The sequence below is a fragment of the Sturnira hondurensis genome, unplaced genomic scaffold (genome assembly GCF_014824575.4).
Source record: "Sturnira hondurensis isolate 20B ecotype Veracruz unplaced genomic scaffold, ASM1482457v3 Scaffold0000167, whole genome shotgun sequence".
NCBI lineage: Eukaryota > Metazoa > Chordata > Mammalia > Chiroptera > Phyllostomidae > Sturnira > Sturnira hondurensis.
The window spans coordinates 4,513,048-4,584,961 of record NW_028072798.1 but is presented as its reverse complement, the minus strand read 5'-3'; positions in this window follow the sequence as shown (position 1 = coordinate 4,584,961).

Here is a 71,914-nt window from a genome sequence, read left to right as displayed (position 1 = left end):
ATGTCTCCGCATTGGCGTATGATGAGACATGTGCATGCTCACTTGGACTGCTCCCTTTGCTTTCTTTTTGTTAAAGATTATTTATTTTTAGAGAGGGGGGAAGGAAGGGAGAAAGAGAGGGAGAGAAATATTGATGGGAGAGAGAAACGTCCATCAGTTAGTGGCCTCTCATATGCACCCCAACCAGTGACCAAACACGCAACCCAGGCCTGTGTCCTGACCAGAAACTGAACAGATGACCCTTCGCCTGGTGGAACGACACCCAGCCAACTGAGCCACACCGCTCAGGACCTTGCTTGGACTATTCCCCTGTTCTTCAGCTGTCCCCAAACCCCAATTCCCGAAAACATTTCAAGAGAGTTGGAGGAGGGAAAAGTAAACAGTATTCTATCATTCCCGGCGCACATGCTGTCTCATTGCTGAAAATTTATGAATAAATGCGCGCCGCCTTGTGGGTGAGCAATGGCGGTCCTCACAGCAATTTGTAATGAAAACGTGTCATAAATCACGAGGGACTGGCCAGCGCCCCAAATGAAATATCTGTGGCTTCAAACTACAAATGTCTCATGTGTGAAGACGTGCCCTATTTATTCCAATCACAGAATGTTAGAACTGTAAGGGAACCAGGAGAAAGAAGGAGTTTTATCACCTCCAGCCTGCCGTATTCCCTGTAAATTGGTAATAAATACACCTAAGTTACTTCATTACAATGTGATAGATTGTAACAGCAACTCTGAAGGTCCATTATATAAATCATTTAAATAGAGATGCAGACAATTTGAAAATTTCCCATTAATTACCAGAAAGTAACAATAACATCAACGAAGTTTCGTTGGCCTTGTGTTTATGAATATAGACACTTAAAAATAGAGATTATGACCCAATGGAGCAGATTAGCTCATTTGTCATGTAAAACCTTCTTATTTTTAAATTTTGATGGGATAGGAATTGTTGAAGTAATAGATTATACCTGGTCTTTAACAGTGAAGAGGCTTCAGCATATTTAGCTTAACATATTGCCTGAGAGGGTTTCTAGTCTGTCTATATTTCCAGAAATACTCAGAGTTTATCACATAACCACCACATCTGGAACGCTGAGCATTGTATTGGGGGACGCAAAATGCAGAATATTTAATCCCTTGTCTGGGTGGTAGGGGGGATCCCCCACTTTTTCACTTATCTTAAAACGGAAACCAGGAGTGATACATAGGACGGCCCCAGTACCAGGAAGGGATTTACAAATATGTGATCCCGTTTGTTGGAAAAAACTGTCTTTTCCCCATCGAATGGTCTTGGCACCCTTGTTGAAAATCAATCGACGTGGTAGGTGAGGGTTTATTTCAGGGCTTTCTTCTGTCCCGTTGTTCTCTATGTCTGTCCTTGTGCCAATGTGAATACTGTTTCAATTATTGTAACTCTGTGATATGCTTTGAAACTAGGAAGCGTGGTTCCTCCAATTTTGTTCTTTTGGAAGATTGTTTTGGCTGTCCTGGGCCCCTTGAGATTCCATGTGAATTTTAGGATAGGTTAGGTGTCTCTATTTCTGGAAGAAAACCCACGGTTGTGGTTTTGATGGAGACTGCATGGAATACGTATGTCATTTTGGGTAGATGTACAACTTAGCATCTGTACATCTGAACAACTTCAAGTCTTTTAATCCATGAACATGGGATGTCTTTCCATTAGCTTATGTCTTTTAACAATTTTTTATTCGTGTTTTGTAGACTTCAGTGTACAAATCTTCTGTTTCCTAGGTATTCTATAATAAATAAAATAAAATTTCTCAGTATTCTTTTTGAAGCTACTGTTTGCTGTCATGATTTTAATTTCTAAGATTGTTTTGGTCTCTCTCCTTTAAAAAAATAAATAGAAACCTATTCTTGTGCCTTGGATGCAATATCTTTTCTTATTTCTCTGGATAGGGACAGTAGTTACAATTTTAGAAGTTTTCTCTCTCTGCCTTTTGTTTGCTGCTGCCTCCTGTTTCAGTCGTCCGTCTTCTCTCTAGACGCCTTTCCTCCGTGTCTCGCCGTCCTGGCTTGTCTGATCATGATGAAAACCGAGGACTGCAGAGCTGCTTGGGTGGGGCTTGCCAGTTTTGAGCTTCCAAGACGATGTGGATGGGCTGTTTGCTAGGGAACTTGGAATCAGTGTCTAGGTCTTTCCTCCTGGGCTACTCAGACTCCTGAGGGAGAAAGTAGCTCGTCTCTTACCTGGAGAGTGGAGAGGTCTGGCTTCAGCCCTCTGGGGTGAGGTGGGGGAAGAAGGCTGGAGGGTGGTTTTGATAGCGGGTCCGTGCCCTCGGAATGACAAGTTTGAGAAGCCATGCTGCTCGACCTGTGGTGCAGACTCTGTCCTTCTTTCCAGAAAACACGCCTCTGATGTGCTGCTGGGATGGGAGCTCCTCTGTGTGGACTCCGGGAAGGGGCTGGGGCTCCAGCTCCTCCGAGTCATCCAGGCTTCTGGGCTCCTGTCGCTTCTCTGCAGGTCTCAGGTGTCTCCAGATTCTGAGCCCTTGAAGGAGTCTGCAGGGTGAATGCCACTGGCTCTCGTCTTCCCCACTCGCAGCTCAGGACTGGGCTTTTTCTGGTCTTGCTAGGGCAATTTTCCATCCTGTTGGGCTCTGCTATCCAGCAGCTTCCTTCCTCTCCCTCCCTGTGGTTTTGTGTCTAATCTCCTGGGCGTCAGGTTTGGGGATTTGGCCAAAGGGCAAAATAGCCTGGGCTACTGGCTCCTTTCTCCAACATCAACTCTGGAGAAACTAGACAGCAGGGAATCTAGTATCAAAAAGGCAGTAACTAAAACTACAAAATCAAAACAAACCCAAACAAGAGAAAACCTTGAGGACGAGTATTGGTATGTGTTCAGTCTCAAGCTAGAATTGGGTACGGCTGGGGAAATCAGGGAAAGGATAGAATGAATGTGACTTTGGAACAGTCACTGTCCGTCCCCGTACCTGAAAATCAGTCCCGACAGTGGGTCCAGATCTGAGGGGGGCGAGGACTTGTCGGGCACCTGTGTGGAGAGACCTCGGACGTGGCCTTGGGGCGGTGGGCTACACCTATGCGAATGCCTTGCAACCTTGGCTGAGTTTTAGAATTACCAGGATCTCAACAAACCCGTCTTCCAGACCTCACTCCAGACCTTGGAACCAATCAGAGTCTCTGGGGGTGGGGTGGGGATCGAGGCTTTAGGGTTTTTAAAATCTCCCAGATGATTTCACAGAGTGGCTGGTTGAGAGACACTGACCCATGACCCACGAAGGTCACATTCTCTCTGGGCTGCTTCCTCCTGATGTTTACAAGTAAAAGTCGAACTGAAGCTTTGCCCCGGGGGTGGCAGGAACCTGGTGACTGAAGTGACGTTTCAGTGCCTGGGGCTCTCCCCTGGGGCTGTGTCTAATTCTGTTCAGAAGGGCTTGCCTGTAGCTGCAATCACTCCCCACCCCTCCGCTATAAATCACCCCACTAAGTAATTTGTATTTCCAGGAAAAATAGACTCAGAAGTCAAGATGACTAGGTAAATTAGGAATAAGGGACACCAAAACCTATAGAGAATTTTTATAAAAGTTTATTTGAGCCAGACTGGGGAAGATCAAATAAAGGCAAGACATGAAATTACAGGACAGCTATGATTTTAGGGGGAGGGTGCTTGACCTTTAGAAGGAGGGGCCTGATAAGGTGACCAGGTATTAACAAGGGTCTGAAAAGAGGAATTTCCAAGATGTGATCACCTAGATACCAGAAACAACGAGCAGGGCTGTTTAAGGCAAAGATAAACCTTTCACTAAAGAAGTCAGGCCTGAGGTGTGACTTTTCCCCATCCACAGACCAAAAGTTTAAAATAGACATCATTCATGTATATATATATATATATATATAGAGAGAGAGAGAGAGAGAGAGAGAGAGACAGAGAGACAGAGAGACAGAGAGACAGACAGAGAATATAATGAATGTTAAGTTATATATATATATATATGTATATATATATATAACTTAAAGCTATTAGGAGAGATCATTTTATTGTCAATCTTTCTGTGGCTTTCTGCTTTTAAATGTGTCATGTAGGTAACATAGTTGGTCTTACGTTTTTAAATTCAGTGAGACTCTGTCTTTTTTATTCAGTAGTTTAACTCATTCAGATGTAATGTAATTACTGTAATTGATTTATAGTTTTTCTTTTTTTTTCCTACATTTTTCTCTCCCTGTTTTTCATTGGGTCGACTGAAATTTTTAGGCACCTTAATGATTAAAAAAATTTTTTTTTAATATTCACCCAAGAACATTTTTTCATTGCTTTTAGACAGAGAGAGGGACAGAGAGAGGGACAGAGAGAGGGACAGAGAGAGGGAGGGACTTCAATGTGAGAAACACAGATTGGTTGCCTTCTCACACAACCCTGACCAGGGATCGAAGCCACAACCTGGGTCTGTGCTCTAACTGGAAATTGAACCCGTGATCTTTCGTTCTGGACACTCCAATCAACTAAGCCACACTGCCCGGGGTGGCCCCTTAATGATTTTACCTTCTATTTTTGTTCTCCTGCTGTTTTCTTTTAACTAAAGATCATACTCCTGTTTATTTATCCCTATTGGTTTTTTAAATAGATTTTATTTATTTACTTTGGGGGGGGGAAGGGAGGGAGAAAGAGAGGGAGAGAAACATCAGTGTGTGGTTGCCTCTTCTGTGCCCCCAACTGGGGACCTGGCCTGCAACCCAGGCTTGTGCCCTGACTGGGAATTGAAACAGCGACCCTTTGATTGGCAGGCCGAGGGCACTCAATCCACTGAGCCACAGCAGCCAGGGCCCTGCTGGTTCTTAAACCAATCAACTTCTTTGTTCTTGTTCTAAAAGACTGCTTATGAACATATCAGTTAGGATTTTTATTTTTTTGCTCTGGGTATACTTTCTTATATCTTTCATTTAGCCCAGCTTTTATTTAATAAAAAATGTAAGACAACTGTAAACTTGGATTATCCTTCCTTTCCATGCATTTTGCAGTTTCTCTTGGTCTTATTTCTTTTCATATTTAAATTCTTTATTCAAAAATGTTTTCAATATGGATCTTTTTGTGGCAAACATTTGAAGTGGTGTATTTCTAAGAATATTTTTGTTGTGCCTTTACATTTGAATGGCGATTCAGATGAATAATACATATAGTTGACTCTCAAACAACAGGGGTTTGAACTGCATGGGTCCATTTACGCATTGATTTTTTCCCCCTATAAATAAATACATACAGCACTGTAAATGTATAGTCTCTTTCTTATGATTTTCCTAATGACATCTTTTCCTCTAGTTTTATTGTAACAATAAAGTATATAATACCTATAAAATCTGTTAATCGACTGTTTATGTCAACAGTAAGGCTTATGGTCAACACTAGGCTATTTGTAGTTAAGTTTTGGGAGCATCAGAAAGAATTACATGTGCGTTTTCAACTTAGTGAGCGCACCCCTAACTCTGTTACATTTTTAAATTCAGTGTTGCTGTTGAGAAGTCTGGTCTGAGTATAATGCTCTCGGATGATAACGTTGAACTGATTTGTGGTGATCACTGTATCTTCCATTCTGGGACTTACTTTTTCAGTGTTACTCCCCTCCTTGGAGGTGCTCCTTAGATGGGTTCCTTTGTGCTCTTTCTGGCTAGCACAGGGGTCTGCGCTTAGTGAGGGCTCTGGCAGGTCTATTTACATACCAGTCTCTAAATGATGAATAAGACGCAGTCAGTTCAGGCCATCTGCAAACCGTAAGCTAGGATGAGACCTCCAAAGGTAGAACCCCACCTGCAGGCTGGAGAGGCCTGCAGATGATTCTTGGGCACCGATCTTTCTGACACCCTCTCAGAGCCCACTGTGGAGCAGGACAGTTTGTGCAGAGCTTATTACGTGCCCAGGCCTGTTTGACATACGATACTTTATATACACAAGTGCATGCAAGCCTCATTACCTCAGTGCAGACATTACCCCATTTTCATAGATGGGAAAACTGAGGCCAGAGTAGTGAAGAGCCTTGTCCAAAGCCACTCACCCAGGAAGTGGCAAAGCTAGGCTTCCAGGGCCTGCGCTCCTAACCACTGCACCCCGTCAATTCTCTCCTGCCATGGACAAGGTAGCTGTGACGCTAGAACCAGAAAGAATATCAGAAGTCTGGATTCGCTGAACGTTGGCTGGGTGCCATGCAGGGTGCTGAATACTTTCCATGAATTTTTCACTTTTGTAGTACTTCAGGTATCTTATTTTGAAAAACTTCAGATATTGAAAAACATTGCAATAATAGTACAAAGAATATCTGTATACTTTTTGCAACATAGTCACTAAATGCTAACATTTTACCACACCACTCTCTCTCTTTGTACATACATATGTCACTTACACACATATATTTTTTCTGGAAGCACTTGATAATAATTTGCAGATATGCTGCCCCTTTATCTCTAAATACTTCAGTAGAGTATTTAGAGAACAGAATGATCTGGAAGAGATCATTCTCTTCCGACATGACCCCAATCGGAAAATAAACATGGATGCACGATTACCTACACTACTTAGGATGCATTGTTATGGTCCGTTTATATTTCACTCAGAGTTATCAGTTGCCCACCCGATATCCCAAGTCTGGCCTGGGATTCAGTTCGGGCTTGCACGTTTCATGTAGTTGTCCTGCTGCCTCAGTTTCCTTCAATCTGCAAGACTTCCTCACTCTGCCTCTCACAAGTGTGTTCATTTTCTGCTGCTGCTGTCACAGTTTACTGCAACGTTAGAACTTCCCCAACATCAGTCGTCTTCCAGCTGTGGAGGTCAGAACCCTGACGTGGCCTCATGGCTCAAGTCAAGCAAGGCGAAAGAGAGGCCTGACTTCCTGCAGCCTCTCGGGGAGACTCTGCTTCCTCGCCCTTGCCAGCTTCCAGACGTCATCTGCGTTCCTCGGCATGTGGCCCTTTTTCCACCTTCAAGGGCAGCGATGGGCAGCTGGGGCGAGTTCCTGCCCAGTGATCGCATCTCTCCGACACCTCTTTTGTGATCACGTCTCTGACCATGCCTGGGAAGGGCAGGGCTCCGCTTTCCGGCCTCACAGCATCAGACCGGGCCCCTGCAGACAATCCAGGCCCATCTCCACACCTAGAAAGACCTTTTGCCACGCAGGGTAACCTACTCACAGGTTCCAGGTATTTGGGGATGGGGAGGGACATGACTCTGCCCACTCGGCAACGGACATTTTTGAAGAATATAGGGCAGTTATATCGTAGGTGTCTCTTCATTAGAATTTGTTTCCATGTGATCAGACCCAGGTGACACAGTTTTGGGGGGTGGTTGTGCTGGGTCCCGTTACTGATAACGCCATGGCCTCTGGCCCCTTAATAAGGGGCCTGTGCCTGTTTCTTCTCTGTAAGGTCACTATTTCTTTTACTTTGTGTTTAGTGTCTGCTGGGAGATTCTCTGAGGCCACGTACATAGTCTGTTTCTTATACTTTGAGCCACTAATGTAAGCATCGGTTGATATGTCTTTGCTTGAAATAATTATTTCCATGGTGGTTACCACATGGTTACATTTTCTCATTTACTCTTCACAGCCACATGACAGGCAGTGTTATCATCCTTATATCACAGATGGGGCAACGGGCTTGCATAAATTAAATAACTTTCCCAAGGTCACACAGGTAATCAGGGCGGAGCCCTTGGCAGACCACAGTATGGAGGAGTCTCGGGTGCTTTTACCGATTCTCTTGCGTAGAGAGGTGAGGGCAAGACACAGACCAGCTTTGCGCTTTGGGGGGAAATGAAGAAGGTCGATGGACTTCGCTCCATGTGATGCCGCATGCAGTTTGACCCCTTCACTTCCAGCGGGGGGGGGGGACCCCTCACAAGGACAAAGTCTAGTAACCGAGGGGTAGGAACAAAGTCCTAGTCAGAACTGCCCACGCGAGGAGTGGCACTTCAGCCAAGCCCCGGCTCAGGGGTGGTGCCTCGCTGGCTGGGGTCCCCGGCCGAGGATGGATGGCAGCACCACCTTGGGCAGTGTTAGCAACCAGGCCTCTCTGGACCAGGGCCAACAGCGGCTGGCGAGTCGGGTTTCCGCTCCCGCGGGCGGAGTCCCCAAAGGCCCCTTGAATTCGTGCTAACCTCTGGCTCCCTTCGCCCACCGAGCTCCCTTAACACCTCTCAGCCAATCAAGGCCATGGCCGCCAAGAAGTCACTGGCAGGGGATTCCGAGAGCCAGACCCAAGGCCCGAGCGCGCCGGGCTCTGGCTCAGTGGTGCGCAGAGGCGCCCCCTCCGCAGCCTGGCTGATCAGGGGAGAAGGGGGGGAGGCCCTGAGCCTGTCCCCACTAGTTCCCCGGCAGAACTGGCCCGAGTGCCCTCCAGGCCCTGGTAAGAAGAAATTTATTACTTCTGCTTTCTCCTGGCCCTGCCCTCCCGACTCGGTACTTAATCAGCAACGCATCACACACGCAGGGATAATTGGAAACAGGTGATAGCAGGGTGGCGCCTGGAGGGCTCCCGCTGGCGGGCTGGGGGTGTCCTGTTTCTCACTCGAGACTGGGAACCAGGAGTTCAGGACTCTCTCGTCACTCATTCTGAGCGGTGGGTTCCATCCCCTTGCCGGGCTTTAAGTTTCCTGCCAGGGAACAGTATTTTACTTCCTTGTAGAAATGTAGCAGAGCATCAGGGCTAATACGCTGGTGCTGTTCTCGGAGGGGCCACTGGGTAAACGCAGCAGCTCCGCGGGTGCAGAGCAGAGGGCTCCACTGGTAACAGTGCAGCGTCGTGTGAACGCGCTGCCGGGGTCTCTGCTCTCGATGGTGGGTGTGCCGGCCGACCCCGGGTCTCCTCAGCCGGAGGAGAAAACTGACTGCATGGCCCCTGAACTTGGTGGAAACAAACAACCGGACGCAAAGGTGCGTGATTCATTTCTACTGGCCTCTCTTCCAGGGATTTCCGAAGTGAAGCAGGCATGCGCAGAGGTAACCAGAAAGCCAAGGTGCAGTGCAGAGTGGATTCGCGCTGGCAAGGGCTGGATGTCGTCTCCAGAGGACGCTCAGGAAGCGTTGCGGGCTTTGGACTCCAGTGTCTTCCGAGTTCTCGAGAGGATCGCCCTTAATTTTCTAGAGAACCAGATGGCACAGCTTTGCTTAGTAACGCACTCCTGTTCCGTTGTGCATTCTCTGCACGCAGAGCTTCCTACCTTTCTAACAGCGGGGCCTGACTCGGTTCCAAGCACATGGGTACGTGTTGAGTAAACACTTATTGGATGAATATCCAGGAGATCGCAATTTCCCCACTAGGTAAGTTCTTATTTATTAACCCGAATATCTCCTCTTGCAAATGACGTTCTCGTTTTCCCGTTGCAAACTGAGTATAGCAATTCATTGGTAGTGTCTAGGGTCGTCCTATTTTGGCTTCTTCGCCTGCAGCCTTTCCTGCTGGAAATGGCCAAGTGCCATTAGAACCCACCACTTCTCCTGTCCTGGCACCATCCCGTGGGGTGGTAGACTCCTGGCTCCATGCTGTCTGGGGACGTAGGTCTCGTAGGCTTGGCTCTTTTTCTATAATTTGCAATTATGAACAGGAGACAGGCCACTGCCAGTGTGCAGGCGGCATGGACTTGGAGTCTGGAGTGACTGTGTCAGGCCTCACAGGCTGAGGCTCATGAGCTGCTGCTCAGCAGGGAGAGGAGAGTGGAGCAGCCAGCGGACAGAAGTGGATGGAAGGCCATGTGGCCCCGAGAGGTGGAGAGAGTGGCCTGTTTCCCAAGGACGCCCTGAACCAACTATGCGCGGCCTCTTGGTTTCTGAGATTTCTGTATCCTTATGTTAAATTCTTTTCCCTTTCACATGAACTTCCTTCAGTGAAAATTGCTCTTGAGCATACTCTTACCATATCTTAGGGTCTTTTTCTAAGGTGCAAATAATTGCTCATCTTAGCCTCTTTAATAAACAAGACAAAACAAAACAAAACTATGTAAGCTCCTGGCCACTGGTTTAAATTTAAGTAGTCACTTTCTTAAACTTTCAAGTGTCCTTTGTTCCTTTACTCAATGTCCCCAGGGTGCCCCTTCCTTGTCTCTACTTGGGCATCCTGAACAGAAAACAATGCTTCTAATAAAAGTCTGACCAGTGCTTTTTTTAGGGTGGGAACAGCACCTTGAAACCCCAGCACGGTCGTGTCTTGGTTACATTGCTCTCCTCGTCGTCTCTGGCGGCTACAACAAATGCCGTGGACCAGTGGCTTTAACAACAAACACCTCGTTCTCAGAGTTCTGGAGGCTGGAAATCTAAAAGCCGGTGAGAGCTCTCTCCACTTTAGGGCTGCCTTCTTATCAGATTTGTGTCAGTCCACATGCAGGGAGAGAAAGGGCTCCGGTTTCTTCCTCTTTGCACAGGGACACTAAGTCCTAAAAAGGGGCCCCATCCTCATCGCCTCCTCGAAACGTCATTACCTCCCAAAGGCCTTACCTCCATTTCATTGGGGGTTAGGGTCTGAACATACGAATTTTGGCAGGAGGGAGCATAGACATGTCGTCTATAACAATGACCTATTACTATGATTTTGAGAGAATTTTTTCTGTGTATTTGAAAAAATATAAATTTTCTAATTTGAGGATCCAGATACATGTGTGTTGATTCTTGGTAACTGTGTTGTTGTCTCCTGTTCTTTGCCTGCATCTTTCTACAAAGATCTTCTACATCCTTTCTCTGTTTTTATTCTGTTCCATCTACCAAACATTCAGAGATGCATGCTACAGTCTCCCACAGTGTTTGTGAGTGTCTCTCATCATAATTCTATATATTTTGAACCTGTGTTATTAAGCAAATACAATTTAAAATTATATTACCTTCCGGTGAACTTTATCACTCAACCGTAATAACCATCCTTTTCCTTGCTGATGCATTTTGACTTGCAGCTTGTTTTGCCTAGTTTTAGGTAGCTATACCAGCTTTCATTTGCGTTGTATTTTCCCTGTATGTTGTTTCTCTAATACTTCTTATACTTCCAACCCTTTTATAATGCTATGTGTTTAGCATATTTCTTATAGCACCCCTATGTTCATTGCAGCACTCTTCATGGTGGCCACGAGATGGAGACGACTGAAGTGTCCTTGGTTAGATGATCTGATAAAGAAGATGTGGTACTGCCCTGGCTCGTGTGGCTCAGTGGATTGAGTGCCAGCCTGGAAACCAAAAGGTCTCTGGTTCGATTCCCAGTCAGGGCACATGCCTGGGTCGTGGGCCAGGTCCCCAGTTGGGGGCGCAGGAGAGGCAACCACACATTGATGTCTCTCTCCTTCTCTTTCTCCTTCCCTTCCCCACTCTCTAAACATAAATAAATAAAATCTTTTTAAAAAGATGTGGTACATATATATACTTTGGAATACTACCCAGTCACAAGAAAGGATGAAATACTGCCATTTGTGACACCATGGATGGGCCTTGAGAATATCTGGTTAAGTGAAATAGAAAAAGCTAAGAACGATATGATTTCACTCACATGTGGGATATAAAACTGAAACTCATAGACACAACCATGTAGTGGTTATGAAGGGAAGGGGTTGGGGTAGTAGCAGAGGGTAAAGGGGGGCAAATATATGAAAAGCAAATCTTATAAAAACATATAGTCAAATGCTCATTTTTAAAAAATAACCTGAGGATTTTTCTGTTAACTGGTAGATATACACTTATGATGATTACAGATATTTTTCTGCTTTGCATTTATCTCTTTTTTTGTGTGCTTAACTTTCCTATCTTCCACTGTATTGGTGAATTTAATTTTATTTATTTTTTCCTTCCTATATCTCAATTTCTTAGAAAACTCTTCAACCTATTCCTGTTCTTTTACTGGTTACCCTAAACATGTAATACAGTACTTCATATTCAGATGGAGTTAAGCATTATATTTACATACTCCCTGACAAATAATACTTAATACCTTAGACTGTTTTAACTCCAACTACCCTTTCATCTTTCATATTTATGTCTAATATTTTAGTTTAGTTATCTTCACCCCTATGTCAGTATCTTCACTGCTGTCTACTAGTCAAAGTTGCCTTATAAATATCCGTGGGAGTGACTTTTCCCACACATCTCCTCCCCCTACCCCCCGACCCCCATGGATGAAAGTATACACTACCAAGACAAGATGTGGTCTGCTTGAGGGGGAGAGGTGGCCAGTTTCTCAGGGGAAACAAAGGCCTCAAGCCCCCTCCTCCAAAGGCTTTTATTGGTTTGTAATACACAGGAATACAGGGAGGCAAGGATCAAACAGTAGGTCGTCTTAGTCAGAGTCTGTCAGGAACAGAGTTTTAGAGTTTCCTGCTTGAATGCTTAACATATGAATGAAAGCACTCTTAGCAGAACAGATTTCACAGGTTTATCAGGAAGTCTTTGTGGTGCCAGATTTTCCTCCAGGACACACTCTAGCAAGGCAAGGAGCTGCACCTCTCCCCAACAGGTATTCAGGCTTAAGGGGATTAGAGCCAGGAAGTGTTTCTCCCAGAGAACATGGCCGGGGACTCCGGCTATGTCAAAGCTGGGGGGGTGAGAGTCCATTGTTCCCTCTTTGTTACAGCACCCAAGTCCTTCCATGAAGGCCTCCCAAGTGATGGAGTCTGGCTTAGGTTGCCCCCCGCTATGAGGGGTCTTACCTGTCATTGACTTCCTACCAAGCTTTGGGGGCAGGGAGAGGAAACTGAGGCAGCGTTTGCTACCAGAGACACGCTTTGTCTCCTGCGGTTCACATTCCAAAGGTCACCGACTCATCCTTAGCCACAGCGGGTAGAGAGTTACAATTCCTGAAACCAGGCAGAGCGGTCCATAACATTCACATATTTACCAATTTTTTGGTCAACTTTCTTGCATCTTATTCTTCCATGTTCAGCTTTGCCTTGCTGAAGCAAGACTTCAATTGTATTTTTTTCAAGTGAAGTTTTGCTAGCAAAAAACTTAGTTTTGTCTTAAAATGTCTTTATTGGTCTCTAAGACAACTTTTTCCTTTGAGCACTTTGAAAATTTTCCGGGTTCTATTATTGCCGTTGAGAAGTCTGCTATCAACTCAACTGCTGTTTCTCTGTGTGTGGTGTTTTCTCCTTGCTTCATGTAAGTTTTTTTGTCTTCAGTATGTTGCAGGTTTCCTCTACAATATGTTAAATGTAGATTCACTTCTATTAATTATTTTGATATTTGAAGTGGCTTCCAAGTTATAGAGTTCCTTTTTTTTAGTTTTGGAAATATTGTCTCTCTGACCCTTCTTTTTTTTTTTAAGATTTTATTTATTTATGTATCTTTAGAGGGGAAGGAGAGAGGGAGAGAAACATCAATGTATGGTTGCCTTTCGTGCGTCCCCTGCTGGGAGTGGGCCGGCAGGGTACTGGCCTGAAACCCAGGCATGTGCCCTGACTGGGAATCAAACCACGATCCTCTGGTTTGCAGGCCTGTGCTCAATCCACTGAGCTACACCAGCCAGGGCCTCTCTGACCCTTCTTTTGGAAGTTTGTTGAATGTTCTCTCATTTCATGCTCAGTGTTTTTCAAATTAAAATGTTTTCCATGTGTTTGTGTCTGTGATTCGTTCTGGGTCATTTTCAAAGAAACACCTTCCAGTTCGCCAGTCCCCTTCTTCAGCTGTGTCTAGTCAGCTCATTCATCTCTCCACTGAGTTTCATATCAGAATGACTCCATTTTTCCTTTCCAGAAACGTGATTTCAATAGTTTTTTCAGATGTCTGTTTTTTAAATTGTTTTTTTGTTCTTATGTCTTTGTCCCCCCTTTTATGAGTAATATTTTAAAATATACTCATCCAGCCCTGGCTGGTGTAGCTCAGTGAATTGAGCGTGGGCCTGCGAACCAGAGTATCGCGGTTCGATTCCCAGTCAGGGCACATGCCTGGGTTGCAGGCCAGTTCCCAGCAGGGGACGCACCCAAGGCAACCATACATTGATATTTCTCTCCCTATCTCCTTCCTTTCCTCTCTAAAGATAAAATAAAAATTAAAAAATATATATACTCATCCGTAGAGTCTCTACTAATTATTCTATCACCTAATGTTTTGGGAGCTTAATTACGCTGGCTTTTTGTGTGTTCCTGTTGCCCTTTTGACCTGTAGTGGATTATTTTCCCATGTATCTTTAAATTCGAGGTTATGCACCTGTCTTTGATGGGGTCATTTTCCTAAAGTTCTCTGGGGCCTGAGTTTGGGATGCATCCATCTGAGTAGATTTGAGTTCACTTCTGCCAGGCACCTTAGGGAAATTAGCATTTTGGAAACATTTTAATCTTTATTTCTTGGCATGAAAGTTTCTGGACAATGTGAGCCTATAAATTTAAGCCAGAAACTGTAGTGAGAGCAGGTTCTTTGTTGCAAATTCTCAGGATAGTGTTTTTCCAGCCAAAGCACAGGTCAATAATTAGAAGCTTCCTTGATGGCTCTCCGGGCCAGTGGATGGGTTTTTTCTTCCCCAGTTTATCCTTCCATTGAGAATGTGGTCATTTGAAAGTCCTGTCTGTGTGTGTCTGGGTCTCTTTGCGTGTGTCTGGGAGATGGCAATCCGAGCCACTTGGCTGGGTCGGAGCAGCTCCTGTGCTGATGTAGACGCCTCTAACTTCCCGACTTTCAGTTCTCAGTTCCCTTCCAGAGTTCTTTGACTTTGTTGTACGTTCATCTACGCCTTCACAGGATTTTTGCTATACTTCATCTGCATTGGAAAGCATTTTTCTTTTAGTGTGAAGGTTTTCAGGTTGTTTATTCCATCGTATAGCTGGAAAAAGAATTATCACCTTGTGTTCTCACATGTCAGCACTGAATCCCTGCTTCATAATGCCATTTGGGCTAGCGGAAAACAATTTGGTAAATAAAGTACAAAATCATATTATTGTCAGTAAACTCTACACAGATTACTGTGGTATGAAAAATGAACCCCCACTCTCCCAATTAGTTATTTATGTTTGACTTCAGAATGTGCTCTGGTACTGTCGCTATTGTGCGTGATTGAAGTAATAATATGGAGTGTCACGATGAAATAGGGACTCCAATAAACAGTCAGGGCAGACAGCAGTATATAATTTGAAATTTGTATATATAACATACAAATGTTTTCAAAAGCCGTCAATTATTTTGAGATTTTTGTATAACTTTCCTGTGTCATTTTTACAGAGTGTGTTCCTTGGTGTGCGGGGTCCTCAAAATATTTCAGCAAAAAAACTTCCATTGGCAAATAGATTTGGAAAGTCCTGCTTCTGATATCTCTTTTTGGGGAGTTGAAGCATGCCTGCAGACAGAATTCACCGAGGAGTCTTGCGGCAAAGAATCAATTTTATTTCTTTTAACCCGGTGTGTTCCAAGTCTGCTTGGACACATACAATGTTCCTTATTGTTTTAAGTAACATTCTCTTTCTGTAAGTCATTCTGTAAAACACAGCTTGAAAAATGATGTTCTGTTGTGCACATGCATTTGTCTGCATAACATTTAAATAGCTGCTTCATTTCCAAAACAAGACATATTTTATAAACTCTTCTACGATAAGCATTTTCTTTATTTTAAAATTAAATTATATTGATATATAAAATTAAGTAGCAAAATTCCCCCAAATGAAAATGCAATCATTTTGTCATTTGTAAAAGCAGTTAAGTTTATTAAACACATGGCTATATATATATGTATATAAAGTACATATAAAATTGTTTAACAAGCTTAATGTATATACAGACATACAGTTGTGCAGCTACTTCAGGAGCGTCACCTCAGTTGTGAGAGATCCCTTTAGCGTTTCTGAGTAGAGATGATGGCTGGAGGGCCAGCAGCCATTCTGGACTGTGAGGTGATGTGAGGACGAGAGCTACAAGCCAGAATTAAAAAAACAGAAGATGGTATTGACTGGTTTTCCTGTAGCACTGGGGGGCAATATAAACAGTGTCACCCTAGACCTTTTTGTTCTTCGTGCTTAACCTGATACAACTTCTGGACGTGGAACAGCGGTGGCTGGACACACGGGTGTGAGAGGGCGGGAGTGCCAGATTCTCTGTGAAGACAGTATTTTTGAAGGGGAGGGACTCAGAAAAAAAGTCACATCACTGTGTCCCTTAAGTGAGGGACACAGGTAAAGACTGAGGAAATAAATAATTGGTTAGACTCTCTGCTCCTCCGGAAAGTTAAAAAGAAGGATTGTAAGAAAGACTGAAACTCAGAGAGGCTATAAACTGCCCCGTGTGGTCTTGTCCCCGTTCCGTCGCTTCTCCCAGGTCATTAACGGCCTGTGTGGAAGGGACAGGGTGTCCTGCGCTCCGTCTCAGCCAGAACATGTAGTAAGTCCCAAGAGATGATATCATTAATTGTGCTGCATTCAAAAATATACGACTGACTGTAACCTTTTTTTTAATGACAGTCCACCTGACTCAGTCTTTAAAGGGCAGAAGCTCAAGTTGAAGCTCTTTTCTGTGTATCTTTATGTCTGTGCCTTTCAAAATATTGTTGTCTGTGTCTGTGTGACATTTGTCCCAGTTATGTGGTTGCTTTGGCACATTTCTGTGTGTGTGTGTGAAAAGGAGAGAGGGGGGCCACAGAGACACACACAGACAGAGACACAAACGCAGGGAGGGGGAGACTCAGAACACCCTCATGTTCCCCTTGGCGTGACTTGATCTGCGTTCCCGGCCGTGAAAGAAGGGAACCATGTTGTGTTTTTACAGACGACGTCCTTGATTCCTTCCCCCCGATTCTGGGTCAGGGACCCTTGGCAGGGAAAACGTTCCTCCCTCGGCAGTCTAACCCTACACGGAAGGGACACTGTCGAGAATTGGTTTGTCCATGCTTCCCTCGGTAGAGCTTCCCCAAGGCTTCCCTGTCTGATGCTTCTTCTACAACCTACTGCATCTGTGACACCGCTACCGAACTCTCCTCTTCATTCAAAGTGACTGTTGTCTGTGCTTTTTTTAAAAATTAAATTTATTGAGGGTGAATGCTTAAGGAGATTATACAAGTGTACTGTTCTATGATACGTCATCTGTACATTGCATTGTGCGCCCCCCACCCAAAGTCTGGTGGGAAGGTAACCTGGTACCGCTACTATGGAAAGCAGCATGGAAGCTCCTCAAAAAGTTAAGAATAGAGTTACCATAGGGCCCAGCAATCCCTTTTCTGGTATCTACCTGAAAAATTTAAAGCCGTTTATTTGCAAAGACATATGTGCCTCTATGTCCACTGCAGCATTATTCCCAGTGGCCAAGACATGGAGACAACTGAAGTGTCCTTTGACAGAGGATCGGGTGGAGAAGACATGGTCCACACCCACTCAGGAACACCGCTACTCAGCCACGAGAAAAGATGAAACACGGCCGCGTGCGACAACACGGGTGGACCTGGGGAATATCATGCTAAGCAAAATGATTTCTCTCCGAGGTGGGATGTAAAACTGAGAGCAGCAAATGAACACACAAGAAAACAAACAAACTCAGACAGGGTATGTGGTTACCAGGGGGAAGGGAGGTGGGGGAGTAAAGGGGTCAAATCTTTGCGGACGGAAGAAGAGCCCACCTGTGTTCTTCAAACTGTTACGTGTGGCGGCTCCTGGTCGTCGTTCAGTCAAGTGTTACTTATTAGGACCTCTGCCCCAACCCTGGCCCCGCAGTGCTTCTGTCCCTCAGCGAGTTCTGTGAGATCCGAGGATGCGCATGACGCGCCTGTGTGATCCTCAGGCCCCGCTGCGCTCGGGCCAAAGGGTCCCCAGGCTTCACCGTGTTGACAGCGCTGAGCACCTGCAGGACCGAGGCGGGGGAGGCCGAGAAACGTGCACGATTCCAGAGCCGGCAGCGGCCGGGCCGGCTGTAATAAAGCTGTCTGTTAGGAAGTTATCTTTCATATACAATTGCTTCCCCTAAGCTCTTAAGCATATTAACTGCACCTGTAATTATACACACCTCAGAAAATGCATAAAAGCCGCCTTCCTTGCCAGGCTAAATAAAACGGCGGTCTCCTGCGTATCCTCCTGGCCTGCTATATCTTAACGCTAGGGGGAAAAAAAGGAAAGAGGAATGAAAGGAAGGAGAAGCGGTAATTGCCCATTAGAGAGCTGCTCATCGTGAACCGCGTTTTCTGTTTACAGCATTAATTCTGCTCTGCGTGAACTGCGGTTGACACCGCTCTGAGGGCTCGTGCGGGCTCCGCGCTGGCCGGGCTGCTCGGCTACTCGCTGCCCAGTTGCGTTTCAAACAGTACGGACAGTGAACAACAAACAACAACAGTAACGACACTTGCTTTGAGGGCCAGGAATAGCTTTGCATCGTCGTCCCGGCGGGCTTTGCGCCGGGGGGTCCATCCTCTCTTCCCCACTGACCTTGTTCCTTGCATGGGACTATGTTGCATCAGTGGGGACTAATGAGAGTCCCCCCCTGCGGTGATCTTCCTGGATGCCATGCTGACCTCCTGCTGCTTCTCCAGCGGTCCCCTCCTAGGTGTTTTTGGGGGCTAGAGGGAAAAGAGCAGCTCCCGGAACCTGGGCTCCGGAGGCATGCTCCCTTGCAGCCAGGGTCCATCCACCTGCCCAGGACACAGTCACCGATGCCAACCTGGCTCAGTAGCCAGACGCATTCGCAGGCTTGAGGAAAGGAGGTGATGGCAGCGACTTACCACAGCCTTGGTTTCTAAACCTCCTCAAAATAAACTATTCTTTGTGCGGTGTCAGGAGAATTAACTGGCTGGTAACCCACAGGAGACATCCAGATCGCCTACAGTTTATTTTACGAGCCCTCCAGGATCAATTCCATGTTTGAATGACTCCTATCGTACATGTGTGTACACAGTAGTTCTTTGTATTCAGAGATGACTTGGTTGCCTTTTCACTCCTCAGAATATTCTTTCTGGCAAAGAAAGGTATGTGTTACCTGAAGTCCCTTTGGAAATGAGCAAATATGGATCGCAGCACCTGCTCTGCGAATCCATGGAGTTTAGCTGTGGGAGGGTCTGAAGCAGCTGCAAAGGCAAAGTGTCTGCCCTCAAGAATCTTACAATCTCCCTGGGGAGAGAAACACAGACAAACGAAACAGCGCGGGCACAGTGGGGGCACAGTTGCAGACAGCGGCGTGGTGAGTGCAGAATGCCGAAGCTGGCCTTGAAATTGGGTCCTGCAGAGCTGTCCGCCAGGGGAGAGTGAAATGAACCTCCCGGAGAGGCCAGGCCTTAAAGGCGAGGTAGATTCCCTGTGTTATATTCACCCATCACAGGGACCAACTATTGATTTTATAGAATTTGTAGCCCTTGCCCCTGTCTTGCCTTTGGGAATGTTTTTGTTTTGTTGTTTGTTTGGCGATGCCCCATTCCTAGACCTCTCTTTAGCGGACCTGGGGAGTGGGTGCAGGGAGAACTCCAGGGCACTGAGGGAGCCAAGTGTGTGAAGACTGTGGATTTAATGCTGTGATGTAAAAGGCTGTGAGGTCAATACTCTCTGGGGAGTGAAAACGATCAGAAAGGCCCAGGAGGCTGGAAGGCAGTGTGGGCTGGGGGTGGGTGGGGTGGGGGAAGGGCGCTCAGGAAATGGGAGAGGGCTGCTGTGCAGTGGGAAGAGTCCTGGAGGGGAGAGAGGGAAATGAGGTTTGGAAGAAGTTCTGCTCCTTGTGTCACACGCGAGGCTTTGCCTGGGGACTCTTCTAGAGCCATGAGTGAAAATGTGGCTTTGCGAGGGTTTTCGGGCCCTGGTTTATGTTTCTTTGTGGGGCATGTGGGGAGTGCCAGGGCAGCGCCGGAGGGAAGCGGGCTGCTCCTTTGGAAGGAAAGGCCGTTTTATCTGTGTTTGAGAAACGGGGATGAAATAAATTCCTGGGAGTTCTGATGGTGTGACAGACCTCCTGTTGCATTTGGCTGTGTCATTTGCTGTTGGGGATATGAAGGTGTTTGTAGGCTTTATGTTCACTCATCATATATTTTGGGGGGTTCTTCTGGGGGACACGTCCTGTCCTGGACTCTGGCAGTGCCCAGTGAGTTAGCAGAAGAAACCCCAGTTCTTGGAGAGTTCACTTTCTAGGGAGGGCATTTCACCATTGGAGTTGGAGGCAGGTGCTTTTCTGCATTGGCAAATCTTGAGGCCATTCAGATATGACTCACACGTCATGCCTGTTCTTGACGAAGTTTAGCTAATCAGGCTGGGAATGAACAAGACCTTGTGCAGTGGTTTTGAAAAGCAGGTCTGTGGATGGCTGTTGGTCTTTCCCCATCAAAGTCAGCTGAGGTGTCTTTTAAGGCACAATCCTGCAACCCCCCCACCCAGCAGAGCCCGTTTCAGAAGGTCTGGGGTAGGGCTGGAAAATGTGTAATAAAAAAAATCCCAAAAGACTTTCTTTGGGAATTAAGTTTTGATTACCTGCACAGTTCTGAAATCTATATTTGGTGAAGTTGCTCCCCATCCTGCTCTCAGGCCCATCCGGACCAGTTTCTATACCTTACATGTGTAGATTTATACCAATACAATACACCTAGTATCATTTTGTGAGCTTATTATTTTATAGATGTGGGACCATTTGTTCCCATGCGGTTGGTTTTGCAGCTTCTCTTCATGTCCAGGTATCTGGGTGGAGACATGGTTTATCCCACCTCAGGACTGCTGGGCAGGGCCAGGGGCTCTGGAAGCAGTGACTTTGCTTCCCTCACGCGAGGGCAGCAGCTTGCTGAGGGTGTTCACAGTGACGCTGGTGGACAGGGAGGCCTCACCTGGCTGGCTGGACTCCCTGACTCACACTCAGCGGGTCCTCCATTCCGCCTGCTGCGGGGCCACCTCCTCCTGCTGCGGGGGCCTCCACGGATGGCCCGTTCTCTCTCAGCCCAGGACCTCTCTTCTGAACGGTACACGGCTTAACCACCCCCACCCTGCCGCACCCCATGCCAAACGGGAAGTTAAGGAATAGACAAGCCTTCCCTAAAACCGTCTGTTCTTTAAGGTTATTTTCCTGCTGAAAACCCCCATTTGTGCATGTCAAAAGCTGAGGTCTTTTTCTTGGCGTTCTCTTTGGTAACAAATCCGAACCATCCTCCAGGCAGACAGATGTCTGCAATGTGCTTGGAAAGGTGAAAAGAAAAGAACATGACTCATTTTAAAAATATTACCCCTGTCTGTCTCACAAGCAGGCTGCCCAGCCGTTTTTCAGTGGGTTATTTGATGAACAGCTGAAAGTTCGCTGGAGTGTTCACTGCGTTTTGCACATCTTTTCCAAACGGGCATACTCAACACATTCAAAGGCAATTCTTGGCCAAAGATGAGGAGACTTCCTTCTCCTCGCCAGACCCTAAGTTAATTAAACTGTTTTGTTACAGTTTAGTGAGGAAATGATTCAGAAATTTGAAAGACTGACACCAGGAAAAAATCCTTTACAACAGCTCCCTTGTATTTTCTGCCTGAAAAGTGGAGTGATCGTGGATGACGTTCTAGGAGGTGACTCTCAGTGAGTCGTATCTTTGCATAATCCTCTCTCCTTGAGTGTATGTAGAAACTGTGCCTTGCTTCTGGCCCATAAAATATAATGAGGACAATAGGAGGTCACTCCTGTGGCTATAGGATGTGGAAAAGATAAACAGATTTTGTGATTAAGGTACCAGATCAGTTGATTCTGAGTTCATCAAAAAGATGATCCCAGGTGGGCCTGACTCAATCAGGTGAAGGCCCTTAAAAGAGGGCTAGGACCCTCCCAGAGAGCAGAGACTGTCTTTTTCCGACCTTGAAGGAGACAGTGGCTATTTGGTGTACATTTTGGAAACTACTGTATTTTGCCATGTATAATGTACACGCACATTTTTGGCCCAAACTTTCAGGAAAAAATCTTTCATTTTAATTTTTTAATTAAACTATTTTTTTAATATTTAGAAACAAAACTGATTACCATATTTTAAGATATTGTTTTGCATAGGGACATTATTATTGCTTTCTAGAGTTACACTTTTAACCCATAAGAATAAATAAAAGAATTAAAAACATTTACATAGATACGGAATCAGTACCCCCCATGTATAAGGCACGCCCTTATTTTTCCCTCAGAATTTGGGCAAAAAAGTGCATATTATACACACCAAAATACGGTAACTCTGCCAGCAACTTTAGGGTGCATGGAAGTAAGTCCCTCCCCAGTGGTGCCTCTGATGAAATGCAGCCCAGTCAACACCTGGATTGCAGCCCTTGAGACCCTGGACAGAGGAACTAGCTAAGTCTTGGCATACTCCCAACATACAGGGACCGTGAGATAATAAATGTATGTTGTGTGAAGCCACCACGTCTATGTTAATTAGGCAGCCAGAGAAAACTAATGTAGTCAGAATTAGTTACCCCTATCCTGGTTTCTCAGCCCTCTGTTGATGAGGTTGCTCCCTCCCAGCATCACTCCTCCTCTCCCTTCCATCCGTTCTTTCCTTTCCTTCGACAAGTCTACGCACTGTCAGTCTCCCTCCTTAGGATGGGGGAAAGGAGACCAGGCACGACCAAGTTTGGTGGATGGAATCTGGTTACTGGGGTGAGGTGTGAATTCATTTAAAAATGTTATTTTTTAGAGTAATTTTAGGTTTACCAAAAAATTAAGGAGAAAGTGCCGAGCTCCCATATAGCCCTCCCTTCCACCTACCCCACTAACAACATTCCACCACCAGAGTGGTATTGGGTTGGCCCAAAAGTTTGTTTTTTTCTGTAAGATGGCTCTAGTAGCACTTAGATGTTTTTAACTTCATGCAAAAACAATTCTGTTTGATTGTATTGTGACAGCTGTCATATCAGGGTGCATTTAACAAAACTTACCAAATTGGTGGATTTTTTTGTGTAACCATTTTAATATTGAAGATGGAAGAAAATACGCTACATTTTTGGTGTATTATGCTTTATTCTTTCAAGAAAGGTAAAAATATAACTGAAATGCAAAAAAATGATTTGTGCAGTGTGTGGAGAAGGTGCTATGACTGATGGAACGTGTCCGAAGTGGTTTGTGAAGTTTTGTGCTGGAGATTTCTCACTGGACGATGCTCCACGGTCAGGTAGAAGTTGGAGTTGATAGCGATCAAATCAAGACATTGAGACCAATCAACTTTATATCATGTGGGAGACAGCTGACATGTTCAAAATATCCACATCAATAAAGTTATTGGTGACAATGAAAAAGTGTCTTTTATTTCACAGAAAAAAAACATACGGGCTTTTTGGCCAACCCGATGCACTTGTTACGATCAATGAACCCACACTGGCATGTCATTGTCACCTGAAGTCCATAGTCAGCATTAGGGTTCACTCTTGGTGTTGTTTAGCCTATGGGTTGTGTGGGTTTTGACAAATGTTTGATGACGTGCGTCTACCAGGTAGTATCATATATAACTGTGTCACTGCCCTAAATTCCTCTGTACTTCTCCTAGCCCTCCCTCCACGACCCCTCCCCAACCCCCAACCTGCAACTACCATTTTTTTAAACTGTCTCCATAATTTTGCTTTTACCAGCAAAATTGCCATATAGCTGGACTAATACGGCCTTTTCAGATCGGTTTCCTTTGCTCAGTAATCCGCCTTTGGATTTCTTCCGTGTCTTGTCATGGCTGGAGAGCTCACTCAGTCGGAGTGGTGAGTGATAGTCCATCGCTGGATAAACCATTTCTCTATCCAGTCACCCACGGAAGGACATCTTGGTTGCTTCCAAGTTTTGGCATTTGTGAATAAAGCTGCTGTAAGTATCTACGGTATGGTTTCTGTGCAAGCGTAAGTTCTCATTTTATTTAGGTAAATATCTGGGAGCACGGTTGCTAGACCCCGTGGCAAGAGTGTGCTTCATTTTGGAAGGAACTGCCAAACTCTCCTCCCAACTGGCTGCAGCATCCCGCCCCCCCCCCCCCCCGGCAGAGAGTGAGCGTCCTGTTGCTTCACACCCTCGCCTGCATGTGCTGTCGTCAGGGTTCCGGATTTTGGCCATTCTAGCAGGGATGTAGTGGTATCTCCTTGTTGCTTTACTTCTCATTTCCCTGATGACACATTACACGGAACCTGGTGACTCCCTCCTTTTTTCACATCTGAGATGATCACCAGTGAGGCAATCTAGTTATGACCTTTCCTTTCTCCTACTGGGCTCTGAGAGGGGGGCTTTCTCTGTTCTCCAGCAAAAATATTACGAGGCAGCCAGCATGGGGAAGACCTCTTCCAAGGAAGCAAGGTGGTAGACATTTGCAGGACGTCTTCACATTTTATTGCTANATTCTAGCAGGGACGTAGTGGTATCTCCTTGTTGCTTTACTTCTCATTTCCCTAATGACACATTACATGGAACCTGGTGACTCCCTCCTTTTTTCACATCTGAGATGATCACCAGTGAGGCAATCTAGTTATGACCTTTCCTTTCTCCTACTGGGCTCTGAGAGGGGGGCTTTCTCTGTTCTCCAGCAAAAATATTACGAGGCAGCCAGCATGGGGAAGACCTCTTCCAAGGAAGCAAGGTGGTAGACATTTGCAGGACGTCTTCACATTTTATTGCTATTCTTTATTGTAATTTATGTAAATTTTCTTTCAGACGTCCACTGGCTTGTATTTGTAAGTCCAAAGGACTTTCATTTCCAGGTGAAGAAAGACGGGCAGAGCCTCAAAGAAGCTCTTAGGCCAATGGTCTCCCGTCATGAGGGTGAGCAGTGGCAGTGACATCTTGTGAAGGTGCTTTCGTTACAGCTTTTCTTTTCTAGTGGGCGTGAGGGGACCACCAGGATGCTAGGCCTTGTGGTCCTCTTTTGCCACGTCTCTTCTTGCCCATCCCCTAGTGTCTGTGCAGGAACAGGGACACACGAGGCAACTGCTCGTTCAGTTAGTGTCAGGAACCAGCTGCGTTCCTCCCGTGGGCGCAGAAACACCCCCAGACACTTGGACTTGTCAACTCGGTTGTGGTGGTAAAGCACAAGGGTGAGAAAGCACGTCCCCTCCTTTACAAGTGAGATGCTCTCCCCCCCTTCTACGGTTTCACGATTAGAAGTCACGGAGTGTCCAGGGCTCTGGCAATGGTACAACAGAGTAAGCTGCACCATTTCATAGTCTCGCCCTAAAATAACAGGGGTTAAGCTCTGTGGCAAAGGGTTTAACTCATGTTGTGAATGATGGCCGTGTTGCCGGGGGCACGGACAATGAGGACGTCTGGCGCTGGCCTTTCGTACTCTTCTTCCTTCGAGCTTGGAAAGAGACTGTGTCATCGCAGGTGGTCACATCCGAACAAAACACAGCAGGGACACAGCCAACCCGCTCACAGTTGGAGTCTGTGGGCCCTGACGTCTCGCGTGTTGTAAGTAGACTCTAAGATCCCGTGAGGGCTTAGGCACACATTTTTCTTGTCTGTGAACATATTTTTGTTTCACAAGAGGCAGTTAAGCATGGCAGATGGAACCAATGTGTTTATAGCTGCTTCCTGTGAAAATTGCGTTAAAAGGATAATAAAGGCATAGACTAGGCCTAGACCCATAAGGAGAAAGAGAACAGGAGATGATGCTTGCTACAAACACCCACATTTTGGAGACTCTAAGTCAGATGGAGAGAGGTCACTGCTTTTGCAGACGTGAGAAAGCTAAAACCGAAGGGGCTGGGGAAGAAGCCCAGGCGCAGGCTGAGTTGAGCCATAAACCCCAGGAAGCTCGGCAACCGGAGGAGCCAGCCCCTTCCTGGAGGTGCAGGTCAGGGCACCCGGGGGACTGGCGGAAAGTCTCTCTCGGAGGCAGCTGGAACCCTTTGCTGCAGTCCCTCCCCTCCTCCCCCCAGGCAGTGGGTCTGCCTCTCACTCCCTGGAAGGCCGAGGGACAGTCTATGATCTGCAGAGGCAAAGCTCAGGCTTCTGCCCCAGCTGAGGGCCAGGAGCCCAGTGGAGGTCCCTGACGGACCACCGTCCAGGCCCCCTCTCCCCGCGAGGCATCCAATTGTTGGGGGGGTGCTCTGCAGCCCGGCCTGCTGGCCTGACAGTGGGGGACCCAGGCTTGGGGTCAGGGAGATGGGCTTCCAGCTTAGGGGTGTGTCTCCCTAGCTCTGTGACGTTTTTATTTAACATCTCTTCACAGTTGTTTGAAATTCATCTTACAGGGTGGCTGTGAGGACGAAGGGAGCCGGGGACATAAAAACTATAAAAAATGATGCAACCATTTCTGAAAGCCGTCTCTTGGTTTTCGGGTGACTGTTTAGAAACATTTTCAGGACGGTTAATTATCTATTCTTTTTACGTGAGTCTTTAACACCCCGCCCAGTGGATGGCCCGTGAAGGACTTAGAGGGCTCCGACCTCTGACAGCCGCAGCGACCCTTGCACACCTGAGCCAGGGCACAGAGCTGGCGAAGGGCTTCCTTTTAAATCAGCTCCCAGTCGGCTTGCTGGCCCTGGTCTTTAACTTCTTTTTAAAATCGCTCCTCAAGAGTGCATCAGATTCACATCCTGACTACTCCCGAAGACACACGTTTGCTCAGGAAATATCCACGGCGATCCCGAACACGCCCGACACCCCGTGGGGCTGGGCTGCCCTCGCGGGGCCCTGACGCCCCACAGCCCCCAGGGAACCACACCCCCTTCCGTATCGTCAGAGACGTCCGTCTAAACGAAAACATGCCAAGTTTCTGAGCAGCACCAGCGGATTTCCTGATGAACCCATGGACGCTGTCAATCTGTTAATATAATTATCTTGTTGTTTTAGAAATGAGTTCTGTAACATTTATCTACTCCAGCGGTCTCAGGACTACAGTGTCCCTTAGGGCACGCCAAACTCCCCTTTAGGAGTAAAGAAAATCTGAGTAACATGAATTGATTCATCAGAATGAGCGAAGCCTTGTCGGCTTCTAAAAGTTCTTCCCCCACACCGTTCAGTTAAGCTTCCCGCACTCTGTGTCGGTGAGGCCTCTGGCCTAGCCCACCCTCTGTCCTTCCAGAATCCTCGTGGCGAGATGCTGGCCTGATGTCGGCCCCGGGGGCCTGGAGAGAGCAGCTTTACTGACCCTGTGTCTGCTGTGTGCGACAATGTTGCTGCGGCGTGTCCTTTCCTTGTCTGAGGGGACCTCAGTGCACAGGTACATTGTACTATAACAGATACCTAAAAACCTATCACCCGACCCCAGAAATAGAACACTGCCAATGTCTCATGTCTGCTCACATTCTTTTCTCCCCCATCCTTTCCTCTACCTTCCTTATGGTCTCTTATGGTCTCCTGGGATTAGCTTGTTTTTCCTTTTCCTTTTTTCCCCTCTTAATCACTCATGTTCCGAGACCCATCCATGTCGTAGTGTGTAGCTGTAATTCGTTTTTACCACTGGGCGTTCCTCTCCTCTGTGGATGGTTCACAGCGTACGTACCTGCTTTCCTGACAGTGGCCCAATCTGCGCCTTTATCCTGTGGCCCATCTGTGGCAAGTGTGTGGAGTGGGGCAGAGTTTGTCTTTGATGCCGATGCTCGTCTGCCCTTCCTCGTCCTCTTCTCAGAGGGTCAGCTAAGGGCCCTGCCCGGCGCGTGAAGTGCAACCAATGTTTACAGAGTGAGTGTTGTAAGTGGCAGATGAGGCCGAGGGCAACTCCCGTCAAACGGAAGCAGCTGCCCTCAGCATCGGCAGCCTCGTCTCGGCTCAGAGGGCAGAGCTCCAGGATCAGCGACCAGTGTTTGCAGGGACTGGGGCTGGGGGCGTGCTAGCCCGGGAGCCCCTTATTCCCACCCCAGGTTTAGAGGATCACCCCATCACCGACAGTTACAAACCAGCAGACTCATGGGCATGGGTTAAAAACCAAGGAATGAAACGGCCATTGTGGGATTTCGGGTTTCGGCCAGGCTGGGGAAAGGCCAGTTTTGGGGGGAGTGGTAGATGGAGAAGCCCAGCAAGATTTCTGGGGCCCTTAAGTAACACTGACTCCCCACAGGCTTTAAAGGGTGACCCTGGTCTTTATTCTACCCTAAATATCTAATATGAAAAGGTGCACATTTCTCAGGAAAATAAGTAGTCAAAGGATGGTATTTTTCATCCCTGTGGATAAATGCAGATTTTCTATATTGAATGTGATGTCACTTTAAGTAATGTATTTTTAAGCTCTCTTTTTTAAAATACAAAGTGCTGAAAAATAATCAATAGTTTTGGGGTGTGGACTTACAGTCCTTTCCCTAAAATTTTTATCCTCTGTAGATGTTTTGTTGACTTGCATTAGCAATTTTGGCTTCAGTGACACCATTCCAATGGCCACCTTGCTTGTAAAAAAATTGACATGTTTCTTTTTCAAATTATATGGCGGGTTTTAAAATGGCTTATTGTCAAATAACCCCTTGACCCTTGTAGGCTAAAATGCCCATTGTCAGAACTTAATCCTTTCTTGTTACTCTGCGTATCCTAAAATAAGCAAATATTTGAAGTGATTGGAGAGCCTTGCAAAAAATCCTGAGATTTTCTGCTATTACTGTGTCATGATTGTTTTGGGGGTTTTCTTGGGAACAAAGGAAATGGTTGTCATTCTTATTCAAGTGACGCCAAGATCTGTGAATTCCTTTTCCGAAGATGGACACGTCTTGCAACATGGGAGAATGGTGACATGCCAATTTTCTTCTTAAACTTGCCTCTTTGTTTAGGAAGTGGATTTGCTTGCTGTTTTATGATTCAGTGGAAGAACAGGCATTCCCGCCCCCGTCCCAAAAGAGACTAGAAGCTTCCATGCCACCCCCACCTGGATACTTGTCCTGCCAAGACCAGAGAACCGCCCCCCTGCATCTGCCTCTCCAGATTGAGCAAGCCACGCCCCCTGAAGTGTCCACAGCAGTTCCGACGTCGGAAAAAACTAACCAAAACGCCATCTGTCTGCAGTGTGGCTTGACTTTTGCTTGGAATTATACTGATGGGAGGAAAAGTACTTTACTATCATTGATATTAGTTAGAGAGGGAAAAGCTTGGAAGGCAACCCTAATTCGGGCTATTTCCGAGATACTCAGGGTTGCTGTCAATTCAGTTCTGTACCAGGAATTAATTTCGTTAGTGTGACTTGGTCAGCACTCCTTAAAACCACGCTGTGAGTGTGCTGGCCTGGTGAAGTTTTTAGGGAAACCCCATCAACACGGCAATCGTGAGGTCAGCCTGGCTTGGCCTGTGACCCGGTGGCGCTCACCTGTGGCACTGGTCACTCTTCTGCTGCTTTTCTGGTTTTTCAACATTTAGGAATGACAGCTGAATGGTTGGTGTAGTGTTTGAACCACAAAAAAGCCAAATTTAAGATGGTTTGTACACATTAATAATTTTTTTCTGGAAATGGTGTATGTGCCTTCTTTCATTCATGCTGTCATGGTCAGAGGTTTGTTCCTTTGTGTCCATGACAGTGTTCTGATGATGAGCGGTCCACAGCTTGTCTTCCCGACGATTGATGGACATTCAACTTGCGTCCAATGAATACAGCTACTATGAACATCCAAGTATCGGTGCTTGTGTGGCCGTTTCATTTCATTTCATGTCGTTTGTGTGGCCATAGAAATTTCATTTCTATTGGGTAAAAAGGTAGGAGTAATTGCTGGGGATATTGCAAGCGTATTTAATTGGTAAAGAGATTGCAAAACCGTTTTCCAAATTGGTCATACTATTTTTGTATTCCCATCAACAGGGTGTGAGGATTCCAGTTGCTATTTGAATGGGTTCTGATGCAAGCGTAGAAAGGATGGATGAGCTGGTTTTCAGACGAACAATGTACTCAACTAAACTTTCCCCTGAAGTCAGGGCATCTTACTGTCGAAGCCATTAGCAGATGTCCCGGCTGACACTCGGTGTCTTCTCATACAATCTTTGAAAGTGGCCCCACGCTGGTCACCCTTCACGGCCACCACGGAGTCTGCACGTGTCACTCCTGTTGGACCAAGAGCTGCCTGAGGATGGAGACCGGGAACCATGGTTCCTTGTCCTCTCCCTTCCTAGCACGACCAGCACACAGTAGGTCCCGGGTGCGCAGCAAACATCGTTAGTGGCTGGGTCGGTGTTAGGGGAGGAAAACTACGGTGAAGGTGCTCACTCTTTACTTCTCCTTCTCTGTGCCGCAGAAGCAGCACGGTCAGGAATTCCACGGAGACACAGGAGGCAAGGAACCAAGTTGAAGAGCAACGGAGGATGTAAAGGTTGCTGGAAAGATGCATCCAATGAGAGGATGAAGACCAGTGAAACCAGGAAACTCCCCATGCTGTGGTCAAAGGAGAGGAAGAGGTACCAGGGGTTGATTGGCTGCAACGTACCTAATGGCCTCACTGCGTGGGCGCCTCCTCCGTGTACGCCCCTCCCTGGGTCTGCGTGGCAGGGACGGTGGTGCTGGGATCTTTGGATGCCACCTGAGTGTCACTCTGGCTCAAATCAAGCCAGCCGTGGCGATACCTGTGTGTGGGTGAGTCCTGTTCGTGGCGCTCTTTCCTGCAGTGTCCGTGACCTTGCTTAAACCATCCCCTGTCCCCTCTCTTTTCTGTGTTGTGCTTGAGATGATGAAAGTAAGACATTGAATTGAGTAGAGTGAGGGAGGGTCACTCATTCTTAACAAAGTCAGGGAGCCGCCTGACTTTCTGCTAGATGTTTCCGCTAGCAGGCACACCAGTAGTTTTCCCTCTTTCCTTGCTTCCCCTCCCTCCACTTCTATCCTTGAGAGCAAATCCATGGCCGCTCTGAGTTTGTATCACTTGCGATTAATTGGCACTAATGCAAGTATTCACGGCTGTGCGTGGGATGTTTCTGAGTGCAAAACGGATTCTGTCTGTGCCTAGGAACGGTTACTGCACTTCAGGTGTGTCATTCCTCGGGCGGTGAAATGCGTCTCCTGTGTGCTGCTTACTGCCTGCTGTCCCAGGAGCAGCCGCGCTCAGCCGCTGCTGCAAGGGGACTTGGGTAACATTTACTTATGGCCATTTTAAACGCAAGGAAATCTCATTCGGCATGGCTGCCCCTGACCACAATGTGCAATGATAGGAACAGAGAAGTTTCCAGCAAGCTTACACAGTTGCAGAGAGATGTGGGCTGTTTAGAGGCAAGGGGTGCTGTGACCGACCGAGGTCAGGCCGGGCCCTGGTGGTTGTGGGGTGTGGATGGTGCTGGCACCTAGAGGTGGCTGGGCCCGGGCACTGCAGGGTTTGGTCGGGAGACATGGGGATTCGGGACCTCGGCCTGCCACCAATGAGCCCCGTGACTACAGGTAACTGGTGGAAATTGCCTGCGTCTCCGATTTCTCAAATGCCATTCTTTGAACCTAAACCTGTCACCTTACAATTTGTTTTGTATTTGTTCTATGTTCCTTTTTATTATTTTCTTGCCCATTAAAGATAATTAGATATTTAAAACTGCTTCTATGTCCCCTGCCAGCTAAGTTATGCGCTCTTGCTGGTTAACCCCAGGCCTAGAGACGGCAACGACATTGCCTTACCGAGACCGAGCGTGAAGTCACACCTGCATGTCTTCCTGGACAGAGTGTGGACCTGAATGACTCGAACTGTGTTTTCCTCCGGTCCTGCCTGATATTGCATTCCTTCTGTGCAGTCTGATTGTGCACACATTTAAAACGCCACCAAATGCCATTGTTATTACTGTTTTAACTGCCAGTGTTTTCTTAGATTTACCCATGTGTCCATCCACCCCTCTCCTTCTCCACTTGGTTCTGTCTGTGTGGAGAGAACAATGCCTCCCACTCCCCAAGACGTCTCTATCCCAATCTCTGGGCTCTGTGACAATGTGAGGTTATATGACAAAGGAGAATTAAGGTTCCAGGTGGAATTAATGTTACTAATCAGTTGACTTGAAAATAGGGAGATTAACCGGGATCATGTGGATGGGTCCCATGTAATCACAAGGGTCCCTGAATCTGGAAGAGGCGGCGGAACCAGCCAGAAGGCAGCGTGGGAGACTCAGCCCTGCATCTCTGGCTTTGCAGATGGAGGGATGGGGCTCAGCCCAGGGAAGGAGGGAGCCCCCTGGAAACCAAGGGAAATGGGTTGTCCCCTAGAGCTTCCCGAAGAAGCAGCCCTGCCGACACACACCCACTCTGACCCCCAGTCCCAGAACCGTGCAGTGATAACTTGGGCTGCTTTAAGCCACTGTGTCTGTGGTTCCAGCAGCAGTTGGACATGATGTACTGAGTCTCGGAGCTCTTATTTGGAATCATTTTGCTCAAACCTGAAAAACTTGTTTGAGTCATTTCCTATAGGGCAGGTCTGGTGATGATGAATTTGGCAGCTTCTGTTTTTTTTTCCTGAAAATGTCTTTATTATGCCTTTATTTTTTCTGTTTTCTATTTCATTATTTCTGCTCTTAATTATTTCCTTCCTTCTACTTGTGTTGGGTTGAACTTTTTCTTTCCTGGTTTTACAAGGTGTGAAATTTGGTGACTGTTTTGAGGTCTTCCTTCTTTCCTTAATATAAACATGTAATGCCGGAAACGTCTTCCTAAACTCTGCTTAGCTGACCGTCACACATTTGGATATATTGTATTTTCATTTTCATTCAGTTCAAAATATGTTCTTATTTTCCTTAAAGTAAGTATACTATTTATTTCCAGATACTTGGTGATTTTCCAGACACCGTGCTACTGTTGATTTCTAGTTTAATTCCATAATGGACCGAGAACATACTTTGTATGATTTCTGTCCTTTCAAATTTGTTGAGGTTTGTTTTATGACCTGATTATGGTTTCTCATGGTGAATGTTGGATGTGCACTTGCAAATAACGTGAATTCCGCTTCCGGGCAGAGTGTTCTATAAATGTCAATTAGGTCCAGTTGATTGATGGTGCTGCTCGGGTGTGTGAGTGTGGATTCGCGGGTTCCTTCAGGCCTATCAGCTTTTGCTTCACGTGGTGTGCGGCTCTGTTGTGAGGTTCATACACGTTTAGGGCTGTTTTGTCTTCTTAAAGCACTGACCCCCTCATCATTATCCAGTGTCCCTCTTTATCCCTGGTAACATGCCTTGTTCTGTAGTCTACCTTGTCTGGTGTTGATAAAGCTTCCTCAACTCCATCTGGGTTAGTGTTTGCATGGTACATCTCTTTTCTTCTGTTGGGAACCGCCCTGACTGGTGTTACAGGGCGGAATTGTAACTGCCTCCCAGGGCTAAGGGAGCGACCTCCGGAATGCGGGCCACAGGAGACAAAGCTTGTCTCTGGCAGCAAGTGCTGCATCTGCTTCTTCCCCTGCCCCCAAAGCACGGTCGATGTCCGTGGCCGGTACGGCCCCTCAGAGGGGGGCAACCTAGGCCAGACACGATCACTTGGGAGGACATCATGGAAGGACACAGGGGGCTATGGACAAAGAGGGAGCAACGGAGCCTCGTCCCCTGGCTATTGTGACATAGTTGGAGTCCCCATTTCTGTGTGGGAGAAGCGCTTCCTGGCTTTAATTCACTTAAGCCTGAAAACCTATGTTGGGGGAGGCGGTGCAGCCCTGCGCTGGAAAGGGCGGGTTGGGGTAAATCAGGCATAAGAAAGAATATGTAAAATCCTGTGAAATCTGCTTTGTTTAGAATGCTCTCATTTAAACAATAAGGGTCCAAGCAAGAAGTTTGTTCCTCAAAGTTTTATGGCTTGTTAGCTATCTGAGCCTGACTGAGAATAAGCCCTCATACTTCTTTGAATGCTATTGTTTGATCCTTACCTGTATTCTTGTGCAAACGAAACCAATAAAAGCCCGTTGAGCAGGGGGCTCTTGGCCCTTCCCCTTTGAGGGATTGGCCACCTTTCCTCCCCAGGCAGATCATGTCTTGGTAGTTTCACTTTCATCCGTGGCGGATGGGGGGACTTTGCGGGCACAGTTGCCCCCACATCCATCCTTTTACTATTCACCTACCTTCGTTCTTATACTTAAAGGGGGTTTCTTAACAGGCAGTGTATCACTAGATCTTGCTTTTTAAATCTAACTCGCCACTTTTTTTTCATTTCACTGGTGTGGTTAGATGGTTCGTGTTTCATGTGGTCACCAATGTGGCTGGAGTAAAATCTGTCATCTCGTTAAGCATTTTCTTTTGAGCCCTTTATTTATTTTTCTGATTTCTCTTATGTTTAGAAAACATTAAGAAATTCCACTGGTCTCCTGTACTGGCATTAGTAATACCTCTAAAATTTTGTTTTAGCAATTACTCTAGGTTATAACACACCCCTCAGTGAAGCGTCTACATTCAATAGCACGCCATGTCCCATGCAGTGCAGGGGTGTGCCCGGCAATCCCTCCTCCTACGGCTGTGGGCCATTCTCCTTTTTATGTGTGATAAATCACACTGTACACGTCTACTATCTTTAGGCAGTCGGTTATCTCTTAAAGCAACTAAACACTTTGTCACGCCTTCAGTTACTCCATTTCTATCCTCCACTTCTTTGTGCAGCTCCGTGTCTTTGTCTGAGTCGTATTCCGTCCGCCTGATGCTTCATGGAACATTTTTTACAGACCAAATCTGCTCGCCACAAAGCCTATCAGTATTTGTTTGTTTAAAAAAGTCTGTGTTTCTCCTTTCTCTTTCATTTTGTTGTGTGGAGAATTCTGGTGGACAGCTTTTTTTCCCCCCCTCCCATCACTCAAAAGATGTCAGTCTGTTATCTCTTAGCTGCCGTGAATTCTGATGAGAAGCCTGATGAATTCTTGTCTGCTCCTTTGTACGTACTGTGTCCTATTTCCCTGGCTGACTTAACCATTTTTTTTATCTTTTGTTTTCAGCAGTTTACGCTTCAGTCTGGGTAACGTTTATGGGTCTAGAGTCGCTGATTTCTCAGCTGTTCTTGGTGGGGCCCTGTATTCCAACCTTTGCGCCCCCAGCCCTGTGAGACTCCTGAAATCTTTGCTCAGCTTCTCAGCCTCTGTGCTGTTACTTCTGAGGAAATGTACCTGCAGGGAATAAACAATTTCTTTTTTCTTGAAAGATCTTGGTCTTTGAAGTTCTTGGTAGTCCTCAGATGCCTTTGGACAGATGTCTCTCATTCATTTTGTCCATGTTTTCTAGCTGTGGGTGGGAGATGTGGTCTGACAAAAGCATTCACTGTAGGAAGAGGATGTTACCTTCAAGTGGCATTCTTGAAAATTGGTTTTCAGGTGTTTTTGCTGACACTTAGTTTAAGGATTTAGGGATTGATTTGTCTGAAAGGAAAGCTGTTTCTGAATTTTGAGCCGCAGTGATCTTAGGTGTAAGTGGAAAAATGCCCTCTGAGAAGTTTCTGCTGTTTGGTTATCTACTTTAACAAGTAGTTGTCCAGTGCTACAGCATGGGAAGTTCATGACCAACACACTCACTTCCAAGAGGGAGAAACTGAGGCAAGAGCAATGGGAAGCCAGAGGATTGAATGATTCAGATTTCCGAGAGACAGCTGAAGATATGCATGGAGCTTGGGTTTGTATGTTCTAATCTTCAGCTCTGAAAACCTTACACCTTTGGGCTTTTTTGGTAGTATTTCTACTGATAGTCATAAAAACATATATTTTTTAGACCCTTCTCAGTGAACCCGTCTTGAATGATTTTGGCTGAGATTTTGCTGATGTTTTGGCTCTTAGGTTCCACCTCTTCACCTTGTTTTGGTGACTCTTAGGTAACTCCACATGTTACTCTGCTGAGCCGTCTTGTGTAAACCTGTGCACACCAGGAAACCCGGCATCCTTTCAAATATATGTAGAGATTTTGAGAGTGACTTTCATCTTTCCTGCTCACCTGTCTTTGGATTTTAATTTTGTTTAATTCTTGTCAGTTTAACTTCTATATTTGTTGTCTTTCTCCGGTGTCTCCATGCTCTTCTTTTTTGGGTCCTGTATTTTAAAGGAGGTATTTTAAAATGCCTTCTTTAAAAAATTTATTTTAAAATAGAGGACAAGGGACGGAGAAAAAGAGGGAGAGAAACATCGATGTGCAAGAGAAACATTGATTGGCTGCCTCTCGTATATGCTCTGACCCAGGGATCAAATCTGCAACCCAGGCATGTGCCCTGATTTGGGATCGAACCGGTGACCTTTTGCATCGTGGGATGATGCCCAACCAACTGAGCCACACTGGCCAGGGCATGTCTTCATGCTCTTGTGAGCCGTGGTGCTAATTATGTGAATCCTTCCAGCTCTGCTTCAGTGGGATCATGTCAGTAGCTCGGAAATGACCGTAATGGAAATATTTACACCATGGGAATTGGGAAATACTACCTAGCGAGGCTTCCATTTCCAGACATCAGGTTGACAAACACTTACCAGCACTGCCATCCCCTAGACCCTTCATGCAGCAAAGTATTACTGACTCAAAGACAGAGGTTGGTTGGTTGCCACCGGAGTGAAGTTGCATCACCCGAGAAGCTAAGAATGGAATATTGGTTCAGCTCCCTTGACTGTATCTGCTTCCCTGCATCGTATTAACTCGCTGTTCTTCTACCCAGGCTCTAGCCTTTCCTATGGACGGTGGGGAGAGTAGGAATGGCGTCCTTCCTCTGCTGATTCTTTCCTTGGACCCAGAGTTTGCACAACCACGGGGAGCACCGTTCACGGTATAATGTATTCTGCAGTCCGTGCATGGAGTTCCCTGGCACCGTGTGGGGCAGGGGTGTCGAACTCGTAGCTCTGACTCAATGGTAATGTGTTCTTCGCGTCTGCCCTGGCTTTGCAGCATTGTGGAACGGAGCAGATGTTTCCCTGGGACATTTCACGGGAGCAGCATGTATGAGCGTCCTGGGCACGCCATCAGTGAGCTAACGGGGAGACTCGCTGCTGTTCCTGTGGCTGCCACCGCCGTGGGGCATCTCTCTGGGAGCCCCCCAAAGCATTGACAATGGGCCTGCAGCTGGGACTAGCACATGGTGGATTACGAAGCTGGGGTTTCACTTTCCACACTGACGCACCACGTGCAAGCGACTTCAACCTTTGCTTTGTTTTCTTTTTCCTGTGAAACATTACAATGTTCGCTGCCTTTCCTGTCTTTTGTAACAGCCACAGAAGTACTCATGACCTTCCTATTCAGTCTTTGTGAGAATCCTGTGTGGCCAGAACAATAACACGATTTCAGCAACTACCACATCAGTAGCTTGGGTGCTTTCCACTAATTACCCCGTGTAATTTTTCACAAGATCCTACCGGAGTAGCTGTGCCTACTGCCCCAATTTTCCGAGGAGGAAACGGAACCCACTACACGTTTTAAATGATGTCCGAGGCATCACAGGACATGGCAGATGGGGGATTCGGGAGGAGTATAGGACTCGGAAACCTGCGTTCTTAAACCGGAAAAGGAGAAAACGATGGGAAGGAAGCCGGAGTGCTTTCGTGCAGCTCAGAAATGGCAGGTGGTAAAACGGGCCTCCTGCATGGCCCTTGGGGGGCGGGGAGTCCGGCCTGCCTGGGGGACCGTGGGATGCCTTCTCTACACGCCCCCCGCCCCCCCTGCAGATCACGTGGAGCAGGGCTGCAGTCCTCGGGGAGACGNAACCCACTACACGTTTTAAATGATGTGTCCGAGGCATCACAGGACATGGCAGATGGGGGATTCTGGAGGAGTATAGGACTCGGAAACCTGCGTTCTTAAACCGGAAAAGGAGAAAACGATGGGAAGGAAGCCAGAGTGCTTTCGTGCAGCTCAGAAATGGCAGGTGGTAAAACGGGCCTCCTGCATGGCCCTTGGGGGGCGGGGAGTCCGGCCTGCCTGGGGGACCGTGGGATGCCTTCTCTACACGCCCCCCGCCCCCCCTGCAGATCACGTGGAGCAGGGCTGCAGTCCTCGGGGAGACGGGCGCTTCTCGCCAGTGCCGGTCTCACACTGTCGCCCTCCGAGGGGTTTAGCACCGTGGAATCAGTGTGCAGACCAAACCCGTGTCACAAAGTAAATATTTCACATTTCATGTGAAATCAGATCCTCAAACAAGTGTGAAGAATTGGGATTCAGTGAGAAACGCACATGTCAGGGACGTAAATGGGTTTTGATTGGGGTGAAATCCAGCCCTCGCTCTGCCCCGCCCCCCCTTCCCTGTGCGGTCTGGCCCTGGTCCCCTGCGGGGAGGGCGGAGGGCACCCGCACAGCTGGAGGGGATGAGGTCGGGGAGGGCGGCAGTGCCACCGGGCATGCAGGACTCAGGAAGAGAAAGTGGGGCTTCGGGCTCAAAAAAACATGTCTTTCTGATTATGCATGAAAAATTCACAGAAAAAGGAGAGTAGGGCCAGGAATAGCGACAGATGAGTAAATGTAGAATCTATGAGACAAATCCAAAATATTTTTAAAGTGAGTAAGAATTACACCCTGACAGTTTTCCTAGATGCTTGCATGTAAGGAGCAGCCAGGGCTGCACCCCGCTGTGCCGCCTTCACCAGCCAAGGCCTGGAGTCCCTTTGCACCCGTGCTGCTTGCTTGTAGCTGGGGGAAGGGATGTGTGCCGCATGTGAACTTGGCTGTGCTGCAGGGTGGTCCTCGTGCAGAGCAGAACCCTGGGCGGGTCCAGGAAGACCGCCCACACCATCCCCTCGTCCTTTGCATTTCCCAGCTGCCAGATGGGGCGGTTCAGAGGAAGGCATGGTCCTGGGAGCACAGGAGAGCCAGGGAGGAGGTCTGGTGTCAGGGAAGGAGAGGACGTGGGACACGGCTAGCCAGTGAGCTGAGTGCCCCGTGAGGACAGAGGCTGAACTGGCAGAGGAACCGCGGGGCTCTGCCTGGGCTGGAAGCGGGCAGCATACTCTCAGGGTGTATCTCTTCCCTTAGCTGAAGTGCCTGCCTATTGAACAGAGGGATTGTTGAGATTTTTGTTGTAGTTGCTGCTGTTGTGATTTTATAACAAAGACTGGTAGGGTAACTTCGTGGAAAAAGCCATTTTTTCAGTGAAGATTTCTGTAGGAGTTTCCTTTATGATGTCTGTGCCTGGACGTAAATACCCGACCCCTGCACGGATCCCCATCAGCACCGGATGTGTTATCAGTTGCCCCGATAGCAGAAGAATTCCCCTTTCTGTCACCTGTCATTGTAGGTCTTCAGTGACTGCGTGGGCATCTCCCATTAAGGGTGCTCACCAGGGCTTGGGTGCCAGTGTTGGCGCCCTACTTCTATTCATGGGGTTTTGCAGAAGCTGTGGTTTTTTACCCCTTGAGTTCAAAGATCTGTGGAGACCCCCATTCATTCTTATGTTGAGGCCATGCCCTTTATCTGCCGACGCGGCCCACACTCCCCTCCCAAGGAGGCCCCTTTAGGGAGATCCGCAGAGCCTCAGTCCTGGCTGATCAGTCTGCTCCTTCCACCATGACCCAGCGCTGCAGACTGGGGCAATTCAACACAGACCTTTATTGCTCACCCTCTGGAGGCTGGAAGTCTGAGATCAAGGTGTCAGCAGGGTTGGCTCCTTCCGAGACCTCTCTCCTGGGCTTGCACAGGGCTGTCTCTTCCTCGTTACAACCTCTTGTAACAGATTCAAAGGGCGCAGTAGCTTCCAGTAACAAGTGTCTTATTTCTCGCTCACGTTGCATCCTCACCCTGAGCCAGCTGCAGCTGTGTGCCACGGGACCCCTTCTCTGCGGGACCCGGCTGAAGGAGCCGCTTGAATTCGTGTCATGCCTTTCTCATGGTAGAGAAAAAGGGGCAATGACAAAGCCCGACGACGCCCCCGAGACTTCCCACGTGTGGCACGTGCCATTCTGACCATGTTCCACTGGTCAAAGCGAGTCACGTGTTAGGGGGGGGCAGCACCGGTTAGCATTTGGGCCCCTTTCAACTGGCCCTTCGCGTCTTCCATGCGGCTGGGACTGGTGGTAACGCGGGAGCCGATTTGAGAGGCGTAGCCACCCGGCGGAAGCAGACGCAAAGGTAACGAGCACGCACGTGCCCGGCTGTACTGACGTCGCAGCGGAGGACATTGCTCTGGACTGCAGGTGGGGTAGGGGCGGGGAGAAGTAACTGTGCAGAATTGATAATCCTGGCGACTGGCATGGGGAAGGAGGGAGTTTCAGGGGCGATCCCTGCATTCCTCCTCGTGTGGCCGTGCAAACCTGGAGCACGAAGCCAGGCCTCCGGAGGCGACCGTATTTGGCAGAGACCTGCCCGAGTCTGTTCAGTCTGAGATTCCTCGGGCCCATCCATGCGGCTGTATCACATCAAGGAAGTAGCTGGGTGCGATGTTAACTATGTTATTTGTAAGTGTTTTTTCCTAGTTTGATTTGGAAGATTACCTAAAACTTACCCTGAGAGTCACTTTCTTAGAGGAAATCACCTTTGTGTATCATTTTCCTCACTCTCAGGGCACATAGACACTAAAAAAATAATTGTTCATGGTAACAAAATTCTCCTATTTAGAAAAAAATTCTATTGAATTTATTGGGCGTGACACTGGTAACAAAATTACATAGGTTTCAGGTATACAATTCTGTAACACATCGTCTGTATGTTGTGGGGTGTGTTCACCACCTACGTCAAGTCAAGTCTCCTTCCTTCATCATTTACACCCCCTCTACCCTCTTCTGCCCCCACCCCCCTTTCTCTCTGGCGATCACCATACTGCTGTCTCTATGAGCTTTTGTGTTTTATTATTACTTTGTGCTTAATTCCTTCACTTTTTTCACCCAGCCCCCCAATCCTCCTCCCCTCTGACAGCTGTCCGTCTGTCTCCATGAGTCTGTTTCCATTTTGTTTGTTAGTTTACTTGGTTCATTAGGTTCCACCTATGAGTGGAATCGTATGGTACTTGTCTTTCTCCGGCTGGCTTATTTTTGTCTCAGGTTATTTAGTAGAAGGAAAAGCACTCTTCCTTTGTGTTTCTCCTCTCTCCGTCCGAGCGTTCCGGCTTCGCTACAACTGGAGAACACGCCTCTTTTTCCTCGGGGTGGGAGCCGAGGGAATCAACGTGTAAAAATCAGACAGCATCTTTCCCGCCGCTGCGTCCGCAGACCTCCCAAACGGAGGCACACCGCGGAACACCTCCAGCGTTTTCACATCAGAAAACTGGCAAATACAGTCAAGGACAACGAGCAGCTGAAATTACAAACGGCTCTTGGACCACCGAGACTGACTCCAATCCTTTTAGGATCAGCCAACCTTTTCTGCGTGTTGCTTCATCTTATGTAAATCATGAGTTCAAGAAAATTCAGCATTTATCATACAAGATGGAGGGGGGGGGTTGTTGGAGCTTTCTTTTTTGATTCTCCCAGGGTTCCTAGAGTAAACATGATTTCAGAAAAAAAGAAATGCCATTTGGTTTTTGAAACCCATTTTGGCTGGAATCTTGGCAACACCCCTTCTCCTTCAGGTAATAAATACCCTTTGATGCCTAATTGAAGTCCCTGGACCAAGATGACAAACCTCACGGAGTGTCACATGTCTCCACAACCTTATGCGAGGTTTGGAACGGCTCGTACAGGGTGTTTTAGTGAAAAGCAGGATCTTTTGTTAGCTCACCGAGTGCCACCCAATCTTTTAGGACACAGCAGAAGAGGACCGCATTGACATTCCGTATTACTCCTAGAGGTAAGGCCAGCAAGTCCCAAACAGAACCTGCAAGTACTTCTTCATTCCATACAAGGTCCAGGAGAGCTGGGGCCTCTTTGCTTTGCAGTTGCTCAGGGGACCTGCCACTGTGACGGGCATCAGTGCCCAAAGGGGCTTGTTGAGTTGAATGTGTTGCCTGAGCTTTGGTTTGGGGGGAGAGTATGTGCCCCTCCAAGGGCAGTTTCCACCAAGTAGGTAAGCAATTAGCTCAACGTGAGCTCGTTAAGCCTGGAGGGAGCGAACCTGGGCCCTGAGGTCAGGAAACCCAGCTGGGAACCCTGCATCGGCAATGGGATCCGTGAACCTCAACTTCCCGCAGAGCCGTCTGTGAAGACAGTGCCCTGACGGACACAAAGCACACGGACACAGTGACCTCGCTGCTGGGGATGCCCTGAGAGCCAGAAGTGGGTTTGTTTGTGAGACCAGGGAGACACGAGGAGACTTCACTCGTAGAGTCTGTCCTTTGTTGCCTTAGGACAGAGCCCGTGGTTAACAGGGAACTTTTTTTCTGTGAATCATGGTATCAGGACACCTGAATGAGGACGTCTGGTGACTTGTTCTGAGTGCTTTGTCACCTCTGGCTGCAGCAGGAATTTAAAGCCTAAAGGGTCTTGGTGCCTTGGGTTTCAACTTCAGTTGGCAGGAGCTGGAATGGCCACCCCTCCCCCACCCGGCCAAGTTTTTATTACCATTGTAACCACGTGTGCAGAAGGGCCTCGTCCAGGGGTTGAGTGACCTCCACAAATAGCACGTGGTCCGTTCTGCCCTGCTGTGGGCTCACACTTGAGTTCCTCCTCAGGCAGGCTGGACGCCCCTTGTGGGAAGGGCACCTCGTTCCAGGTCAGTGTGCCAAGGAGCAGTGGACAACGCTCACGCTCGCTTCCCGAACTTGGATAAACACAGGCCGAGCAGAGCCAGGGGCAGAGATGTGAGTGGGAAGACCTAGTGTGGGTCCAGAGCTGCATCGGGTGGGGTGGGCACACTCACCCGAGGCTCCACTCCTGCTCCGAGATATGCGGGTCCGGGTTACCCTCCAGTTTGTCTGGCAGCATTCCTCTGGGTATCAGCTCTAAGAAAGAAAGTGCCAGAACCCTATTCAGCCATAAAAAGAGAGGACACGCAGGCACATGCCACGGTATGATCAGACCTCGGGGACGTTATGCTAAGTGAGATAAGCCAGAAACGAAAGGACAAATAGTGTATGAGTGCAGAGGAGGTCACAGAGGAGTCACAGAGACTGAGACGGAACGGGGGGCTGCCAGGGGCTGGGGAGGGAAGATGGGGAGACCCCGTTCACTGGGGAGAGAGTTTGGAGTTTGGGAAGATAAAACATTCTGGAGGCGGATGGTGGTGATGGTTGCACAATATTGCGAATGTATTTAATGCTACTGAAATGGACGCTTAATACAGTAAAGTTTATTTTATACTTTACTACAGTATAAAAATTGCAAAAAAAGTATTGTAAACATTGCAAGGTATGGTACAAACTCAGATGATATGAAATGTCAATGGGCTTTTCTTTCTCCAACGGTGAGAGAGACTAGAGCACAGAGTAAGAGAGGAAACGGGGGCTGGCTGGCACCGCGGGCACCCCTTTGGGTGTCCTGGTTCTGATGGGGCTGAGAACAGGACTCTGGTGTGGGGCAGGGCCGTGGGGGTCAGTCTGGCCCCCTGTTAATTGTGACGGTGTGAGCTCTCTGATCCTCGAGCTCCCTCGTCTGTAAAGTGAGGGGTTCATTTCAGATGGCCTTCCACCCCCCACCCTGCATAGCTCTACAAATCTAACCTTTCATTTACCTTTTGTTGACCCAATTCCATTCTTTTAAAGAATTTCATGTTCATTTACTTTTATCATGTGTTTGCTATCTTAAAATTTTTAAAATAAAAAGAAGTTAAAGAAAAACAGCTCCGAGGTGCCTAAAGATTCTGGAAAACACCTTTGCAGGAAATAAATCCCTGGGCCCAGGCCTGCTGCGCCCCTGCAGCCGACTCCAGGGCTGGAGGGGGCAAGCTGCGCTGCTCTGCTCTGCGGCGCCCTCTGGCGGCCGCTCTCCGTCATGGTCCACGCCTGCAGAGGGTTCTCCCCAGCTTGTGCCTTGGGCTGGGTGAGGACACTGGTCTGAAGCAAAGGTTTACTTGCCCAAACCGCGTGTTGGTTTTTCAATGGGAGGTTTGGTCAAGGACACCTTCCTATTCTTGAAGTCTCTCTAGCAGTGGCCAGCGATGAAAATGCCAAGAAAAAGTGTGGCCCATTCATTCTACTTATGTTGTATGATGTGATACCGGAGAGGGTCAAGTCAATGAGAATTAAGTAACTGAAACAAGCATTTTTTTTTTCCCTTGGCAGAAATTCACTCATTAGCGATATATCTTTTTACAAAGGGAGATTAGATAAATTAGAGATTAAAGAAAGTGGAACAGATGTTTTTCCTCTGATAAGAACCATTCTACAAGGAAACGCTGGAGAGTTAGAGCCAGTGCAGAAATTTTATTTTGGGGGGCAGAGGTGGGGGTTGCCAATTCATTTTTGAAGGCAAAGAAATGCCAGGCGGGGGAGGCAGAGCCACCCCGGCCCAGGGTCACACCCAGACACCAGGACACGCCCATAGCAGTATAACAGACAGAGTCTCATTCCCTCTCGTGAGCAGCTGCTGCGTGCTTTGTGGATATGAATACTGTCAATAATAGCGACACACAGGTATTATTAACTCTCTAGGGAGAAAGGAGAGAGACCACGGCTCTGAGCCAGATCGGGGGTTTGATCAGCTCCATGAAAGTAGGTTCTCAGCCAGCAGCATCAGCATGTCTGGGAGCCTGTGACAACTGCAAATTCTCAGCTCTTCCCCCACCCTGCCCCCAACCACAGACCGACTGCCTCATAAGCCCAGTGATGGGGCAAAGCAATCTGTGTTTCAACGAGCCTTCCAGGCAATTTCCGTGGTACTAAAGTTTGAGGACCGCGCAGCTGCCGTGCCGGCTCTCAGCACTCACAGGGAACTGGAATCCTCTGAGGAGCCTGAAACACCATCTCGGGTACCTGGACTGCTAACCCTAAAGACTCAGACATGATAGGTCTGGGGTGGGGCCCAGGTGATGTTCATGTGCAGCCAGGATTCCAAACCACTGGGGGAGAGAAAGGGCGTGGTCGGAATTGAACCTGGGTTTGTCTCGTATCCACCTGACTGGCTGTTCTTCGGTTCACAGCCTGTTTGGGTGGTTGGTGGAGAGAATGCGGGAGACACCTGACAGTGTGTAGAGCAGGGGTGTCAGACCCATTTTCACCGGGGGCCACATCAGCCTCGCGGTTGCCTTCCAAGGGCTGAATGTAACTTTAGGACAGTGTAAATGTAACTACTCCTTAAGGAGGGGCAAGGAGCTTGGCGCTGTTGCTGGGTAGAAACGAGGTGCTGGGCCGGATAAAACCAGGTGGAGGGCCGGATTCAGCCATGTGTTTGCCGCCTGTGGTCTAGCGGGTGGAAATGGCTGCTGGCCCAGCAAGTGAATCCCACAGGGACCTGGCCATGTGTACGTCCCCGCACTCGGGTGATGAGACAGGCCCTGGATTGTCTCAGGAACGGGCCTGCCATCCAGTGTCAGCTACATGGCTTGACCAAGGTTGGCTGTGCTTCTCTGGGGAGATTGTATCTTCCTCTAAGAGTGAGCTATAGGACGATGTGGCGGATCGACACTTTCTCTTTTCATCTGCACCTTGTTGTGCTGGACTCTGTACCTTCTTGCTCATGACCAACCCCCACTCCCCACCCCGGGACACAGCATGACGGTGAGGCGGGGAGAACCCACCCCCACGATCAGATCAGAGCCCAAGGCCACTCTGCCTTTTCTGCTGGGGCAGGAACCCGACTCAGGCAGGCTGGCACTTTCGGCCAAAGCGTCCTGACCAACAGGCCATCCACGCAATCCCAACCCCCCTTTCGAGGCTGCCATCCAAATCCTGCTGCGCCTATTAAGGCTCCCCTAACCCAAGGAACTCCAGCCCAGTTCCGATCTTCCAGACATCTTGTCTGTTCCCCTGTTCTGCTTCATGGTGTAGCTATGTCCCTGCTTGTCCTTCTCTGTGAGGTTTGGAGACCCACGTCACACTGGAATTTGTTACAATACCCAGCACAGTGTCTGGTGGGCCTTGGTCACCATCGGAGATCAGTAACTAGTTGCTACACAGTGAGCAAGCAAAGGATGGTAGATGTCAGTCAGAAACTGGGGTAGAATGACAAGATTTTAGGCCTGGAAGAGGTTTTCAGGAGATGAGTGGGGAAACTGAGGCCCTGGAAGAAGTGGTCCCCAGAGTTGAGTACGCATCTGGGGGGTGAGCGCCGAGTTTCTCTGGAGTCGTGATTCCCTGAGCCACACTGGTCCCTTTCTGACCCCATCCCTCCTGGATTAGAGTCTTGCTTTTCTGGAACCATAGTGTCGTCTCTGTTCTCTACGTCCGCAGCCTTTGGCACAGAGAAGTGGCTTTGCAGGAAGTCCCCTTTTCATTCTCAGAGGTGCCTGGTCAGGTCCTTCCTCCCAGGTGGGCGGGGCGACCCCTTTCTTCTGGTAGCAGAAGCTTCCCCACCGGACCTCTGTGGAGGGCACACTGCCCCGCACAGAACCAGTAATAATAATAGTCCGGTCGTTTGCCTGCCGTTCACTCATTAATTCAACGAATGCTTATTGAGCGTCTGCCTGCCACGTGCCAGTCACTCCGATGAGTTCATGGGGAATTCAGGCTCTACTGTCTGAGATAGTCCAGTGCCCGGAGACCGCATCGCAGAGGGGCGTCCGCTCCAGCCCCCCTCCCCCCAACCCGGGGTGGGGGGTGGGGCAGGTGGCGTTGTTTTCCCCACGAGGAGGAGGAGGTGGGGGGAGCACGTCAGCTCGGCCGGGTCACGAGGGGCGCAGGGAGCGCGCTGGTGGGCGGGGAGCGCGGGGAGGGGACTGGCGGGAGCCGTCACCCCCGCAGGGCTGCGCTCTGTCCTGAGACCACAGGGAGCCACCGAGGAGGTGCAGCGGGAGCAGCACGGACCGGGCTTGATGGAAGGTTCGGGTTTCCCTTTGGAGGGGAAGCTGCCAACGAATGGAAGCAGAGAGAGGAATGGGCCAAACCTCGGCCTGTCCTTCCCGGTTCTGAGGCCGGTCCAGTCTGAGCAGCTGGTTTTCTCTCCTCCCCTTGCTCTTCCCACGACTGAGGTTACGCCAAAGCAGGTCCCTGCCTGCATTTCCCTTCTCTGTAAATATTTTAATATGTATCTCTGAGAGATAAGAGCCCCTTAAAAATAGCCCCACAATACCCTTAGCATAACAACAACAACAACAACAACAAACCCCCAACAGTTCCTAAATAATGGCGGACATCCAGTCAGTTCACGGGTTTCCCTGACTTCCAGAAGAGGGCAAGGGGAGATGAGTGGTGACGAGGCAGACTGACCCGGGTGGTGGGTGCGCAGTGCAGTGTACAGATGACGGGGTGTCGGACTGCACACCTGAAACCTCTGTGATGTTATTAACCAGTGTCACCCCAATAAAGTCAATAAAAGTAAAAGTAATTCCCCTGGTTGTCCTATATACAGGAAATGTATCAACCCGATTGGGCCCTAATTCAAACTGTAAAATATACATACGGTTTTTGGCTATACATAAAGTATACATACAGTGTTTGAATTAGGACCCAGTAGGGTTGGTATATTACAGTCGGTCGCTCTGTCTCCTGAGTCTCTCTGGAGCTGCGGGCTGCCCTTCACCTTCCTGTTTCTCTGCAGTGTCGTTCATCCTATATACAGGGTCCGGCAGAAGTAACGCCTGCGTGAGTGTGTGTGTGGGGGGGAGGCTCATAATATGGGTGTAATCATTTATGGTTTTCACGTGAACATTTCACCTAAAATGTCACATGGTGTGCTTGAGGGTGATAATGTTAGGTTACAGAGTCACGTGCTTGTGATTTTGTGATAAGAGATTTTGTAATTTAAAAAGGGGGCGTTCTGGGTGCCGGACCCTGTAGTTTAGATATGCTGACTGGTCCCTGTAGCATCATTTAATGTGTTCCTCTGTCCCTCGTAATTCCTGCAGACCGCGGGTGGACGAGATGCAGTCTTGGCTCTGCGGGTGTGTGAACTTCGCGGGCATTGTCTTGGTTCGCCCCACTCCAGTATCTCAGTAACTTTTTTCACGGTGCCCCTCGCCCAACAGGAGTCTTAACAGTTCAGTTGGTGACGCAGTCCTATTTAAACAGCCTGATACATATTTATGTTCCAACAGCTTACTGACCTTTTGAAAACTAATGTGCATACATTAAATCAAAAATATTTTCAGTGCATTCTTAAATAACCGCAATTTCTTACCAGCTGAGCAAGGAACGGTGTCTCGCGCCTGAGCGTTGTATTGGGCAGTGCCACCCTCACCTCCTCCTTCACGTTGATGTGTGCACGGTTTTCCTTTTTTGTGCTAAAATACACGTAACAAGACTTACCACTGTCACCACGTGTAAGTGTAAGTGTAGTGGCATTAAGTGCATTCCCAATGTGACCACAGCCACCATGCATCTCCAGAGCTTTCTTATCACCCCAACTGTCGCTCTGTCCCCATTAAACAAAGTTCCCCGTTCCCTTCCCCACCCCTGCCCCTGGCAGGCACCCCCTGCTTTCTGAGTCTAGAAATTCGATTATTCTAGGGACCTCATAACAGCACAATCCTATGGCGTTCATCTTTCTGTGTTTAGCTTTAAAAAAACGTAGCATGAAGTTTTCCAGGTTCACCCGTGTAGTGGAGTGTGCCCGCACACTCCATTTCTTTTTGAGGCTGAGTGCTATTTCCTTGTATGGGTTCCCCACATTTGTTCATCTCCTCCTCTGTTGACGGGCATGTGCATCATTTCTCCCCGATGGCTGCGAACCTCGGTGCATGAGTAGTGGCTGAGCCCCGTTCCCATTCTTTGGGGTGACTAGCAAGGAGGGCACCTCTATCATGTTTATTACATCTGAGAAGCCTGGCTGCACAGAGACCTGCCGTCAGTGACGGGAGCGTGGCATGATCCCAGGAAGACAGTGGGGACAAAGATCCCAGAAGGAGGGTGGGGACGACCTCCAGGTAGTAGTTCGCTCAGTGCCTGATAGATGGTGAGTTCCACTTTTTTCCTCCAAAACTTTAATATCTGTGGCAGCGGGGTGAGTCCAAGGTGGTACGTCAACCATCTATTCATTTGGAAATTGTAGGTGTGTGGATTCTATTTGCAAAGACCATCTGACTTGGAGGGGGCTGAGGAGGCTAGGATCCAAGCCAGGAGCCTTGTTGGCAACCCAGGACTGAAGAGAGAGTGGCCAGAGCTGAGGCAGTGGTGTTGACCAGGGCGAGGCGGCTGGATCTGAGAGGTGTGGAGCGGCAGGAGTAACTGTAAGTGCAGTTAGTTCTCATCAGTAGGGGCCCTTTTTCAGAATGGCCATGGCCTGGAGTCCCCAGAGGAGCATCGTGGGGTGACCGGCTTTGGCCTCTGAGCAACAGTGGACTGGTCCACCAGGCGGAGGCCAGCCACCAGGGCGACCTCTGCCGCTGTCCTTGCATAGTGCTTGGATGTAGCCTAAATCCTTCTATCGTGACGAGGTACTTCACAGGAAAACGTCGGGCACACCAGCCCATTCTTGCTTTTGCTTCACTTTGGTTTGGCCCTTAGGCCTGGAGGAATGGAGGAGAGACAAGCCGAGCTCTGTCGCCACCAGAGTGGCAACTCCAATTTGGGGATGAAGACCCCGACTCCATTAGGTAGGTACTGCCGTTCACTCCCGCAGAGAATCGAAGCTCCTTTTGTTGGCAGTGACTCGGTGAAAAACAAAGGCTGTGTGTTTTGCGTGATTCTCAGTGGAAGGGCCTCTGAAACTGCCTCCGCGCCTGAGCAACAGACAGGACCGTTCAGGCTGCTACTGCTCTTCTGGTTCCAAGAGTGACCTGCCAGTCACTTCTGATGACACTGTTAAAAAAGTCATCGTGTGGCCCTGGAAGTGGCTCTGATGAGACTCGGTGCCATTTCTATAGGATGGGATGCATCTCGTTACCACCTGCTTTATCCTGAAGTCATCCTCAAAAGCTGCACTGTTTGCTGCTGTGTTAACGGGGTCTCACAGCAGACTCCAGGTTCTCAGTTGTGTGACCTATGCCCTCGCCCCTTCTCTGTGACTTGGGGTCATGATACCTACCTGCGGGACCCCCCAGCACGGGGCTGCTGTCCATCTCCCTAAGACCACCCTGTGGAAGAACTTTGAGAAGGATCAAGAGCCCATTAGGTGACACCCTAAGTGTCAGGAGTTTGTGGCCTGGAGCAGGCTGGGTGCTGTGGGAAATCAAGAACTCAGAGGACCAGCTGCTTCTCCAGAGGTGGCCATCGGTGATGTTGTGTTTGCCAGCAGCTCTGAGCAATCCTAGTGCCCTGGTGCCAGAGCTGACCACGTTCATCTGTGAGTCAACATGCCTCCGCCTCAGAAGTGCATGAGGCCCAGCGTTCTGCGATGTTGAGAGCACGCCACCCGGGACCCAGCCTTGTCCTCCTTTCTGCCAGAGCCAGGAGCAAGAACACACATTATCCCTGCGCGTGCGGGGCTGGTAGTGAGGGAGGGAGACCGAAAAAACTCATCAGCAACAGCGAATAAGCCCACCCACACTAATACATATGTGACAAAGAACAGTGACAAACTCCGCGAGGGAAAATGAAGGGTATGGGGACACTGTAGGCAGAGCTGAAAGCAGGCGCTGCCTCTCTCAGGAAGCGGCTTCTGCGCTGAGCCCTGCTGGGGACAGGGGTTTGCGAGGGGCCCTTGGCTCCTGAAGGGAAGTCTGAAGGCCGGTGCGTCCAGTTGGTGACCAAGGGGGAGAGTGGCTGATGGAGGAGCTGGGAAGGACCGCGGAAGCCACACCGTTCGGGGCCACGTCAAAGATCTGACTTCATCTCACTCGCAGTGGAAACCAGAGATTTCTTGAGCAAGACAGTGATGTGACCAGTGTTTAGAAGAATTCATCTGGATGTCACACAGAGGACGGACCAGAGCAGCCAAAGTAGATGTGGGAACCAGTGAAGTGGCCACAGCTGTTCCCAGGTGGGAGGTGGAGGGGTGCTCTAAGAGGAAAGGTGGGATCAGAAGGACCTGGGCTGGGCGAGGTGCCCGGGGTGAGGGAGAGGGAGGCGGCGAGGGCAGGACATCGCCCAGGTTTCTGGTGGGTGCAGACGGAGCGCTGGGGGCCCCATGCACTGCGAGGACATGGGCGCCCAGAGCCAGGCGCTTCGCAGGTTTCCCAGGGCTGCCGTAACTAAGTGCCACAAACCAGGCGGCTTAAATAACAGGCCTTTGTTTGACTTAACTCCTGGAGGCTAGGGGTCTAGGGGTGTTGGCCGGCCTGTGCTTCCTGCAAAGTTCTAAGGGAGGGTTGCTCCTGCTTCTTCCAGCTGCCAGTGGCCCCGGGGATGGGGTGGGGGGAGTGTTCTGTGGCTTGTGGCCGCATCGCTCCCATCAGGGCCTCTGTCTTCATTCGCATCATGGCCTCCTGAATCGCTGTGTCTTCACGTGGTCGCTTTATCATAAGCACAGCCGTCGTATTGATCAGGAGCCTGCCCTTCCTCAGTAGGACCCCAGCTTAGGGAGTCACATCTGCCATGAGCCTACTTCCAAATGAGGTCACATTCGAAGGTGCTGGGCGTTAGGGCTTCAACGCACGTTTTTTGGGGGGTACAATTCAACCCACGACAGGCACGCTTCCTTTGCAATGCTTGTAATCTCCCAGTCAGGGTCAGCGGCTGAAGTTCAGCAACGAGGCCTGGGTTTCCGTGCACGGGGCAGGTGGCTGAGACCCCTTCTCTGGAGGTGAATGTTGGGTGGGCAGGGAGAAGGCGGTGTACTTAGCACTGTGGACTTTCCTCAAAAAACGCGCGACGGAGACAGAAAGGGAATTGCGTACGTTGGACCTTGTTTTCCTCTACAAACTAGACTGTTGCCTGCTTGGGGCTTGCCGGGTTTAAGAATTCTGAATTTCAGGAGTGTATGTTGCTTACTATTACAATGAGTGATTTATATGAATGCAATTCGGGCTCTTGCCACTTAAAAAAAACTTTGATTAATCCTTTTGTAAGTGCAAACTCCTTTTTTAATGAGAGTCGTCAACCACTTAATGTATTTTTTTTAAGTTTATAATGTCATGTATCAGTTGCACCCACTGAAGCCTTTCTTGCTGGCCTGGCTCCTGGAAGGTAATGAAGAGACTATTATTCCAACGTAGCTGATGATCGAGATGCACAGGAAAATGAAAATGGACAGCTGTACCCAGGCCAGAACTAATGGGCAGTTTTCCATGAGGTCTGTCCGCTGGGTGGAACCGCCTTTGAAACGAAGTAATGTGATTGCTCAGGATTTTGGTGGAGGTTGAGTGGGGTTCCAGGAAGGCAGGGTTTGGGAACCAACACGTGAGTCGGTGCGTCCAGCGCTTTGCCTGTGCTGTCCCAGGAGCGGCCTTGGCATCGCCCCCACGCGCGAGACCAGGCAATGGCCGCACCGAGAGATTAAGTGGTTTATCCTGGGTGTCTCTCTGACCACTGAGGGGAGATGGTCAGCACCCACCAGTCCTGGGGGCGCACCAGGCTGTAGAAGAAAAGCTGCAGGTCTTAGCCCAGAGCAGCAGAGTGGGGCGGCTCCTAAGGCCTGTGGCTCATCAGCGGGGCTTGGGGACCTTTACCTGAAACTCAGGCCAGGCCCGCACTGAGCCATCTAAGTCAAAATCTCCGCGCTGGCGGTGGAGAGGTCTTTATTTGGGAGATCATCCCCAGGTGGTTTCGACATATACCTCTTTTCCAAACGGTGGGTGGGGTGGGGGGGTGGGCTCTGCTGGTTCCTGGTGCAGGAGGTGAGGTACCAATCGAACTGGCCCTTACTTTGGCCTTGGCGAAGGGCCTGGTGGGTTCTCAGATCACCTGAAGCTTTTAGCTAAGACCTGCACAGCCTTGATTTCCCATCTGGGTGAGTAGCCAGGTGCTTTGGTTTAGTTGGGTGCTTGGCTGCCTGAATAGAACTGGAGGTAACCAAGAAGGGGCAGATTGAATCCCAGCTCCACTGGCTGTGACTTTGGGCAAATTATTTAACATCTAAAAATAAGGCTATCTCATAAGGTGGGGGGGAAACCGCAACTGTTATGAAGCAATGAACCTCCATTAATAACAAATGAATATTGCTTTTGTAGGGTGACCAACCTGTCTGGTTTGTTAAGGCATCTTCTGGGGTAAACCTAAAAGTCCCTTATCCTGAGAAGCCCTTCAGTCCCAAACAAACTGAGATAGTTGGTCACTTTTGCTTGGCATGAATTAGACACTCTATAAAAAGATGAAGGGCTTCCCTTGTCAGCCTGTCTCGAATCGCATGGTGTTGGTACACCCACCCATGGAGCCAGCTTGTCCACAAGGCAGAGCGAGGGCAGTCTTGATGTCTTTTATGTGGGATGACAGTGCCCTTGGGACACTGTTCAATTGGCAACTCTGTAAATTCCACCTCCGACCCTGACCAGGTTTTGTCTGAACCCTATTGTAATGTGTCTTGCATTTGCAAACTTGCTGAGGACAGCCAAGCACCTTGAAACACGAGACGTTATAATTTTGGGGGGAAGCTGATGACCTTCGACCTGCGCAGGTGGGCCAGCCAGGTGGTTACTTCTCATGTTATGGGGGAACGAGGCAAGGCATAGACCTTCTAGGGCAGGGGTGTCAAACTCAGGGGCCACATCAGCCTTGCAGTTGCCTTCAAAGGGCTGAATGTAACTTTAGGACTGTGTCAATGTGACTGCGCCTTAACAGTGAAGCCAGAGCTCGGTACTGCCACTGGGTGGAAACAAGGCGGAGGGCTGGATTCAGCCCACAGGCCTCGTGTGTGCCACCTGTGTCCTAGAGTCTAAACCCTCTGAGTGACAGGGACTGGAGGCAGGTGGACGGGGTCTCTGGGACGCACTCCTCATTCTTTGCCAGGAATGCAGAGCTACCCACAGGCAATCTACGTACAGAATTAAGCTCCTGAAATAGTGCTAAATTATTCGATTTAAATACTGTTCTGTCTAGGGCTAAAGACTCAGGCAATGCAGATTCCCATTAATAATGGATGATTTTCTGTGTTCTAATCCTGTGAAGCACACAGCTCCTTTGCAAATGTATTAGTGGCAACGTGTATTTGTGAATTAAGCCCTTGGTGTATCAGGTTTATGAGCCTAATTGTCTATTCAAAAGGCTATCACTCTATCATGTCATTAAAATTGAAGAGGTCCCTTTTGTTGGAGAGTTTTGTTAATCCTCTGAATGATATTTTTTCTTTCTTCCTCATTTTCTTTTTATTGAGCTTTATTAGGATTTAAATGCAACTGAAGCAAATCCTGCCGTCCCACCGAAATTGATTATTAAAACAACACCGATAATTACACATCTGTAGGAAAAAATGGCGCAGTGGCGCACTTGCAGGGAGATTACGCATTTCCCCCCGGATTAGGCGAGGAGGTGCAGGGGCCCTAAAAATAGAACAGTACAATATTTCTCTGAAATGGGTTAAAGAGTTAGTGACTGTTCTACCTCAAGGCAGTTTGAATAATTTCTGCTAAAATTATCATCTGGATCCAAAAATGACATCCGACGAGAAGGCAGGAACAATTCATTTGATGAAGTCTTAATATCGGGCGCTTACATGGTTGGTAAGGTTTTCCTACTTAGTGCCTTTATTCATTGCCTTCCAATGATGTCTTTTTATTTTTTGAAAGAAGAAGATCCTTTCAGATTAAAAAAAAAAACAAAACCCAAAAATAGACGCCTGGTCTCAGTTGCAAATAGTACTCAGGGGAAAAGTTTTAGCGAAATTCTGCTTGGCTGTATTTGAACACCAGAGGAATTCATCTGCCTTTTTTGAAAGTTAAAAAATAACCTTTTCTTTTAGTATGTGTTTAGAAAACTCAGAAGTGTCTTTGTTTTTCAAAGTTAACTGACTAAGGACGTGTAACTGCTTCATTTGAAGACGTCTGCTTTTGAAACACAAAGTTTGGGGAGCGGAGAAAGTGGGCGCTCAGCGCCTGCGGAGCTCCCGTGTGAGCCCGTCTCCCTGCCACCTTCACAGCCAGGGTCTGGGATTCGGGGCTGAGTGTGCCCAGCAGGAGACTGAGGGGCAGGTGGCCATGTAAGCACAGAGCCGGCCAGGAGATGAGCCGTGAGGAGCACCCAGCAAGTGACGGGGCTGGTTCTTTCAGGTGGACGTTCTTCCTTTCAAATGTAATTTCAAAGCCACTCATGTTGGGACGATAAACATGTCTTCCAATTAGGCACCAAGTAACATTCGGCTCCTAGACTCCAAAGATGGAAGTGACCTTCCAGGACACAGTCTAGTCTGGGCACACTACACAGATGTCTTTATGATGGGGTAGCTTTTGTTTCCTGGGAGATTGATTTGGTGTTTGAAAATTGTCCAAGGCAGTTAGAGTCAAAATTAATAAATAAGGTGGCTTCTGGAAGTGGAGGGTATTGGCTTTGCCTTCCTAATGCTTCTTTTCCTTATTTTGATTCTGCTCCCTAAGTTTTCTTTAGAGAAAGCACCCCTTTCAGACTCTTGGTTCACAAGGACGGGATGGGGCTCACTTCCCTTATGCTCTAAAAATGGGCATATCCCCAGCTTTGGCCAATCAGCAGATTGTCTTCTCTTCTCCATAGTGGTTGTTTAGGAATGACGTGGCCCGAATGACGTGGCCCGAATGAGCTGGTAAGAGTCAGGCCCGGGACTTGTCACTTCTGGGGTGACCTGGCCGCCATCTTACCACACAAGAGGAGAGGCAGGCGAGGTGAAGCAAATGCGGAGGAGAGAGGAACCAAGGGCTGGTTGGGGCTGCCCACCCCGCCTACACTCAACCCTCCTGTCCGTTTCTTTTTTGTTTTTCTTTTTGTTTTTGGATGAAGCCTGTTTGAGCAGGATTTCTGTCACACACGAAAGGGCTCTGTCTAGTGTTGCCATCCCACTGGATAAAATACTTTAGGAAAAAACGTTTGAAATAAAGTTCTTGATGGATATTTCTACATGACCCTTTAAAAAAGAGGTCCCTGTTGTCTGTGTGGTGACTGGGGGTCCCATGTCACCACCGTAAGGCAGGGAGGGTGTGGGGGTAGTTCACAGAGAAGAGCAGAGTGTGGCCTTTAGACTTAGAGAGATCTGATTTCAGACTCCAGTGGAAGTGAGAGAATCTGTATTTGCACATAATAGAGCCCAGTCAGGTGATTTCAGACTCCAGTGGAAGTGAGAGAATCTGTATTTGCACATAATAGAGCCCAGTCAGGTCAGACCTTTGTCCTCAGCTCTGTGATGTTATGCACCAGCCTCTACCCTCCCATTCCTGAATTAGGAACCTTTGGGTTAGGTGTTGGGGTGGTGTGACCTAGAAAAAGCGTGAAGGGAATATATTAGTCACTGATTGCTGCGTGCAGCTCACCTGGGTCCCCTGCTCGGGGTCTCACAAGGACGCAGTCACAACACAGGCCTGGTTGAGGTCCATTCTGGAACTGGGGGTTCTTTTGCAGGCTCTGTGGTAGTTAGCAGACTTCGGTGGCTTGTGGTTTTATGGGACCGAGGTCCCGGTTTCTTGTGGCTGTCAATTGGGACTGGTCTCAGCTCCATACGAGGTGGCCCTTTTGCAGGTGCTCTGACAACGTGGCAGCCTACTTCCTCAAGGCCAGTGTGGTGTCTTATTGCTGTTGCAGCAAATGACCGCAAACTTAGTGGCTTAAAGTAACACTAAGTATTATTTCACACTTCCCAATCATCAGAAGTCTGGGTACAGCATGGCTCAACTGCTCTTTCTGCTCTGGGCCCCACAAAATATTGGTGGGGCTGTGATCCTTTCCTGAGGTTCTGGGGAAGTAGCTGCTGCCAAGCTCATTCGTGTTGTTAGCAGGATTCGGTTCCTACTGGTTGTAGGACTGAAGTTCCTATTTCCTTGCTAGCTGCCAGCTGGGGGCAGCAGTTGGCTTCTAGGGGACTTTCTCTAGTCCTTGCACTTGATCCCTAATTCTTAGAACCAGCAATGGTGTGTGGGATCCTCTCACCCTGGGAATCTCTTTGGCTTCCCCTTTGGCTGCATCTCACCTGCCTCTCTTCTGCCCTGTTTCTCTGACTTAAGCCAGAGGAGATTCTCTGCTTTTAAGGGTTTCTGTGATTTCATTGGGCCCACCAGGATAATCCAGGCCAATCTCCCTATATGGAAGTCTGAATCCTTAATCACATCTGCAGAGTCTCTTCTGTCCCCTAACAGATTCCTAGAGTTAGGGCAGGGGCATTTTTGCTAGCAGGGGAGGGGGTCATTATTCTGCCTACTGTGTGGAGCAAGACACTTCACTCTACTTGCTACAATGGAGATAGGAGGGGACATAATCACAGGAAGGACTCCCCAGTCATCTCTGCTGTTTTCTAAGGGCAGGAAGCAAGTCACAAGTCCTGCCTACATTCAAGGGGAGGGGCTTACACAAGCATGCAACTCGCAGGGGCCATGCAGGATGTGTGTGCCACATGGCATTAGCTGGATGCTGGTGGGATGGGGTCACCGGCAGGCTCACAGATGTTGGGCCAGGTGGCCATTAAGACCAGTGCTGTAGCGAGGGAGGTAAGGAGGCTGTCTTCCAGCCTCATCGGTATTCTTTCCCCACCCAGCTCCAGGTGCCTTTCTCTTTTCTGACTCTCCCGCCTCTCATTTATTCCTGTTTATCCCTCCTGGGTATGGGTTCTGTTGGGAATTTTGTGGTTTCCCATGGAGTGGCCTGGCCAGGTCTTACTTTGACAGTAGATACCCATAGAACCTATTCTTGGGCGGAGATGAGTGAGCAGGGGTGCTACTTAGCAGGGTGGCCGTGGGGAGTGGGGGGCTGGCGTTCACACCACACACAGGAGAACGGTATCAACCAGTTCCCCACCCTCAGCCTCATTCCTGCTGGTTGCATTTCTCAACTTGTCTCTCCATTTCACCAAAAATCATTTGCAAATTAAGATATTCTTACTGACACTCCTAACTATTCCCCAGGCACCAGAGATATGTCCCTTCCTGGGGTGAGAATGAGCCCGAGTCTTCCTGAGATAATAGCTTGGCTACAGTTCCAGTTACTGAAAACTGGGTGTCTTTGTTAAGTAGAGGTTTATCACAGGCACAGCAAGAAAGAATTCAGAATACCATTAAGCATCAGAATATAAAAGTGCTTCCTGGATTTATATTCTCCGACAAAACATAATTATGTTCCTCCCCAAAATAGTGATACTCATTTTGTGTCTTTTCTGAAATAGACTGTTTTGCATTTTGTCTTATCTAGAAAGCAACCAGTTTCTGCCTCCTGTGCTATGAACCTAATCTAAAGGATCTAAAGTATGTAAGCTCTCTGGGAGTTTTGAATTGTGTGTGTGTCTGTCCATGTGTTCATAGGTGGCCATGTTTGTGGTGGGCGGGGATCCAGACGTGGACACATTTCAATGTTTTGTAATGTATTGAAATGTTCCAAAACCTTGTCAATTTTGTGTAGAGCGGGGGATATTTTAAACCCCAAACATCCCCCCTAATTTTGTGTTCCTACTCAATAGTGCTGTGAAAATTTCCCACGTTTAATAAGACACAAATCTACCCATCTTCCATGTGGGAAAAAGAGGAGAGACAAACACACACCTGTCCTGTCAATTAGGGGTGCAAGTTCTGCAAGAACCATGGACTTCTTGGGGATCAACCTCAAATGTCTAACTTACGATGAAACTCAGAGGCAGGAGCTGTAGAGTGCAATGTGCCGATCCCGGTTCAATGGGCAGATTAATGCTGAGATGCGCTTAACCAGCTGGGAGTATTAGAGATTCTGATAGATAAGAATAAGAACTCTGAAAGAATCCTTTAATAAATGAAGACTTCCCTCAGTATCTTATTTTGGTCCTCTGACAGTGCCATTTTGTCCGAGCGTCTTGCCTGTCACCTTCAGCACGACATCATTCTTTAGATAGATAGTCCTGGGTCGTTGGAAAATCCTTGAGCCCTGTGGTTCCATGTGCTTTCCTCTCCCTCCGGATCAGAATTGTCCCCGCAGTGGCTCCTCGTTGCTCCTGTCTCTTGCTGTGCAGACTGTGTGTGGAAGGGAAACTCGATCAGGCCAGTGGAGACTTTTGCCCCAAATCCCAAATGTTCCCAAGTAGAGACAAGGTGGAAGATGGGAAGCGAATGACGTATTTGCCGTTCGATTTCCATTCAGATGCATTCGCTGACTTATCGGTCAGTAGCCAGGTGCTCCCATAGCTGGAATGAATTCCACAGAAGGGGGATCCCTGGTGAGCCCAGCTGCCCCTCGCACGTTGCCTAATGTCCTGGGCTCTGCAGAACATTCAAAAAATTAACATGCTTACCAAATATGTTTTTCTTGCTCATTAACTCGATAAAGCCCACTGCATTTTTGGAATCACAGCAGCAAGTTGTAAATGATGTATGAAATGAAAAATCTTTTCGCACCCAGTGAGCAGGGAGAGGGGACTGACGGGACTTTTCTCACTGTGGCTGCTTCAGTCCCATCTAAACCGTCACACACCCGCAGTGACCTGGGAAGGTGTTAGGATGAGCTTGGGTCAGACCTGTGAGTCCCAAGGATTCCCTCCCTCACGTACTCTACTGGGCCCGGAGAGAATGTGGCTGAAAGGAATCCAGCACCCGAGGGTCATCCGGCCTGTGGGGGTGTCCTGAGCCACCCGGGGGCACCCTGGGCCTAACCACTCCGCCTACCGCAGGCTCAACTCCTGGTGAGTGAACCGAGTGATCCTGCTCCCAAGCCCACGGAGATGCCAGGACAGAGTCTTTCCTACCAGCCAGGCTACGTGAACGGTAGTCTCTGCTGCCCTGCCCTGAGGAATGGAGAGCAGACACAAACATAGTGTGTTGCTGAGCACACTTTGATTCGAGCACCAACAATCATTGCACATGGCACATAATCATTAACAGGGAAGAGGGGGAAAACGGACCGGAGAGACCCAACAGTTTAGGTCCAGTGGTGGATCCTCAGTTCTTGAGGCAACGGCGGGCCAGTCAGCGTAGTGCAAGGCAGAGTCTCCAGGTTGGGAGGTGTGGTGATGGTGGGTCAAAAGATGCTCATCCCAGGCAGAAGCTGCATGGTGGAGCTGTCAAGTCTGGGGACCTTACCTGTGCAGGGGCTCTGTTTTTTGGCCCACACATTGTTTACACGCATGCCCATTCTGGGAGGGCTCTTCCCACCTTCATTTGTGAATGCTCCTGAGTTGTTTACACAGCTCCACCACGCAGGCTCTAGACTTTTTTGCCTGATTCCAGTGCGCATGTGTGGTAGTATGGGTGGTGTTTTCCCGCCTGTCCTCTGCATGTCTGCCTCAAGCGCTGTTTTCTTTAGATACTAAACATGGTGTCTGGTCGTGCTAAGTTAGCGTGGAGTTACACACGCTCCCTACATCAGACAGGGTCAGCCTGGGTTCTGAGCAGAAGTGAGGACCAGCCCTCTGGGGCTGCTGATGGTCCCGGCTCTGCCCTTCAGCCCAGCTGGTGTCGTGCAGTTGCAGTTGTCGGGACGTGTTCAGTGGCTGCTCTTCATTCGCCTGATAAACGAACACACGTCTGAGAACTGATATGCCCAGAACTGGGTCAGGCATTGTGGAGGACGAAACAAGCACGAAATATAAATATATCAAATATAAAAACCCAGCCTCTGCCCATAAACTACCTATAAATCAACAGAGTAGGGAATTTGCTTAACATTTCTCCCCCAAATGGAATGATTTCCTTTTTATTCTTATTGTTGCCCTTGTGGTACTATCATAGTAATTCATAGATGATAACTGACAATGTATATGATGTTTACTGGCTTTTGTAAATATGTTTACTGGCTTGTAAATAGCATGTGCCCATTGTTTTTAAAAAATAGAGATGACTGAAAATGGGGAGAAACAGTGTTCAATGAATCTGAATCTGCCTCATGGGGATGGACCAACATTAACCAAACTCCAAAGTGCGGATATATAGACCAGAGTGCTGATTTATTGTTTTGAAATGTGCTTGTGGCCGGGGGCAGGAGCATTAGAATCAGAAGGTTACCGGTGGGCAGGGACTGCTCACAAGGGCCCCGGTAGAAGAATTTCGATGCTAACTGGCACCTGCCACTGAGAACCCAGCTCTGGTTACCTGTCTCACAGACGATGACTGCTCCTGGGACTGGCCACTGCCTCCCTGGGCCGGGCGGCCTCCCCTCTCAGTGAAGCCTGGAGACTCTTCTTGCTCTGCTTCCCAGACCGTCCAGTTCCTCCTGCCTGATGTGGTCTTTCTTTAGCTGCTTCCCCTAATCAGCCAGGTTTCATACCCATGGGTCTTTCTCTATTTTGGGAGGCTTTGCACATCTCTTTAGTCTATAGGCATCAATTTTATAGTTCTGCAAAAGGCACCGTGTTTTCCAAATTTTGTGTCTCGTTTTGTCCCTGTTACCCTCTCGTGCATAGTGATGTAATGGTCACCACTCACCTGCGGTGTTGTAATAGACGACACCAATTTTGGAAGGATAGACGCCCACCAGCAGCAGGAATGCACTGCATGTTCAGTTTGGCTCTGGTATGGGTTTGGGGTGAATTTGGGGAGATCATCTTCACCCATTTAATTCAACTGCTTTAACGACGGCTGTTGAATGGCTTGGTGGTACATGAATTTAAATGTCCTAATATCGTCTTGAGGGGAGACACAGGACATGTCTCTGGAGCAGAGATGACCGAGTCACGGCTGAGCTGGCCTGATCCATCACCCCCACTCGTTTGGGCTTCTCCTGGCACTGTCCTGTAGACGGCCGGTATCTCCGTAGGGCTCAGCGATTGAAAAGGCGGTTGAATAACTGGATGGACCATGCCAAGGTGGATTCTGGTGGCTGTGTACAGATATGTTCTGACTTCTCTTAATAGAAAAAAGCTGGTGGAGCAAAGTCTCCTGCGGCTCCGTCGATACATTGAACGCGCGCTAAAAGTGATGACATCCTGGGGCGAGAGGCCCATTGCGAACATCGGTGGTTCTGCAAATGCTAGGAAGGCATTCATCTTGGGAATTATGAATAACCACATCTGCAGAAGATAGAATTTTCACCTCTCAATGTTCACCGAAATCACTCCATTATTTTCCATTTCTCCCTCCTCTCCCTTCGCCACATATACCATGCTTTGCAGCCAATTCCGTTTTGCGTGAAGATTAGCAAAGAACAGCCTGGATCCACACAGACATTTCTGTAGTTACCACATAGAAAATAACATTTTAGATAATAAAAATCTGGATAGTCCCTAAGACCAAGTTAGGGACCTCAGAAGCCATGGAATGCATGCAGCTTTGAAAAACCGTCTGCACTGAGGATTCCCAGTGACCACACGGGGAGCTTTGGGAGGCGGGGGACTGGGAGAGGCTGATGTGCTGACGGTGGCTGGCCAGCCCCCTTCACAAACCGAGTGCCCGGTGGAAGGATGTGGACCTGGCTTGGAGTTTCCATTACAACCAGAAGAGCGGAAATCGATCACGGGCTATAGAGGCTTATAGGATTTGGCAGAGTGAATGTGAGACAGAATGATTTGTCTGCTCTAGAAAAATCTTAGATCCGACCGTAGATAGATTCATCCCTGAGAATGTCTGTGATATGTAGATGGGTCCTGTCGCCGGAAATGGGCACGCTTGCTGTGTCATTTTTCCTCTGAAAGAAATTCCGAACATAAGATGTCTCAGGAGTCACCTCCACTAGACTTAATGTGCCTCGGTAGGCTGGGCCATGCCGAGAAAAGCACACTGGTTTTGCTGTTTATGTATCTCGACCAACTCAGCCTCTGTGGCAATGCGTATAGAACCGGCTGTAGGGACATTAACATGAAACGCTAGCAAGCATCTTCCCTGCTCTGTGAAATATTCACTTCAAGGCAAACTCACCACTCAGCTGAATTTAAAAGATGCCGCTTGAATGCAAGTCAGAGTTAGTCTGCAAGGTAGTTCACTGCACAAAGCCCTGTAATCAAAGGGGGCACTGCCCCTTAAATTTTGTGAGTGTCAGACACGCACCCAACCTGATAGGCCTATGCTGATGACAGGGGGTAAAATCCACACGCATATTTATGACACTTACCTAGTGTTTTTAGAGGGGCTTTCTTCCAGGAACCCCAAAGCTTCAAAAGTATTATCTCTGGGGCTTCTTGGCTGGGAGCGTCCCCCGAGACCGCCTGGGTCACCTCTTTCCCTCCAGGCAGGCCTGATCAAGGCAGGCTCGAGCTGCCCCTGCCGTCTCTGGGGGAAGGGAACTCACGACCTTTCTGATAACCCATCTGATAATGAGTTTCTTTCTGTTAACCTTGAAGCCCATTTGTTCTCTCTTTAAAAGGGACTTGAACAGTCTGATCACAATTTATATACTCAGGCTGTTTTAAAGTCACCTTCTCAGCGTGCTTTCCTAACTCAAACCTGACAAGCCGCATTTCTCTGGTTTTGCACTGTCTTTTGGACCCCCTCGCAGACTTCCTTGCTTTTCTCCCGGCTGGCTGGGGGAGGGGTTGGGGGAAGTAGGCAATGGGTGTTTAGGGGCATAGCATCTGGGGTCAAGGAGACATCAGTTTGAGTGTTGTTTCAGTTCCACTATTTTCTGGCTGTGATTTGGGGCAAATTACATGGCCCCTTTAAGCACTGGTTTCTCCACCTGTAAAATGGAGATACTGGAGCTGTAACCTCACTGAGTTGGGAAGATTCAACCTAGATGATGGAGAATTCACACCCGGCTGGGCACAGAGCTGTTCTCTCCACTGCATTAGTTTAAGGTGCAGTGTTCCTTGTTTTCCAAAGCAGATGTGCTTTTGCTAAGCCGTGCGGCAGTTCCAGCTGGGTGAAGGCGGGCCAGGGTGCTGGTCACTTGTGGCCGGCACCTGTTCTGACGGGTCTTGATTTCTTCCCACGTGGACAATGTTCTTCCTGTACCAGGTGTCAAATGTGTAGAGGTGGATACCTTTTCAGCTGAGCTGGGAACTAGCTGAAAGAATACATATAATCCTCTTGAAGGCATCTTGCTAAGTGAAACAGACCAGCCCCAAAAGGGCCAGCACTGTGATTCCACTCTGCGAGGTCCCTAGCGGAGTCACACTCATGGAGACAGAGAGCAGAGGGTGGTTGCCAGCAGTGTGGTGGGGAGGCGAGTGAGGAGTTGGTGTTTGATGGGGACAGAGTTTCAGTTTGCAAAGGTGAGAAAGTTCTGGAGACGGCTGGTGGGGATGGCTGCCCAGCAAGGTGGATGTACTTGATGTCACGTAAAAAGGCTGCATTTTATGTTATGTACATTTTACCATATTAAACAAGCTTCGTAAGGAATAATTTCATTTCCGCAAACAGAAACTCCTTCGAGACTGCAGATGAACGTTTGGTTTTATGGGGGCTTCTGTTCCCACACTGGGCTGTCACTCAAAGGCACACTGTATATGCGCTCCAGCTTAGGCCGAGTGGGAGGGTCACTGAGGTGGTGAAAAACAGCCTTGCTGCCAGTTTAGCTGAGAAACAGTGCAGCCGGAGAGAGGGCGGGGAGCTAGAAGATGCTTTTAAGGAATCAGTGACGTGCTGGCTCCCAGTGACCCCCGACAAAGAGGCTGGGCTGGGGTGAGGGTGGGGATACGAGCTGAAGACCTGGGGAGAAGGGCGCGAGGGCAAGGCAGGGCGCAGAGCAGGCACATGTCCAGGTGAGAAGGACGGCCCCTCCCAGGGCGCAGGGGTGAGCTGTCTCAGTGCAGGGCATAACCAAGAGGGAGGAGTAGAGGCTTTCCAGGGGTCCTGAAGGCCAGGCAGTGCGCCTCAGCACTGAATCAACCCAGAGCCATTCCTGAGCTGGAGAAAATGTGCATAGATTCAGGAAAATGCGTTACTGGCAAGGACTGGGCTGCAGGGAGGAAAGAGGCTCCACAGCCACCTGTCTTTTTTCTGTACACGGCTGCATCGTGTTTTGCCACTTGGACTGTTCTTTCTGCATAGATGGCCTCTGTTTTGATTTGAATTTCTGTCTCCAAGAGCCTGCTGGACATGTCTAACTCTCCCAAACCACGTTTCCCTCCCAATTTCCTGGCGTCTGTTTTGGCAACAGGTTTCAGACACACACACACACACTTGAAACCAGAATGTTGCTGTGGCCCCTGCCTCTCCTGCGGTGTGCGCACCACAGACAGCAAATCGCTCTGTTTTGTTCTTTCCACACAGGCCTGGGGACAAGGCTAGGTGTCTCATGTGGTGGGAACTGCAGGGAATAAGAACTTAAAAGCAGCCAATGGGTTTGGCAATAAGGTGATTACTGGCAACACTTTCGAACTTGTTTTTAGCGTAACGATAGGAGCACGTCGTGAGACCATGGACGGCTGAGCAGGGAACTGCTAAGCAAAATGGGGTGAGGAGGGTGTGGCATCTTGCACAGACCTTTTTCTGATAAAAATGTTTGTCCATTCCAGAGCAGAAAACCCAAGAAGATTCCTCTTATTAAAGATGGCTGGGTGGTGGGGAGGGAAAATGCAGACAACTGTACTTGAACTACGGTAACAAAAACCACCACCAACAACAAAAACAATTGCAGCCTGGAATCACAGCCTTTCCCCCTTGCTCCATGTATATTCTCTGTGGGGGGGGGTAGTAGGGGGATGGGGAGCACTCTGCCCTCCCAATATGTCTGCTGTAAACTAGCACACACCTGAACGTCACTATTGCATGGAGAAATTTGGCTACATTCTCGCTTACATGCCTAGTAAGGGTTGGCGTCGTACACAGTCCGGACAGAAAGAGTAATGCAATCCTGCCCACCTCTATGCTGCTTTGTTCAGAGTATTTACTTTCTTGAATTAAATAATTGATGAATTTTAGGGCTTCCTCACAGGGTCTTTCCCCTGTGCTCACGTATCCCTGGTGTCCTTCCTCTTGTAGGGACACTGGTCTTATCGCAATAGGACCCACCCTAAAGCCTCAGTTTACCTTAATTACCTCTTTAAAGGCCCTGTCTCCAAATACAGTTGCATTTTATTATACTGGGTGGTTTTGTTTCTTAATGTAAGTATCAGTGTTTGGGCCAAAGGAAGTAGAAACTAGGTCTGCATCTCTCCCAAATATCTTAGGGAGCGTAGTTTTTCTTTCTTTGCTCTGGGGCGTACCCATTGATAATAATTATTGTTCTATTAAAGGTATACAGTGAAGTGGCACCATTCCTGCTTCTGAACATACATACTCCTGAGGCAGTATTCATGCCTGGAGAAAGTTAAATACAATGCGCAGGGCACCCAACTAACCTTTATGCCTGGCCTTGACATTTAATTCCCCCCAAACAGCGAACTGCAATGTTTTCTTCTTCCTTATCTGGATTCTATTTTGGTCTCCTAACTTAAGTGGATGTCTGTCCTACTCCCATCCAGTCCTTTTAAGAAAAAGTAAGAGTATTTTTTAGAGCAGCGTTTGGCTTACAAAAGCATTGAGCAGGAAGTAACGTGTTCCCCTCGATCACACCTTGCATCAATGTGGTGCCTTTCTTAACGACTGGGAGCCAAGACTGATACATTTTTTTAAGTTAAGTCTGTAGTGCAATCAGGCTCTCTCTGTGTGGTATACAGTTCTGTGGGTTTTTGACAGAAGTAGAATGTCGTGCATCCACCAAGACAGCACCAGACAGGATAGTTTCTGTGCTCCGCCTACCCATCCCTCCTTTCCTTCCTCCGACCCCGGCAACCATCAGCGTTTTTCCTGTTGCTAAAGTTTTGCCTTCTTCCTCCCTTTTAAATTCCATTCTTTTTTTTCTTGCTAGATTATTCTTGTTCATTGGGTAGGCCAGTTCATCCATTCCAAAATCCAGTGCTCCAAGAGCTGGTTTCACTATTACAAATTTTGTGTATATGCCAGAGGGTTCTATATAAAGGAAAATGCTTAAATCCTTTCTGATCTAATGTGGTTTCCTATGTCTTTCAGGAAACTCTTTCCTGGAGTAGCTACCCACAATTTCAATTAGATCTAATAACGCAAGGCCAAGTTGGGAGGCAGATCTGAAGCCAGACTATTTCGTAAGCCCATTTTCTCCTTTAATTACTTCGAGCCAAGTGTTTCTGGGGCCTAAATTATGCTTCCACCTCCCATAAATGGGGCCCTTTGGAAGATGCATTCTCTCTTTGAGGTTCCCAAGGTATTATTTGCTGTGGTGCAGCTTCAGTTAATGGGAAGCATCTTGCTAAGATCACGGAGCTGATGGCTTATTCTGTGCCCATCGGCTCAAAGTGAGTTATGCTTAGAGGACAGGCAGTCTGTAAGTGTGATTAAGTCGTGTGTACATAGCAGTAATCCCCTTTTCTTGGGCTGTTAGATCTGGTCCAGTGTGAACCTCTGATGGGAGTTCCTTAGGTAAATACTTGGATACTGTCTTGAGAGTCACTGCACGGAAATGTGATGGGAAGCAGTATGCCGTATTTAATTTTATTATTAGCCTCTGAGATTAGCAGAGATGAAATTTACCTTGGGAAAGACTGACAAAGGTCACCCCAAAGGGGAACAATCTCTATGATTTTCAAATTTTGCATGGAGAAGCATTCCTTTTTTACTTCTCTATTCCTCCCTTCACTCTATGCCATCAGGGATCCTGAGTTGTCTCTTAAGATCTTACAGGGCTGAGATTTGGGGCCTCGGATCACATCTGAGAGACAAGATGGAAGCAAAGGGGCCTTCCTGTTTCTGGCAAGTCTCACTGACACACAGCCTGGGAACTGGCTCATGATAAGGAGCTCGTGTATGGAGTTCAGGAAGCTTTGCCCTTGACCATGTCTCTTGGGGACACAGTTTGATCTCTATTGCCTTGCTCTCAATCAGTAGGGTCTCTTTCTTTCTCAAAAAATTTATTTACATATTGTCGTTCAGTTACAGTTGCCCACCTTTTTCCCCATGGCTCACCTCTACCTCGTCTCCCCCACTCCCATGGTCAATACCACCTGCATTGTCCATGCCCAGGAGTCCTCTGTTTGTGTTCCTTTGCTTGCCCCTTCCCCTTTTGATCCCATTATCCCCTCCCCCTCCCCTCCCCTCTCCCCTTCCCTCCCCACCCCTCTGGTCACTGTCAGTTCTTTATTTCTCAAAAAATTTTTTAATCGTCAGTATTCTGTGTTTGGTGGGCATCCTGTGGAACTTCAATAAAGCTTTCAAATGTGAGAAGCCTGACTGGCCAGGGAAGTTGCTTTTCTCTTGCCCCAGCTGATCATCTGCTCTATTTTATCTGCTTACTTGTCCTAGTTTTGACTGATCTTCAGTCTTACAAGGCATTGAAAACACAACTCCTATTGCCGCCATAGTGAATCCATTGCACCAACATCTTGCGTGCTTCACCTGATGGGGCAGAGAAGGTTCTGGAATGTAATCTACAGAGTTCAGATGGCCCTGGTCTCCTTTCCTTTCTCTCCTCAGTCTGCTGGGGACCTTCTGTTCTTGGTGCAAGGTCAGAGTATTTAAAGTACCACGTTATGGATCCTTGAGCTGCTCTCGTTTCTGGACGAGGTACCTGTGGAAGGCTGGTGTGGGCAGTGCTACACAGGGCAGCGTTTGAGCTCATTAGGTTTTAACTTCTATTTGCAAAGCCTTTCTCAATACCTAGAAATGCAAGAGAACTGATTTTTCTTCTCAAAAAAGAACGCAAAGACAGGGCCCCAACAAATCCAACTATTTTTAGCCTGAGAATATTATGTTGCTTCTTCCCACAGAGCACGGAACATTTTCACATCCTATTTATACCCCAACCTACAATCTTGGTTGCTTTGGAGTTTGAGGTATAGGAGATGTGTGTCTGTGGTACCTGGAAGGGGCTGTCACAGGGAAGAACGATGGGGTAAAATGTCACGTGGAGCCAGCTAGGTGCGTGCAGCCGGTGTTTCATTGGCTTTAATGTTACTTACCCTGAGCAGTGGCTAAACATTAATGCTAGCAGTGGTTAACCATTGAGGGCCGCCTAGGGGGAGGCAGCTGGCTGGGTGGGAGGGGAGAAGCTGGGTCTGGCCCCTGTTCCTCCAGCCTTCTGCCCCTCTGCTGTGGCCATGTGGCCTTCCCCAGCAGGGTGAGCTCTCTCCCCGGCAGTGAAAACCACACTGAGCCCTGGCTTAGGTATTTAGATAATTCACTGTCAGATCAGGTCAAATTTACTCCTCATTATTCTCTATTCTCCTAACATCATTCCAGTAAATAGGCTTCTGCTGCTGCCCTGTAACTGGCCAGGGTACCAGGCCCAGTTCTAGGGATTGGGACCTCGCCATGACCCACGTAGTGGCATATCCTCCCAGTACCAGGCCTCTAAGCATGGCCTGGCTTCTGCCAGCCTTCTTGCTGCCTCTGGAAGCGAGCCTACCCCGACTTCCTCCCCTTGTCTTCTGCCAGAGTCCTCAAGTTGATGATGTTTGCAGGTATTTGCTAAGGGTTACATTTTGATGAATACCTGTTTGCATACCTCGGGTTAAACATTGGCCACAGGGCACCGTGACTCTTTGTTTCTATGTCTGTCTCCCTCAATGGGCTGTGAACTACTTGAGGAAAGTCACTGGGTTTTCTCCATCCGTCCAGTCATATGTCTACCCATCCGTGTCTCATCACCATTTATTGAGCATCTGTCCTGTGGGAGGTACTGTGTTTGTTGCTAGGCTGAGTGACGAGAAAGAGATTACTTGACTTTCCTCTTTGTAGCCTCAGCATCTGACACGATGTCCTCACTTGTGGCTGGTCAATAAATGTCTGCTGAATGACCGAACAAGCTGATCACTTGCTAGAACTTATCCACGATGCACTGATCTGGCTTCTTACATGGATCTCCTCTGCCTGGATTGTCCACAGCAAGACGGCCTCCTTGGAGCTGGTTCTCTCTGCAGGGCATGGCCAGTGCCTGCCTGTGCCTCCCCATGCGATATATCCTAGTCTAACAGGTTTTCAGAGTTATAGTTGGGCCCAAATTTTGCTTGCAGCCCAACCAGTGGGTTGGAGGCGCCTTAGAAGATAAATTTGATTTGGGCAAATGACTCCGGGTCAGAGCAAAGTCCCCCTTCTTTCCCTGTCTGGAGTGTGCTGGTGGCGTTTGCGAATCTGAAGTGGCGATGTGTGTTTCGTGCACAGTAAGCACTAATTAACCAAATTAACAAAAAACAACCCTCAGCGTAGACTAGGGATTCTCAAAACGTGGTTCTAGGAGGTCTCCAAGACCCTTTCAGGGGGTCCACATGTTCAAACCATTATCTGAGAAAAAAACCCAACTAAGGTGCCATTTGCTGTTTTCACTTTCAACGTCTAACAAACGGACAGCGGAGTTTCCCAGAGACGGCGAGACGTGGATCAGTGCAATGAGTCAGGTGCAGGAGCTGAGACGAGTGTTCAGTTCTTTTCTGCTACACCAGGTTTTAGAGATTTGCAAAAACGATAAAATAACACCCTTCTTCTAAGTATAATTTTTTTGTTTTGGAAATAGAGTTGTTTTTACTAAAAATATATTTTTATGTTAACATATACTAGGTTTGTTACTGTTATTTTTCAATGAATTAAACATTTCTAAATTGGAAACATTAATGTGGTAAACATTAATAGGCATAATAACAGGGTGACCCATATAAACAAATCACTGGGAAGCCTCAGTGATTTCTCAAAGTGTGAAGGGGTCTGAGACCAGAATGTTCGACAATCAGTGATATAGACTAGTGGTTAGATATTTAGGCTGTGAACTTGGCACAGGGCCGAGTTTACCCACTTTGCCACGTACAACTTCCTGGCTTCACCATTTCCTGCAGTGTAATCTCGGGTGTGTTGCTAACCTGCCCAGGGCCTTACTTTTCAACTGGTAGAATGAGAATAATAATACTCATGATCTAGCTCACAGATTTGTTGAGAAAATTAAATGTGATAATACATACTAGATACTTGGAGTAGAGTAAGCACTGATTAGTTGTTACCTCATGACCGTGTTTTAAATGTAACGCATTTACTTTAGGAAACTTAGAGAATGTGGAAAACTGTTGGGAAAAAGTGAAAATCGGGCATGATCCAGTGACTCAGAAATAGCCACTGTTTACCTTTTGGCGTATTCATTTCCATGTCATGTGTGTGAGTGTCTGTGCATTTGGTCTTTATACACAGTTCCATGCGTACCACATCCCCCGCAATCCATCCTGTGGTCTGAGGAACCACGATTTTCCCCAGCTCTCTTACATTGCGTATACTCCATTACATAGTCAATATACGCCAGAATGAACTTAACCATTCTCCTTTTATTCTGGGTCCAGTTTTTCACTTTTGTAAATAATACATAATTAACACTCCTATACATAAATCTCTGCCTGTGTCTGATGATTTCCTTTGGATAAATTTCCAAATATATAATTACTGGGCAAAAGTTCTTTATGGGTGTTTGCAAGTGGCTGCCTGGAGAGTTTGTATCCATTACATTCTTTTCCACAGTGTATGAGGATGTCTGTTTTGTGGCATGCCCATTTGCCAGCATTGAAAATTATTTTATTTTAAAATTAATTATTTTTTTCCAATCTGATATGGCAAAGTGACACACAATTTAAAACAATTTTGCACACTCATGGATTATTAATGACTGTAGTATTTGGAAATTTGAAGGATTTTTTGCACACAGTGTTGATTTGTACCATTACCAACAGCATTAACTTTGACCATTTAGTGAACGTTTTGTTTGCCACGTTTCCCTTATTTTTGAAATTATTTTTTAATTGAGGTGGAGTGGATGTACATCATATTCGTTTCAGTTGTACAACTTAGTGACTTGATATTTGTATACTTTGTGAAGTGACCACTGGAAGTCCGTCCCTTTTGACTTCCTTCACCTATTTTGCCTGCCCTTCACCCCTGCCTCTGGTGATCACCGATCGATTCTCTGTGTTCATGAGCTAGTGGTTTGTTGTTGTTTGTTTGTTTTTCAGAATCGACATGTAAGTGACATCACGTGGTGTTGACCTTTCTCTGTCTGACTTATTTCACTGAATTTAATGCCCTCAGGGTTCGTTCATGTTGTCTCAAATGACAAGATTTCCTTCTTTGTTATGACTAACATTCCACGCACGGGCCACGTGCTCCTTATTCATTTATCCACTGGCGGACACTTAGCTCGTTTCCCTATCTTGGCCATTGCATTGTAAGCAGTGTTGCAAAGAAGACGGGGGTGCGTGTGTTTTTTCAAGTCAGTGTTTTTGAGTCTTTCAGATGGATGCCCCAAAGTGGGATTGCTGGGTAGTTTTCGCAGAATCTCTGTAATATTTTCCACAGTGGCTGCCCCAGTTTACATTCCCACCGACAGTGCACGAGAGTTCTTTTTCCCCCACATCCTCACCAGTGTTTGTTATTTCTCGCCTTTTTGAAAATAGCTGCTTTGGCAGGTGTGAGGTGTAACTCTGTGGTATTGGTTTGCATCTCCCAGATGGTGAGCGATGTTGAGCACATTTTCATATGCCTTCAGATCTTCTGCCCATGTTTTTATTAAATTGTTTTTGTTTTTGGTCACAAAGTTGTGTG